Source organism: Ursus maritimus, unplaced genomic scaffold, assembly GCF_017311325.1.
Source record: "Ursus maritimus isolate PB19 unplaced genomic scaffold, ASM1731132v1 scaffold_22, whole genome shotgun sequence".
In the NCBI taxonomy this organism is placed as follows: Eukaryota; Metazoa; Chordata; class Mammalia; order Carnivora; family Ursidae; genus Ursus; species Ursus maritimus.
In genome coordinates this window covers 30,172,211-30,244,299 of record NW_024424675.1, presented here as the reverse complement: position 1 = coordinate 30,244,299, position 72,089 = coordinate 30,172,211, and the positions used below count along the sequence as shown (strand labels likewise).

Sequence of the window (72,089 nt, the reverse complement as noted above, 5' to 3'; positions counted from 1 at the left end):
TTTTTTCAGTAGAATGGGCAAAGCATTTATTATTAAATCTTTAGCCTATCTGAATGTCACTCCAAGACCCCTGCTCATACTGGAAAGGGAACTTTGAATAACATGAGTAACGTTCAGCCTCTGCACTCAATGGACAAGTTACTTAAGCTCTCTGTGGTAGCCAGTCTCCAGGATGGCCCCCAGTGATTCCTGTCTATTGGTATTCATGTCCTTGTAGAGTCCCATCCCACACTATATCGTGGGTGGTCTGCGTGACCAATGGAATATGGCAGAAGTGATAGTATGTGGTTTCTGAGACTAGTTCATAAAAAGGCATGTGGCTTCCCCCTTGGATCATTAGCCCTGGTGGAAGCCAACTGCCCTGTTACACCAATACTCAGGACCTCTACAGAAGCCTCATCCGTATCCCATGACAAGAAGCTAAGGCCTCATGCCAACAGCCAGGTGACGAGCCATTGTGACAGCAGATTATCTAGCCCCAGTCAAGCATTCAGATGACTCCAATCCAAGCTGACATCTTGACTCCAATCTCAAAGAGACCCTGAGTTAGAACCATGCAACTAAGCCCCTGCCAGATTCCTGATGCTCAGAAACTGCATGAGATAATAAATGTTATTTAAAGCCATTAAGTTTTAGGGTAATTTGTTACACAGCAACAGATAACTAATACACTCTCTGGGTCTCACTTCCCTCATCTGTAAGACAGGAATGATCATAATAATAATGTCCACTTCACAGAGAGAAAAACAGATGAAGCACCTGCCACCTGCCTGACCCATGAGCACCAATGTCTGCTCCCCTCTCTCCATGGGCAGCCCTTGAGACATAGATTGTCAGGCCTGACTAAACCGAGGAATGTTTTGGGTTGCAACGCCTTTAACCTTTTCTTTAAAATTCATGTCAAGTCAGTTTCTAATTCACTTCCAGACACGTTATTCTAAGAATGAAGCAAAGGGTGAATTTTGTTGCACTGTATTCCCTGTCCTTTTATTTGATGAAATTACAAAAGCAAATAGTCTGGTTGCTCTGGTCTTCAGAGAGCTGCCAAACACTTCTCTGAGTGATCAGGGAGCAGCTAATTGGGACCCCCAGTGGTAAGCTAGTGTAGACAGCTGAGGGACAGGCTGCCCTTCGTGTAGATGCCGGTACACGTTTCCAAGCAACATGGACACATATATCCAAAGCTAAACTGCTCCTCCTTTCTCATCTGTTGGAGGTTCCTGGTGAATGGACTGAGCCCAGTGGTGGTGGGGGAAGGGAGAGCAGCCAGGAGCCACAAAATCCTCAGGGATGTTCGTCTCCCAGAATCCAACCCCCAGAATTCTGAGGCAAGTCCCTGATCTAGGGACATAGGAACAACTGAGTGCTCCTTTCCCTTTGAGCAGCCCACACTCTGCCAGGGCAGGCCCACTTTGGGCCTCCGTAGAGCATCCCTGGAAGCCCAAGCCCTTCCTCTTCCCTTCTACAGGTGAATCCCAACCAGACTGTGGCTAGAGCTGCTCTCCACTCTGCCATCTAGTGGCCATAATCAGCAACTGCAGCTTCCCCACGGAACTGCCACCTTCAAAGGAATAGGGCTGTGTCCCTCCAGGAATCACGTTGGCAATTTTGTCTCCCATTCCAAAAGAGTGATCAGATTCTTTCTGTTTAATCTTCCATGCCAAAGAACTTGGGTGGACTTCCAGGAAAGAAATCAGAATGTTTTAAATAGGCACCGTTCTGTGTCTACTTGCAATTACTCTCTAATCCAGCTGCCAGCTTGAACCCAGTTTGGAGCCTTCCTTCGTCTTGCCTCCAGCCACACTCTCTACTCCCTGAGGACACTTCTCCTGGTAGGTGGAGTGGCCTCTGTCCCTGTATTTGTTCTGTTTTTAAGAACTACGTCCAGAGCCATTAATCCCAACAATATCTCCACCCAAACCCAGGAGGCTCTTGGCTAACATACTCCAGGTGGACATGAAAACTCAGCTGGCCCAGGCAGCCTCGTCCCACCTGCATATAGCAACAAACACACCTAGTGCCCCCTCTCCACTTTCAGTCTGCACAATGAAGCCAAGCCGCAGTGGAGAGAAGACGGACTGTCCAACAAACATGGCAGAAAGGAACGCAAATTACAGTGGACACTTGTCAGGTTGAGAAAGGACCAGAGCTGATGAGCTCCGAGACCATCTCCAAACAGGGTCTTTAGAGCAAACATGAAGCAAGAACAAGAACAACTAGAGAAGGAGTGCCCACTAATAACCTTTGAATACTGGTTCCCACCACAGAGCCACACAGGCTTTGGAATAGATAAGCCCAGAATTTGAATTCTGACTCTGCCACTTAACTCGGTGAACTCGGGCATGTCTCTTCATTTCTCTGAGCCCCAGTTTCCTTCTTTATTAAATGGGTTTGAAAACCTCTGCCACTCTGTTGTAGGGAGGAGCAAATGAAGCTGGGTGTATGAGTGTACCTAGCAAGGAGGCCATGCACCAGGAAATACTCCATGAATACAGCCAGTCTTCATCCCACCTGCATCTCAGGCAACAAAAGATATCACCCAGGGGAAGGAACTCAATTTCTTCCTCTCAGAACCAAGAAAAGAAAACGCCTAACCGATTATATGTATCATCCTTTCAGAGGATGGTGCAGTTCAATATGCCTTTAGTGAGCACCTACATGGTGTAAGGTCCTGGGAGAGACAGAGTTGGGAGGGGAATAGTTCCCAACCCCCAGGCCCTCATAGCTCATCAGTGGAGGTGAAGAAGTAGCCATAGTCCAAACAGGTGGAGGTAATAATAACAGGTAACATTTATATAGCACTTCCTTTATTCCAGGATGCATATTTTATTAATCCTGCAAATAGTCCTTTGAGGTAGGTACTGTCATTATCCTTCTAACCCTACATACGGGAAAGCTGGAAAATAGAGATATTAAGAAATGTGCCAGGGAGGGGCGCCTGGGTGGCACAGCGGTTGAGCGTCTGCCTTCGGCTCAGGGCGTGATCCCGGCGTTATCTTTAAAAAAAAAAAAAAAAAAAAAAGAAATGTGCCAGGGAGCACCTGGGTGGCTCAGTTGTTAAGCGTCTGCCTTCAGCTCAGGGCGTGATCCCGGAGTCCTGGGATCGAGCCCTACATCAGGCTCCTCCGCTGGGAGCCTGCTTCTTCCTCTCCCACTCCCCCTGCTTGTGTTCCCTCTCTCGCTGGCTGTCTCTCTCTCTTCAAATAAATAAATAAAATCTTAAAAAAAAAAAAAAGAAAAAAGAAATGTGCCAAATGTCACACAGATGAAAAATAGCAGAAGTGAGGTTAAAGGCCAGGTAGTCAGCACCTATAATCCATGCACTTAACCACTGAACTACACAGCCGCACCAGCCTTAGCAGGCTGTCCACGTTTCCCTAAACATGCAGTAACCTTCCACACTGCTGAGCACCCATTCATACCATTCCCTATGCCTCAAGGTCCCCTATCTCTGACTGCCTGTCAAACATTCTTATTCTATATTTAAGAAATAGAAAAGATGTCCTTCTGTGTGAAGCCTCTGAGCTCCATGACACAGCACACGTGTTTCTTGGAGCCCTTGGGACACAGTACTGTAATTATCAGGGTGGTTCCTGGCCCCTAAAAACACTGGGCACACCAGAGGACAGGAGCCATCTCTTACTCAACCCTGGGTCCCAGTTCAGTACATGTCTGCTGCATGAACCTGTGAGTTATTTCTGACCTGCACTAGCCTGACAACCACCCTGGAAGTCGATGGGACCTTGGCTTTCTGGTCTGTTCCACACACCCAATGGGGATCCGGAACTGACTGGGTCTTGAAGATTTTGAACCCAGCCTTGCCCACCGTGTCTAGTGTTTGAGCTGATGCGTTGCACATCATTGTGCATTGAGGTTTTGATCTCACTTAATTTTCAATAGCATGGCACTAAACATTTGAGTGGGCTTCATTTTGGAGTGATGGGTTGGGAGCTGGTCCTCATGCTAGGAGACCGTGGATCAGGACCGCATTATGATGTTCATGGGCCTTGGGCACTTTTGCCTTCCTGGTCCCTTCCTCCATAAAATATTATATAAAAACGTATGACTGTGTTGGTATAAAGATGAAATAATTCAGGCTGGATTATTTTATATTCATTATTCTTACACTTATTTTTTCTGATTTTTTAAAATAAATTAAAATTAAAACATTTTCGGGAGCCTCTAAAATTATTAACATAATATTTTTCTGCAGCTCTAGACACTATGCCTAGTCGATAAGTCTACCCAACCCAGATGCCAGATGTCAGAGGCCGTCTCTCTGAGACCATTCAATTTTTCGAGAGAAGGACACCCATTTTGTCACTTGGCCTTTCTGAATTGGGGGAGAAGAGCTGACTTTCCTATATACGAAACTTTTGCTTAATTCCCATTTTCAGCCACACACCTTCCTCTCCCCCTCCACTGTAGCTGGCATTTTCAAGGCTCACGGACTCAAGCAACAACCTCTTCAGGCACCATCCACCATCTCCTTCCCATCTACTCGAGCTTTCTTGAAATCTCTTACCCACTAAGGCCCTTTCTCCCATTCTTTGAGTCGCTGGACCTTTCTTCCTTTTTCATTTCTATAATGGAGTTCCAGAAGGGAAAAGAGATAAATACAGATCAAGAATCCACCATCTTTAGCCAGAAGCCCTCAGCGTTGTATCATTTAGAATGCTTTCAGCTGGGGCGCCAGGGTGGCACAGCAGTTAGGTGTCTGCCTTCGGCTCAGGATGTGATCCTGGCGTTATGGGATTGAGCCCCACATCAGGCTCCTCCGCTATGAGCCTGCTTCTTCCTCTCCCACTCCCCCTGCTTGTGTTCCCTCTCTCACTCGCTGTCTCTATCTCTGTCAAATAAATAAATAAAATCTTTAAAAAGGAAAAAAAAAAAAGAAAGAATGCTTTCAGCTGCATGTAATGGAAAACCAGCTCAAGTTGGCCTGTTCAGTAAGGAAATCCAGGGCCAGCTTAATCTAGTGCTGCAGCTACATTCCTCCATAATCCCCTAGACCATGCCCACATCTGTATGTTGGCTTTATTTTGAGACTGTTGCCTTCATGGGGGCAAATGGCTATAGCTGCATGCCCACACCATAACATCCACATGATGATTCCCAGTCATTGGAAAATGCCAAAGCCTCAGAGAAGCGGCCAACATGGCAGCCACCTCTACAAAGGAAAGCAAAACTCAGAAGGGGACAGGGGCTGACCTTGCATCTTTTTTTTTTTTTAATAAATTTTTTTTTTTAAGATTTTTTATTTATTTATTCGACAGAGAGACAGCCAACGAGAGAGGGAACAGAAGCAGGGGGAGTGGGAGAGAAAGAAGCAGGCTCATAGCGGAAGAGCCTGATGTGGGGCTTGATCCCGTAATGCCGGGATCACGCCCTGAGCCGAAGGCAGATGCTTAACCGCTGTGCCACCCAGGCGCCCCTGACCTTGCATCTTAAGTCAAAGTGAGGCGTGTGTTTTCTGGGCCCGTGAAGAATGTCATTTAAAGATCTGCCATTGGGGCACTTGGGCCCTTTGAGGAGAAGCAGGACCCTAAAGGACCTCTGTCCACTCAAGCAGACTGAAGTAAGATTTGGCGAGATGAGGGGCACACCTGGCTGGCTCTGTCAGGAAAGCATGCAACTCCTGATCTTGGGGTTGTGAGTTCAGGCCCTACACTGCGTGTAGAGATTACTTAAATGAATAAATAAATAGAAACTTAAAAAAAAAAGAAGATTTGGTGAGATGAGTCAACTGTTGGGCATCGAGCTGATGGGGAAGGGTGGCAGAGACCTAGAGAGTGAAGCAGGACCCCAGGCCTCCAACGATGGGGCTCACAAAGATGTCCGTATCCTAATCCCCAGAACTGTGAATGTTAGTTTACATGGCATGAGGTGGGTCCCACTGTAATTCTCATTTTATAGAAGATGAAACTGAAATGCATAGTGTAGGTGACTTGCCCAAGGTCATACTGCTAGAAACTTCATCATTTGCTGGTAGCCAGCCCCGGATGTGGCCCACCCTTTTCTGAAGAAGGAGGAAGGGGGGAGAGAAGAAAAAAAATTCCAATTTAAGATGGAAAGGCACATTCTCATCTAGGAAACCTGGATTCTGTGTTGGGTTGCAGTCTGGGATTCTGGCTGTCACTCAACATGGGTGATGGCCTTCCTTTTCTGAGACTCAGTTTCTCTCACTGACGCTCGGACAGACAAAACAGCCTAAGTGCATGTACATTGCAAATGCTGGAATTAGGACCCAAGTCCAAATCAACCAGGTTCCTTGGCTGGAGAAGGCTGAGTCCTGAGTCTTGTGGCCTGGAGAGGCAGAGGGTGAGGAGCCACTGAAGGAAGAGGGACATGGGTCTGGCACAGAGGCTAGACATCATGTCCTGGAGAAAAGTGGGGGGAGGGCAACCCAGCTTCAAGAAACTGGCTGAAGCTTGGGATGGGAACTGGGTATGGAGCCAAAATGAGAATGTAGGGGACCCGGGGCCCCTGAAACTGAGGACCAGAAGATCAGGCAAAGGATTGTAGCCTAGACGAATCTGGAGAAGGCAAGGATTGAGAGCAGTTCCTGTTTACATGGCCCCAGCACAGGCTGGCTGAGAGGCACTGCCCTCTGTACCCCACGCAGAACACATGTCAACGCTCAGGCCAGGCCTTGTGCTCAGAAAGCCAGAGGACCCTAGTCTTTCTGGAAGTGAGGAAACTCTGCTCTGGCTCCAAGACCCGGGAAGCACACATTCCTTCCGCCATTCATTCCTGGATCTGATATTTGTTAGGTTAGCCATGCAGAGGCCTTCTGATGGACACTGGGCCACCAGCATGGTCACAGAAGGCTCACAGGCCACACGCAAGACAGGCAAGGAGGAAAGGGCTGTGAGGCCTCCTGGGGGTGGGACGATGCCTAGCTGGAGGTTTCCTGAGCTGCTCACTCACTACTGTCCTAGGAACAACGCCGTGGAGGCCGATTTGTGATGTGGGCTGCCACAGCAGGCACTGTGCTCATCCTGCTGGGGTTTTCAGAACCATACAATATGCTTGATTGAAAGGCTCTTTTAGGAGCTTAATTTTTTTAACATTAAAGAATTAAATCAATAATGTCCCCATTTCAGCTTCTCTGTGATTATGTCCTTTGTATCCTGCTTGCTACATAGTTACAAGCTTTCTAAAAATTATAGTCTATGTCATCTGTACCAAAGGAAATCAAGGGAAAAGGGAAAGAGGAAGAGAAAGAAATTAACATAAGGTGAACACCTACTATGCACCAGGTGCTGTTCTACGGACATTACCTCCATTGTCTTAGGTTGTCCTCATCACAACCCCAAAAGGAAGACACGGTCATAATCCTCATCTTATTAATTAGGAACCTGAAGCTCAGAGAGGTAAAGAGACTTCTCCAGGTTCATACAAAGGAGCGGAGCAGAGCCTGGATTGGAAAGTCTCTGGCCTGTTGGCTTCCAAACTCGTCCTCCTCCATTGCTGTCTTTGTTATTTCCCTCCACTGAGAGCACCCACCCAATAACAGGACCCCTTGATGCCATGGACCTTCCTCTGGTGGGCGGCTCTGCTGTTTGCAGGCATGGTTCCCGGAGCTGATGGGAAGGCTCTTTCTTGTCCCCCTGGCTTGGTCCTTCAGGTGCTGTTGAGCCTCCTGATGGCCCCTGTGCTGGGAGGAAGAGCCCCAGATCCCCCATCTACAGAGAGAGCAATAGCCTGAGAAGCAGGATTTTAATGTGCAGGGTCCCCAGTTAGGCCGGCACAGGGTTTAAATCTTAGAAAAAGCGGAGTCTGGGGACTGACTGACGGGTTGTACGTTGGGAGCAGGAATCCTGACTGCCAGAGGCATCTCCGCTACTATCTAGCTGGGAGACTTTAGGTGGGCCACTTTCTGAGCCAATTTCCTCACCAATAAAATGAAACTATCTTCCACGGGGGTTGGAGTGAATAAAGTACAGGTTGTACAGAAGAGCTTCTGGAGTTTTTCCTGCCCGGTGCCCACAGAAGGGGCCAACATTGTAATGCTCTGTGCTGGGGCCACTGGAGGGCAGGGAGGAACACCAGTGAAACTCAACAGTCAGTGTCCTGGCTGAGGTTTTCCTGTGTCCTGTATGATGTGGCCACAGATAATCAAACCTAAGGCATAATATCAACTTAGATCAATTCAATCAGAATACTTAAGGATGGGACCCAGGCATGAGTATTGTTTCAAGCTCCCTACAAAACTGCAATGTGCATCCAAGGTTAGGTGGTCATTGCTTCACACCCTCCCCCAGGAGGCCTACATCAGAGCAGCAGTCTCCCTGTTGCACCTCACTGAGCCCAGCCAGGTACAATGATGCACTCGCCGGCACTGATTGGGAAACCTAATTGCCTTAAGGTTCTGTGCAGAGCCAGCCGGGACTTAATCATTCCATTCACATCAAAATATTTACTCCAAATAGTCATTACCACCTGGAAGGGGCTTGCAGATAACTAGGGAAGAGGGGGTGGGGGAGGCAGCAGAGTTCAGCACACCCTGTAAGGGAAGCAGGCTGTTTGCAAGGGCTGCTGTCCCCAGGATCCAACGCTCAACTCTCCCCCCACCCCCTGAGAGATTACTTGAGTTAAGTGTTTGCACTTTAATGCTCTAAGGCCTGAATCATTCGATTCCGCCTGGCACAGGTGCTGGGGCTGGGGAACATACGGTAAAAGATTTGCATAAAGTGAGTGATTTGCATGGAGTGGAAACTTTGCATGCAGTAAATAGCTAAGGGGAGGATAAAATTATGGCCCAGAAATGGCCTAAAATAATGTGTGAATTTGTAGCCCTAATGTAATCTGAATGCTTCTCTGAAAAGTGAGCGTCTGCCTTCAAAAAGAAAGCTACCTAGTTCCTGGCAATCATGGCTTGGGTCCTGAGAGGCAGGTGGGACTACAAGTGATGGGGCACAAGGATGAGTGGGCCCACGAATGTCCCACAGGCAGGCGCCTGACCCTTCTGCACCATCACACCCCCCAGCTCAGCACTGTGATGCACTTTGTTCAGGCCCAGATGTAGCTCCCAAGAGGTGCTACTCCACTGGGCTATGAGCTCCCCGAGGGCAGGAGACGTAGCCAATCCAGCTGTACACCCCAGTCTCCAGCACAGGGTCCCGCACCATTGGAAATGTTTTCAGCTCCAGAAACAGAAATCCCAACCAGCAATGGCTTAAACCACGAGAATATTTATGGTTTACTTAAGGAATTCAGAAGTGGTCTGGAGGAGGGACAACTCAATGTCACCAAGAACCAAGCCTCCTGGAATCCTTCTACTCGGCCAACCTTGAGTCGGCTGTCATGCTGTGAGGATGGCTTCGACAAGCCACTACATCCTCATCATCCTCATAGGAAAATGCACAAAGCAAGAACAAAGTGGACTCGTAGCCAACTGACAGCTCTATCTTACCAGAGAGATAGCTTCACAGAAGCCCCGGCAGACATCCCTTTATCTCATTCACCAGAGCTGAGTCACAGTGTCCACTTCCAGACCAATCACTATCAGAGGATAAGAGGACGGAAGCTGGGCACATTGCTGCCTGATCAAAATCAAGACTGTTAGCAGGGCAGAATCAGAGAAAGGGCGTTGGATAGAAAAGCAGGGATCTCTACTGGTGACATAAACGTCTGCTAATGAAGTGGTAGAACAGCTGCTTAAGGGACCTACATGGCGTCTTCTCTCTCTCCTGAGCCCAAATCCAAATATCAGGATCTTATCAATGCATAATGCAGGAGCACTACTCAGTAGGAAGCATGAGGACGTGAGCATGGAGAAGGAACACTTGCAGGGCTGAGTTCCGTTACCCGTCAGCAGCATGGAATTCAGGGAATAGAGAGGGAGCTGCAGGAATTCTATCAGGAGACAGAGTCAGCTCTAGCATGCTAGCATGAGGAGTGTTGCCATTAACCACGATAACAGTGATAATGTTGCTAATTACCAATTACAGAGTACTTACTATGTGGCAAGCACTTCTTCCAGACCATCAATTTTCTTTTTTAATTTTTCCAGTCATCTTCATTTTTTTTTTTCTAGGCATTAATAGATTTGCTTTCAGACTACAAAAGCTAATTCTGGTCATTATGACAAGCCAATTAATACAGAAGTGTATAAATAAATAGCCAACAATATCTCTCTCCCCACCAAAATAACCACTGTGAACAGTTTAGCAGATCACTACATTTTCACTTATGTGAAAAATACCCTTTCTGCTTTGAGGCTCATGTCTCTACAGTTGGGTTATATTTAGTGCTCCTGGCAGAACCTTGGGAGAATTCAATATTCTCATAGAAGACCCATCCAACCCTCCACGTTCTCCTTGACTTCAACAATATTTGCCCGTGTTCCTTTCTCACTCCATTCTTTATTCCCATGATACCTCTTCTTTGACCTGACACTCCTTGGCCCCAGGACGTCTGCCTTTCTTACAAAATTACCACTTCACCTTCTTCCCTCTTCACCATGGACCCCTTGAAGCACCCCTTCTTCCACTCTTACTAATGCTTTAACTTCTACCCCCTTAGTTCTTCTACCTAAGAGAACCCCAAATTTCAGTCAGTTCAGTCATCTTTCCCCACTCAACCACCCAGACAGTCAAATGCAACTGAAAGAAACTATACATCCCTCAGCTTGGTGCCCTCAAGAACTAGATTCCCAACTTCCTGGGGACCCTTTACATTGCCCTTGCTGCCATGGAAGACATGCACATTTCTAACATACTCCCAAAGCTGGACCCCGAAATGATAAAAACAAACAATTTTCAGAGAACCAAAACACCAAAATAATTCATAATTTCCACAGCTATTGATTAAGAGCCTGTAAGTACCTCATTTAGTATGATTGCAGCAAAAACAAGAGGGAAGTGAATTACGCACAAAGTGAGCCAGAACTCCTGTAGCTACTCCACCTTCTTTGTCTCCCTCTTTAAAAAGCTTAGTGGGATCAAGTAAGTGAGAAAGACTTTAGAAGTATAATCTTGAGTCTGCTCTAATTTAAGTAAATCATTTAATACATTGATATTTTTAATGTTGTTAATGAAACTCAAATGATGTTGGGTCATTTTTTCTAGTCTCAGACCGGTATCACATCAGAAAAAATATATATATATGGTTCTGATTCCCAAGGCATTCAAAGACAAATGAATCCTTTCCTAAGTTTCCTTAGAGAAATGGAGACAGGAGTTTTATGCACATTGCACAGCAAAGCTTCCTAAAATTCTTTCTTTNNTGAGTGGGGTATTTACATATACGATTGAACTAAGGCTCACCATACCTTTGCTTCTTCCTGGACACAAGGGAAGACTACTTCCCAGTTTCCCTGGCAGTTAGGTTAGGGCCATATGACTGATTTTAGTAAATGGAACATGAACAAATATGACTTGTGTCACTTCCAAGCCCATATGTAAGTAGGAGCCGGTGTGCCTCCTACATATCTTTTAGTTATTTTTCCTGCTGAGGGAACCTGACAATCGTGTGGTGACAGGAGTATCTCAGAAAGCCTGGATCCCTGAATCATCAGATGGAGGAGAGCATCCACAGGCTCCATCAGACTTTGCAAGAGCAAAAAATAAACTTTGTCTCATTAAAATACTCAGATTTGAGGACTGATTTGTTACAGCAGCATAATCTATCCTATCATGATTAATATGTTCCCGAGAAAAGAAAATAGAACCCCCCCCCCTTTTTTTAAACCACTTCTAATATCAAGAAGTCTTAGGGGCGCCTGGCTGGCTCAGTCGGTAGAGCATGCGACTCTTGATCTCAGGATTGTGAGTTCAAGTCCCACATTGAGTGTAGAGCTTACTTTAAAAAAAAAAAAGAAAAGAAAAAAGAAGTCTATAGTCTCTAGAAGACTCAGGTTCTTGATACCTTTTGTAGTCTCCACAGTGCTCAACAGAATTAGTTTTAATCCAATCTCCACTAGTAATTTATTGACCAAGTTACTTAGCCTCTCTGTATGTCTGATTCCCTGTATATTAAGTGGAAATAATAAGAGCACCTGCTTCCCAGGGTTGCTGTGAGGACTAAAGAGATAAGACCTAGCAATTTTACTTATAGGAATTTATTCTACAGATAAACTCACACTTGTATGCAAAGAAATACATAGAAAGACTTTCATTGCCCTGTTTTCTGTAAGAACAAAGGACTGGGAATGACATAAACATCCCTCAAAAGGAAAGTGGTTTAAGAAATTATGACACATCCATAAAACGGAATGCCATGTAGTTTTAAAAATAAATAAATAAAATAAATCTATTTGGGCTAAAATGGAAAAATCACCAAGATATATTGTTACATGAAAAAAAGCAAGGAGCAGCATAAAATGTATGAGATGCAACCATTTTTTGTTATCCGAAGGGCATGCCCACATATGGTGGCTCACGGATTTAAAAAATTCTAGACGAACATATAAGAAACAATGTTTGCTTCTAAGGAGGGAAACAAAGACAGGTGGGAGGGGAACTTATATTTTACTGCATTTTTCTTGTACTGTTTCAATTTTACATTCATTATTTTTTATAAAATAAGTAATAATGTAAATAAACTGCTCAACCACTCAGTGCTGATGAGTGTTCAGTATCATCGTCGTGGACAGTGTTATTATAATGGATTAGTATTGATTTCTTTTGGCTAACGTTTCCTGTCTCTGACTCCCTTGAAAGGCCTGTCTCCTACCTCCTTGCCTTTGCCCCAGTTCTGTAAGGAGCATGAGAAGCAGGAAACTGTAGAGACCAAATTCCTATTTTCAGTCTTGCGCAGAAGGAACAATTCCACCTGGCCACGTCTGCACGCCAACATAGCCCTGGCTGCCTCTCAGAAAAGGTGTGAGGTTCGGCTAGAGGTGCTGGGAATGTGGCAACATGATGACTCCAGCAGATGGAGGTGGCTCTCGGGGAAGGAGGTGGTAAGATGATGACTCCAGCCACCCCAGGAGGTGGCTTTCAGGGAAACGCCTGTCCTTGAACGGTAGCCAGGACTCCAGAGTTTGTAGTCAACTGCATCACTGTCATCACTGCAGCTGTGTGCTCTGCCGAGTGCCACCGGCACAAGGAGGGGACACTGGATGAGAATGTTTCCCCCCACACAAAGGGTGGGCACCCTGCCAGCTGAGCAGGGCCCACCAAGGTGACGGTCAGTGTGGGAGGCTAAAGAAGGGTCCCCCAAATACGTCCACATCCTAACCCCAGGAACCTATGGACGTTACCTTATAGGGCAAAAGGGACTCTTCAGATGGGATTAAGGGAAAGCTCTTGAGATGGGGAGATTATTTGGGGTTATCCAGGTGGGCCCAAGGTAATCACAACAGACCATTGTAAGAGGCTCACAGGAGGCTCCGAGTCAGAGGAGAAAGCCAGGCAAAGGTGGAAGCAGAGAGAGAGTTGAAGATGCTACACTTCTGGTTTTGAAGATGGAGGAGAGAGCCGTGAGCCCAGGCATGGAACTTCAGAAGCTGAAAGGGGCGCCCTCCCAGAGCCTCCAGAGGGAGTATAACCCTGCCAACACCTCCACTTCAGCCTCGTGAAATCCCTTTTGGACTTCTGACCTCCATGACTATAAGACAGTAGATTTGTGTTATTTAAAGCCACCAAACTCACAGTGATTGCTTGCAACAGCCACAGGGAAAGAATACAGTCAGGACCCCTCTCTCACGGTCTCCTCTGCTTTGCTCTATTTACCTTCCCCTTCCAGCTGCCTTCCCAGACAAACCTGACCCTCCCAGTTCCAAGAGGGCGGCTGCGGCGCAACCTCACATCCTCTCAGCCTCGCATCCTACCTCCTATGTTAGCGTCCCTCAGCTAACTGGCACCACCGGCCCATTCTGGCTCTACAAGGACGCGAGAGGCAGGACTCGGCTGACAGAACAGCTGGGACCCTTTGACTTTGTGGTGGGGAAAGCAACATCAGTCATGCACACCATGGCATAAAGCAGGGGTAAGGAGCTGACTTCCTGTCACTAAGGTGTGACCCTGGCCAAGTTACTTAACTCCCTGTGCCTCTGTTGCCCCACTTTAAAACAGAGATACTGATAGCACTCAGCTCTGGGGCTGCTGGAGGGTTTAAATGGGTTAATAAACATAATGCTTTTGGAACAGGGCCTGGGACATAGGAAGAGCTATAAAACGACCTTATTATGATCCTCCCAGAGAATATCAGGCTTTCGAAGAAGGACTAGATGCTGAATGGCCAAAAACTGCTGACGATTCACCATAGGGCAGGAGGATTCTGGGTCAGACCGTGTATGTTAGTCTATTTCTAAAGCTCAAATGCAGGCTTTCTTAGGCCCCAGGCTGGGTACTAGGGGCACAATAAGGAGTTAGAGCCACTCCCAGGAAGCGGCATGTGCCTTCAGAAAGGTTGCCATAGCTTGAGCCAGAACTCCATCACCTTAACTTCTCCTCTGCCCACTCCTCCGCTCCATCAGGAACAGCATCCCTGGACTGCCCAGGACGTCCCACCGTGAAGGATGAGCCCCAGGACGATGGGGTGGTCTTCCCTGCTGCATCCTTGTCCAGATGATGGTGGCTCACCAGCCTTGGAGTTGGCCAGACCTGGATTTGAGAGCCAGCTCAGCCAGGATGTCGATGAAACATCAAAAGCTGTCCTGTAAAGTTGGTCCCCTTCATATTTGTGCTTGAACATTTTCCCCAAGGTTACAAAAGCACGAGTCGGTCCCACCTTCTTGAGCTGCCACCTCTCAAGCAGTTGTTTGCCACGAAGCATCCCTAAGCAGTGTTCCCCGCACAGCATTCTCGTGCAGGGGTCCACACTGTGTCTCCATGCAGTGTCCCCCACAGTGACATGCCGTGACTCACACAGCATCATCACACATTGTCCCATGCAGTGTCCCCACTCGGTGTTCCCACGGGATGGTCCCTATTCTAACTTACTTACAAATGAATAACCACTTTCTCTCTTGACCATGCCTGGCAGTGACAAAGACTCTCTCCTTGACCAAACTCTAGCCAGGCTCTGAGCCCTGTTCTCAGCGAGGCCCTAAGCTGGGCCTATAAAGACTTGAACAAACCCTAACATCCGCAGGGCTGTGTGCCTAAGATGACCCTAGCCCCTCTTAAAGTGCCTGCCTGAGAAAATGCAACGCTTCCAAAAGAAATGACCGTTTCTTCCAGAGGACACCTAAGGACAGGGCTCCAGTGTGCAGCCTTAGTGGGGGGAGGAGCAAATGGGTTTCACACGGACCAACAACCCACACACACACTTTTTGTAAATGTTCACTGCCCTGACTCTACTGAGCCCCCACTCACCCCCTTCCCAATCCCTCATTCTCCCTTGAAAATACCCAGTCGCCTTTGCACAAACCAAAGCTGAGTTCAGGTCACACTGGCCTCTTCCTTTTCGCAATACTACGTGACTGATTAAAGTCAGTCCTTACCACTTTTAACCAGTGCCCAGCTTTGTTATCTTTGACACCCAGCACCAAGCTAAGGGTTTCCCATTACAGTATCTCATGTGATTCTCTCGGGAACCCTACGAGATAGGGTTACAGATGGGGAAACTGAGGGTTGGAGGAGTCTTTTGCTGAAGACCACAGAGCTGGTGCACAGCGGACCTTGCAGTCCTGCCTACACCATACTTGCGACCGTGAGCCTGTTGTAGAGAAGGAAGGAATTGCTTGCATCAGAGAACAGCATTCTCATCCCAAAAGTGACATGGCTTCACGCTCAACTCAGAGATGGGAGCTGTTCGCTGGTGTGGGCGCCCCGGCCCATCATCCATCAGCAGGCAACGGGAGCTGAGGTTTGCAGGGTGCGGGCTCAGGGCGTCAGCAGCCACATCCCATTTCTCTGAGATCATCACAGCAGCTCTACTCCTCTACCTCTCAAGTCATCAAATTCTGACCCTGGCATCCAGCCACCAGAGTGATTTTACAGCACCTTGGGGCTTTTGGGTGAAACCGGGTTGAGGCAGGACAGACGAAGGGCTCCCCCACCCTGTTGCTATTACCTGGAAGGAATGTGCTTTGCTTTTCTGTGAGATTAGAAATACAATCCAAAGCTCCTGTGAAATCTTCTGGGCAGAGTGGGCCTGGGCAGTGTTGGCACGTCTGGTCTCTGCTCTACAGAGAATCACAGCCCTTTGGGGGATTTGACAGTTTAAAAAGTGGTGAGAAAGGTGCTCTGTACATGGAATCTGAAGGCTAGATTGTATCTCGAATACATCAAGTGATCCTCTCAGTCTCAGTTTCCATAACTCAAAAATGGGAGCGATGTCTACAGCAGCCCCTACCTTAACTGTTGGGGGTGTCCATGCTCCAGAGAAACAGCGGGCAGTCCAAGGTCAAGAGTGTCCATCCTTAACCCAGTAGCCCTTCACAAGCCAAACAGAACCCAATTGTTGAAGGACAGCCAGCTTTCTCCCCCCAAAACAGCAATGTGTTGTATTGAAACCTCAATATTTTCAATAGTTTAATTTCCATGTATTTTAGCTTTGGAGAATAATTTCAAGTTTGGGGATTCATTTTTTTAAATGCAAATTGGCTTTGACTTGGAAAGAACTGAGATGGAGTTCTGGGGTGGGGCCTCCAATCTTAATGGCATATTTGCATATCAATGGCCTCTTACTTCATTTGCTGCCTTGGCCACCCTCCGAGCTTAGATGGCTCAAGACATAATGGGAGATGGGAGAAATGCTGGTCGTTCTTCCTTTTCAAAGTTTAAATATAGGAACTGCTTTGAAATAAAAATTTCCCCATGGACTTTTGAAGTCAGACTGAGCAGATAAAATAGATAATATTTTATCAAACTTACCAAGACTGTAAGAGAGTATGGAATGAATTCTCTCGCATTTGCACGAGCACGCATATCCTTTGGAATTCTCTGGAGGCCAATGGCAGGCAGGCGGGTCGCACACCTCCAAGGGTTTATGGAGGGTGGCACTGTGCCCCACATGCTGGGGTAACCGAGGAGAAGTCAGATGTGGGCACTGCCCTTCAGCACTCGTCAGTGGGGAAGACAGATCCTAAGGAAACACGGAAGGGCTGCAGAAATACAACCAGGAATGCGGGCTAAGAGGGGGGAAAAACAGAGTGCTCTGAGATTGTGTAACAGGGGAACCTCCCAGAGGGAAAGGGACTAATGAGCAAAGATGTGAAGGGAAAACACACGTGAGACACATGTGCGTGCATCCCAGGGAGCAGAAGAGAAGCTGTTTGGGTTTGAAGACACTGAAAAGGGGGACAGAGTGGCCGCAGAGCAGAGAGCACAGGGAAGAACAGGGCACATAGAGGTCAGAGGGCTTGGCAAAGATTTTGGTCTTTGTTGAAAGAGCAATGAGTATCCATTTGTTTCAAAAAAGAAACGAGCCCCAAATGGGTTCATTTGCACCCACCCCCTCCCCCATCTCCCAAAAGCAAACCCAAGACTTAATTACAGTTTCAACCCATCCCAGAAATGAGAGCTTTTAGCCTCAACGGGAAATTTCCTGATCAGTACCAGTGAGGTCATCTCCAGGATAAACAGCCCCATTATTCCCTACCCGCCCCCCCAAAGAAGATGACCTGACCAGAAACAATCATTCCTTTTCTTTTGATAATAACCTCCTTGCCCCACCTTCCTATCTATAAAAAGCTTCCTTTTGTACAACTCCTTGAAACATCTCTCTATTTGCTAGAGGAGATGCTTCCCGTTTGTGAATCACTTAATAAAGCCAATTACATCTTCAAATTCACTCAGTTGAATTTTTATTCTTCAATACATTGAAGACTTCTAAGAAGGGGAATGATGCCATCAGAAAATTTACATTTTGGGGCGCCTGGGTGGCTCAGTTCGTTAAGCATCTGACCAGCTCAGATCATGATCTCAGGGTCCTGGGATCAAGCCCTGGGGAGGGCTCCCTGCTCAGTGGGGAGTCTGCTTCTCCCTCTCCCTCTGCCCCTCCCCCTGCCTCCCCACCGTGCTTTATCTCTCTACCCCCCCAAATAATAAAATCTTTTCTAAAAAAAAGAAAATTTACATTTTAATAAGATACTTTGGCTGCTTTGTGGAGAGCAAATTCAGAAAGGAGCCTGAGTGGAAACCTAGGGAGCAGTTAGGGGGCTGTAGGAGGATAGGGTCATGGACTCGGGTGGTGGCACAGAAGATGGAGACAGTGGATGGATCAGACGGGGATTTAGGTGGTCAGGACAGCAGGAGTTGACACTGGGCTGGCTACAGGAGGAGGGGAAGGAGAAGCAAGCGTCATGCACGATGCCCGGGTTCCTAGCTCACATAACTGAGCAGGGGTGCTGCTGTTCCTGGAGATGGCAAGACCAGAGAAGGACCACACGTGGTGAGGGGCTGGTGTACAGACTCTAGAGCTGGGTGTTGAACGTGTTGGGTGTGAGGGACCTTAGAAACAGCTTTGAGAGGAAAACAAGGACTGGATTTGGGGAAGCCGTCTGCTGGAGAGGGACATGTGAGAGCCCGCCACAGTGTGGGGTGGGCTGGGATGAGATGATGTCAGCAGACTGAGAAGACAGGAGGTGCTGTGTGAAATCCCCTTCACCCTGGGCCCACGAAGCTCTTCCACGTGCCATGTGAGGCATATGTGTACCTCACTACTAATGTACTTTATCCCTTTTCCAACCCAAACCTTTCATTGCACATCATCTACATAGCTTTGAGACAGGGAAACTGAAGGGACCCCACAAAGAGCTACTTTTTGCTCCTTTTCCTGCCTCTGTTCTTCCTAGGACCTGAATCCCCACCTCACACATGCCTTATGGTACCGGTGATGTAGGTCCTCCTCGTAAAGGTCAAGAAGTTAAGGATTTCTTTGTGGAGTCTTCCAGCACAATAGATAACAACTAAGGAGTGACTGGTTGAGGTTGCCATGAACATTTTACTACTGACTCCAGACACCTTTGATGAGGGAACAGAAGGCAAGCTGAGGACAAAGCAGAAACTGACACCCCGCAACCCTCCCCCTCACCATGGGATGTATGTGACATTCCCCAGGCGCTCCTGGCTGCCCTAAAGGAAAAAAGATAGTTAACCTATAGACACCACAATTCTGTAAGACTTGAGTCTCCCTCAGTTTACAAATGTCTTAGCAATCTACAAGAACAAAGCATTTCTATCAGTAACCTAGCTTCCAGAAGGAAATGTAGATACAATTAAATGTCCTTATAATCTGCAGCCTCCAGGAAGTTCCCAACTATCTTCATGTTAATGCCTTACTAGAGGGGTAAACAACCTTAACTTGACAATGGCAAAGCCTCCAATATCCTGTGGGTCTTCTTTAACATATGAAAGTACTTTCTCAACCTCCCTTTTTCCTTACCTCCCCCAACCCCATAGTATATAATCAGCCACCCCTCACAACCCCTGGGCAGCAGTTCTTTCTGCCCCCGGGTCCTGTCCCGGTGCTTTAATAAACCACCATTTTGCACCAAAGACGTCTCAAGAATTCTTTCTTGGTCGTGGGCTCGGGACTCCACCCCACTAAACCTCACCTATATTCCAAAACCTCATTACCTTGACACCGAGACTCCTGGTTCTAGGGCATAAGTGACTTATGGAGGACATCCAAGCACTTGTCTTTGTTTTGACCAGTTCCTAGATGCTGAGAGGACATGTATATCAGACCACCATCCTCAATAAAAACCCCAGGCCCCAAGCAAAGATGAGACTCACTCTTCTATCCTTTCCAAGTCTCTGAGATTCTTTGTCTCTGCTCGCTCTCTCTTCAGTAAACTCTACTCTCACTACCTCTTGGCTCATGTTTGATTTCTATCTTGTGCAAAGCCAAGAACCCTCTTGGCTAATCCTGTGGGACCCCCCACTCCATCCCCGCAGGGTCCTCGGACACAGCCAGCCACATCAGTTTGTATTCTTGCCAATGATGTCTAATATGAATATAATCATGAGGAAACAATGAGACAAATCAAGGTCATGGGATAATATACGAGACAAGTAGCCTGGCCCCTTCAAAAATACCAATGTCATGAAAGACAAAAAAATAAAATAAATCTAGGGGGCAGTTCTAGAATCTAGATTAAAGGAGGGAAAAATGACAATCAAATGTAATATGTATCCTTGATAGGATCGTAAGTCTAGAGAAAAAGAATTTTATGATATTTGGGGAACAATAAGGAAACAAATATGATATATTAGAATTTATCATATCAAAGCTAAATTTCTTAGTTGTGATCATGACATTGGAGTTATGTGGGACAATATCCTGGTTCTCAGGAAGTATATGCCACAAAGTATTTGGGGATGTTATGTCTGTAACTTTTAACTGGTTTGGGGGGGGAGGGAGGCGGTGTGGAAAGCATACATAAGAGAGAGAAATAAAGCAAGTAATGGAATGTTAACAAACTGGTGACTCTAAGTGAAGGTTTTATGAGTATCCATTGCACTACTCTCATAAATTTTCATTTTTAAGTTTCTTAAAATACATAGGGAAATTGCAATGACTTCTGAGGCCCACTACCCAGACTTTACAAGGGTACAGCACTTCATAATGATGAGGGAGCCCAAGGCCAGCTGCAGACAAAGCATAAACGGACACCCTGCAACCTCTTAGGTGGGACATATGTGACATTCTTCCAGGAAGCCCCCAACCATCTTAATGCTAATGCCTTGCTAGAGGGAAAAACAACCTTCACTTGACAATGGCAAGGCCTCCAATATCCTGTGGGTCTTCTTTAACATATGAAAGTTCTTTTTTGAAACCTCCCTTTCTCCTTACCTCCCCCAACCCCATAGTATATTATCAGCCACCCCTCATAACCCCTGGGCAGCAGCTCTTTCTGCCCCCGGGTCCTGTCCCGGTGCTTTAATAAACTACCATCTTGCACCAAAGACGGCTCAAGAATTCTTTCTTGATCATGGGCTCTGGACTCCACCCCACTAAACCTCACCTATATTCCAAAACTACATCAATAAGACTGCCTTCACTTCAGACACCAACCACAAGTTTGGGGGTCCTCAGGCCACCCTCACATCTGGACAGGCTGGCTACAAACTCGGGAGTTTCCACTAACCCCTCAGATCTCATAACTCACTAGAACATCTCACAGAACTCAGGGAACCGCCATACTTACAAGTAGTTTTATATAGCAGAAGGATAAATCAGAACCAGCCAAAGGAAGAAACATACAGGAGAGGGGGGCTCTGGGAGTGTCCCATTGTTCTCTCCCCCAGCAGTCAGGATCTGTTACCCTCTCCTACACTGATGTGCGACCATACGCAGAATATTGGAACTTCACCCAAACTTCAATGTCCCGGTTCATCGGGGTTTCATTACATAGCCATGATGGATGGACTCACGGGCCACACCCCCTTCTCCTCCCTGGAAGTCAAGCTGCTATCACAGGGCTGAAAGCCCCCACCCTCTAATCACAGCATTGGTCTTTCTGGCTTTGCCCATCCCCAGTTGGAGTTACCTTACAAGTAGAAATCCTCAGGGCCCTCCACGGATAACAAAGGCTCTTTCATTACTCAGGAAATTCTAAGGATTTAGAGGTCGTTCTCCAGGAACCAGGGGCAAAGGCCAGCCACATTCTCTTTAACACAGAAATAAGACAAAATATATTTGAAAAACAAATCTTTTTTTAAAAATTCTGTCAAGAACCATAGTAAATAGGCCTCGAGCATTTGAATCAAAAACTATCAGACTCCAGGGACATTGTCTCAGCTCCCCTCAGATTCCTAAAGCAGCACGGGCTGTTTGCATCTTGAGTTTAAAGAAGCCACTTAGATGTCTCAACAGTTCCCATTTCAAAGGAAAGGAGAAGTCAGTTCACTTCAGCTGCACACAGTAAATACACAGTTGCAGGGGAGTGAGGAAATAATTCACATTCGTTGCCCAGTGTTTCCCAGTTCAACTGAATACGCCAAATTCTTAGGATAATCACAGCCTATATTACTTCAATCAAATCGGATCCTTGTAACTATCCAACTCAAACAGGGAGGAAGTAAGAATTACATGAGCAGTGTGAAAAATCACTGTATAATTGTAAATTAGAACTGCAATCAGTCCTCTGGCCCCTGGGCCTTCTTCATCTCCAAGCTGTGAACCAAAATGACTTACTGTGAATATATCTGCAGGAGAAGAGCTCCGAGGCACAGGACAGAGAGAACTGCCTTGTTCACATGCCTAGTGGTGAGAACAGAGGGAATGTTCATAAAAAATGAAAAAAGGAGGCTTGTTATCCAGCAAATAGAGACTCGAGAAGCATCTGTATTTGCTCTGTAACTAATTTGTTTTAAAAATATGAAAGTGAGGGGGGTGCCTGGGTGACTCAATCAGTTAAGCACCAGCTTGGTTTTAGCTCAGGTCATGTCAGGGTGGTGAGAATGATCCCCAAGTTGGGCTCCTCACTCAGCAAGGAGTCTGCTCAACATTCTCTCTCTCCCTCTCCCTCTCTACACCTTCCCCACCCCCCCCCGTGTGCTCTCTCTCCCAAAAATAAATGAACACATCTTTAAAAAAATATATGCAAGTGAGGGACGCCTGGATGGCTCAGTCAGAAGCACCCAACTCTTGGTTTCAGCTCAGGTCATGATCTTGGGGTTGTGAGATCAAGGACTCCACGTTCAGCAAGGAGTCTGCTTGAGATTCTCTCTCCCTCTCCCTCTGCCCCTCCCCTGCTTGCACACACATGATCTCCAAATAAATAAACACACAAATACATTTAAAAAATAAAATCTTTAAAAAATATGACAGTGATACATGCACATAGGTTAAAAAAAAACAGTAAAAGCGTATAGCAGGAATTACATTCAAAATGTTTGACAACTGGGGCGGCTGGCTGGCTCACTCTCGATCTCAGGTTCACGAGTTCGAGCCCCACGTTGGGTGTAGAGTTTACTTAAAAAACAAAAATAAAAAAGAAACAAAAACGTTTAACAACTGTGTCAAGAAGGGCACACCAATCAGAACAGTTGCTAGACACTGTACTGGAGAGGACCCACTGAAGAGCAGTCTGGATATACAACAAAAAAGAGATTTTCACCCCAGAATCCCAACTTCACTCCCCAGAGGGAAGCGCTGTTAATTTCTCAAGGCTTGTTCCAGAAATGTTTTATGCATCTTATCAGCCTACCTGTGCATTCATGTATTCCTTTCTGTACAGATCCCTGTTTCTGAAGACACCATCCTGTTCTGTAGCATTTTTCCTTTAACAATGCATCGTACACATCCTTCTACAACAGCACAAGTAGAGCTATTTCATGTCTTTGAAGCTTGAGCGATGCTGTTGAAGGGGAGCAAATTTTGTCACCCCAAGATCTGCCACTTTGGCGTACTGATTATTGTAAGCTGGGTATTTTTAAGAAACTGCAGACACAAGAGAAGCTCTGAAAACCAAATAGAAGTGACCATTTTGTAAGAGACATTTACATGTATAAGGGAAAACTCCTTTTGTAAGGGTGTCTCCCTCGTTGTACCAAAAAGGGGGAGGGTTGTGAGTCTAAATCTCTAGAAACTATTATCAATGGAGAAGACATGGACTTAAATCTGGGTCACAACCCTACTGCCCTTGTTCACTCTGCTTTTCCTGGTGACCTCCCATATCGGATCCCCCCCACCCTTCATCTTCTTTTGTCTTTAACTGAAGATGGTATTTAAGATGATGGCCTTGGGCATTTCAGCAGATTACTCAGTTTTCCAGAGTCTCTCCCAGGTAGAGAGGAGGCATTACACTTTTTCGTTCATTTTTCCCGTTAGTCTGTCCTGTGTCAATTTAATTATTAAACTAGCCAAAGAACTTAGAAGAACTGAGAGGAATTTTTGTTCTCCCCAACACTACTCAACGTGTGGTCTGTGTACCAGTGCCAGTCCAGGGACTACGTGTTCCGGCTTGAGAAAAGACAAGGGAGAGCTTGTACTAGAATGTAAAGCAACTATGTCTCTAAACACACTATTCACATCAGCTGCTTTACATATATACATATTGTTGTTGTTAGTAAGACTTTCTTGATTAAGTCATTGGTTTACATTCTAGCTCAAGCTCCTCATCTCCCAGCAGACCAACAACAAACAGAATGTCTACTTTGAGCAACGCCATCATTGAGCATGTATACCATAAGTTACTTAACCATTCCTTTTTTGTTGTTGTTAAGATTTATTTATTTATTTTTAGAGAGAGAGAACACAAACGGGGAGAGGAGGAGAGGGAAAGAATTTCAAGCAGAGTCCCCACTGAGCAGGGAGCCCAAAGAGCTGTATCTCATGACCCTAGATCATGAACCAAAATCAAGGGACAGGTGCTCAACCAACTGAGCCACCCAGGTGCCCCAACCAATCCCTTCTTGATAGGCACTTAGGTTATTACAAGCGACTATTCTGATGCACATACATCTTTATGCACTTGGAAGAGTATTTCTGTACAGACTCCTGGGCGGGAACTCAAGGTAAAAAAGCTGATTGTGATGGTGACAGTGGTTGGAAGGGACCTCGGAGATAACTAGTCCAACTCTTGCATTTCTTTGATGAGAAAACTGAAACCAGGAAGGTAAAAGCTAGGTCCAAAGTCAAACAAGTCATTGATAGAAGTAGGAATGGCTCCCACTCCTCTGAAAGGAGCAATGACCTGGACAGAAAGCCTCAGAGTTCCAGCTAAGGGCATGAATGGTTATATACTCAACCTGCAGGGTGACTGTCTCTAATACCAGTATAAGTTGGAACAATTAAGGGTATCTCAGAGTCCCCTTGGGGCCTGATCCATAAGAAATCTGGTCTTATTTTCCATTTTCATAGATGTTACTAGGCCTCGTATGAAGACATGTGAAGGAGACTTGGCAGCACACTATTTGGGCCTGAGTTTAGCCATCCCGTGGAGAAAGGAAGGAAAAGGTTGCATGAGACCAGGATGTCCTATGAAGGGAGATGATTCACTGGGACTTAGAAGAACTCAGTGATTGGGCTCTGATCAGAGAAAGAAAAAGAACCTTGAAATGCTTGAGCCTTGAAAAGGATTAGAAGGGCAAAGAGTAGAGCGTATAAGACAAGGACTGAGGCAGAGGCTAGAGGTACCAACCACAAAACTAGGAGGGAAAATAGAACAAGAGAGTCCCAGAAGCCAAGAAAGCAAAGTTCCAGGAAGGAACAAGGACACAGCAGCAGCAAATGCTCAAATGAGATTAAGACTTTAAAATATCCACTGGTGGGGTGCCCAGGTGGCTTGATGGGCTGAGCAGCCGACTCTTGGTTTCAGCTCAGGTCGTGATCTCGGCATCATGGGATGGAGCCCCGCTTCAGACTCCATGCTCAGCACAGAGTCTGCTTGAGATTCTCTTCTTCTCCCTTTGCCCCTTTCCCGACCCACACATGCACTTGCTCTTTTTCTCTCTAAAATAGATAAATATTTTAAAAAAATAAAAATATCCATTGGATTTGGCAACATGGAAGCCACTGGAGACCTTGCTGAGAGTCACTTTAGCAGAGCAGTGATGTCAGCATCTGGATTGTAGTGGGCTGAGGAGGGAGGGAGGGGGAGAAAATGGATCCACTGAGTGTAGACGACTCTTCGGCAGACTTGCAGAGAAGGAGACAGAGGGAGGGAGGTGGCAGCTGGGGGAGCACAGGAGCAGGCTCTAGAACACCTTTACTCGAGTTCTTTGTACACAGGCAAGCCAGTCACTCTCAAGGCCACAAGTAGCTGGAGCAAGGGGAAGTCCCAGCTCCTGGACCAGCCTCCACAGAATCTTGGTTCCCTGGGCATTTGTGTAACTTACCCACGGTAACAGAACCCTCTGCCAACTTATATAACACTGTATGTTAACAGGCTGGAATTAAAATAAAAACTTACAATTAAAAAAAAAGAATTCTATGTCCATACTGTTTGCAAGATGTATGCATGGGCTATGATAATAACAATAACCACCATTTACTGAGAACTGAGTTATGCAAAGCTAAGAGCTTCACATACATTATGTCATTTAATCCTCACAACAAGCCAGTGAGGTCCGCCTTACTACTTTCTTCAAATCCAAAATGACAAAACCAATGACACAGAGCTTACGTAGCCTGCTACAGTCATCCAACCAATAAATGGCAGCATCAGGATTCAAACCCAGGCTCATCCTACTCCAAAGCTGTGCTCCTGGCAGTGAAGCCAGGGTCCCTGAAGCCTGACTCTCTGAACCACAGGCTTCAGGATCACCTGCGGAGCATCTGAAAAGGGCAAACACCGAGATTCCACAAAAGATCTACTCACTCCAAATCTCTGAAAGTAAAGCCCAGAATCTATATTTCTGTCAAGCTCCCCACACAACTCTTGGCTCACAGAAGTCTTTTTGTAGGAAGCGTTTACCTCCTTATTGTTCGAGCTGCCTGGTGTTGGTTCTCATGCACACTGGAATTCACACTGTTCCCTGAGGATAATGATGGGTTGGGCTGTCTGTCGGAGATAAAACAGCTTCTCAGACCTTAACCTGGACCTATCGAATGAGGATTCCAGGGGAGAGGACTGGCTATCTGTATATTCAGCAAGTTCCCAGGCAGTTCTTATCTTCAGGGAAGACTGACAAACACTGTTCTGTTATTCCAAGCTGAAAGTATCTTAAATACTACCCCGGGCTCTGATTTAGGTTCTAACTCTTAATCACATTCTAAGCTTCATTTTCCTCATCTGTAAAATGGGCATAAATATGCCTGCTTGGCAGAGCCATTGCGAAGATTAGATACTGTACGGATTAGGATTAGATTTACCTGTTTATAACACAAAGTAACAATGGCTAAAAAAAGAAAGCGGGGGCGGGGGGGGGTGTCCTCTCAGGTTAAAGTCTGGAGCTAGGCAATCCAGGGCGGATTTGTTTCTATTCATTAGGGATGTGGACTCTTGCTATTTGTCTGTTTGCCCTTCCATTATTAACAAATTGCCTCTTAGCATAAAATGACTGCTGAGGCTGCAGCCATTTTGTCTTTAGTCCTGGCAGAAAGAAGGGAAGAAGAGAGGCACCTCCCAGCTGATTCAGATCCCCTTGAGGAGCATTACTGGTAGGTCCTCATAACACTTCTGCTTATATTACATGACTAGTCATATATACAATCATAGAGCCACAACTTGTTGCAAGGAAGGCAAGGAACTAAAAACTTTCAGTTCACCGTCACATATTTGCCACCCAAATAAATCACGCTCCTGTTACTTAAAAAGAAAGGAGACTAAATATTGGTGTGGCAGCCACAGAAACGTGCTTCCACAGACTTCCTACTGCTGGGAGCTGAGAACACCAGCTGCTGTGCTTTGAAATTCATTGGCCACACCTCCCATAGGCTGCACCCCATCAATGAGTGGGTTTGGTTGGGTGCAAAGTCAGACCCAGTCCCGAGAGACAAGGGACGGATTCCTTCGTTGACTGGCTTTGGCTCAAGGACTCCCTGACAGCTTTGCCTAACCTTCGTTAGACTGAATTTTCCTTAAAATGCAAGGCTTACCGGGACACTTGCACCCAACTGTCTCCCCGTACCCCCTTCATTTGGGGTCTGATGGCCCTCCTGGCCTTTAAGACTTCTCCCTATTTCCTTTGAAAGGCATTTTTTCCCCTAGTAAAATCCTTACACAATCCCATCCCAGTGTCTGCTCTCAAAGGACCCGAACTAACAAAATCGGCAAGGCAATTCAGTCTCTAGCACAGATTCAATAATGCATGTAACACCTGCATAACACAGGGACGGGCATGTGGTAGGCACTCAATAAATAACAGCTGGGTGGTGATAACAGTGGGGGGAGGGGAAAGGGGCAGAGAAGTCCCGCAACGGAGAAAGGAGTGTTTAACACATTGTAGGGGGACAAGGGTCTGAGGCAAATCACTCTGATTCTCCTTCCCCCCCAGAATGTTTTTGTTACGGTAAGATCTGGTTAAAACCAGCACCAAAGTCCGATGAAAAGGGAAAATAGACCCCAGAGAGTTATCACAGGGAAACTGAACTGCTATTACTTAGCATTAGCCATTTCAGATCATTTTTTTAAAAGGCGAGGGGAAGAAGAAGAAAAAAATAGGGCAGGCCCTGAAACTACACAAAATAAACTCAGTATCCTGAGCAGTTCTGGTTCTCCTACTGGAAAAACGGTAACCAGAAATTACTTCTCCTGATGACCTAAGAGCACTACTCCCATGAGGACGTTTTCAGAACGTAACCTAAAGCCCATGTAAGGCTCTACAAAAATAATAAAGAATTCCGAGGAGAAAATACAGTGAGGGGAGACATGATGGGGGGAAGGTGAATGTAATCTGTAGAGGATGCAGAAGTTCCATGGAAGCTTAACCAACATTATGTGCTTGGCACACAGTAGGAGCTTAATGAATGATGGTCTTCCAGAAAAGTGAACGGCTCATTTAGACTTATACCTCATCATTCATGTATTCTTTCAAGAAAGATTTGTACAAAGCCTACCATGCGCTAGGCCCTGTGCTAGGCCATGCAGGTGCCACAGTGAGTAAGACAGTTGAGGTCCTTGCCTTTACTATCCTGCAAAGAAACCTCCTTTGCAGACATCTCACGTGGGACCTTCTACTTCTGTCTTTCCACAGACACAGCCTGAACTGGTGCCCACGTCTATCAGATTTAAAGCCCATACACTGCTTCTGAAATATTTCCTTGGTCTCTAAAACCAAGCTGACCCACCCAAGCAAAATTATCTCTGATGCAACCTTGGGTTTCCATTGGCCTCTGTGTTAGTTATCTATTGTTGTGTAACAAACTATCACCAAAACTTAGCAGCTAAAAAAAACACTGATTATCTCACAGAGCTAAGGACGGATTTAGCCAGATGGTCGCTCAGGGTCTCTTGTAGGATTTCAGTTAAGGTGTCGGTTGGGCTGGAGGATCTGCTTCCAAGGTGGCTCTCACACGTGACTAGCAAGTCAATGGTGGCTGTTGCAAGAAGGCCTCAGTTCTTTGCTACATGGGTCTCTCCAGAGGGCTCCTCTTGACATGGCAGATAGCTTTCCCCAGAGCAAATGATCTGATAGAAAGACAGAGACAAAGACAGATACAGAGAGACCAAGAAAGCAGCTAATGTCTTCTATAACCCAACCTCAGAAACAACATGCATTGCTCCTCTTATATTCTGTTGGTCACACAGACCACCCCCAGGTATGTGGATGGGGACTCCACAGGGTGTGAAAACCAGGAGGGGGGGGCGGATATGAGGGGGGGCATCCTGGGGACCGGTGACCACAGCCTCAAGGACAGCCTCCTGGTCCCAAGCTCCACCCAAACCTCAGTGGGGGACAGGAGTTGGGTGCAAATTTCACTTTTTGAAAATACAAAGGCATACATACAGCAGTAAATTCACCCGGTCCTGGACACCTGGTCTTTGCTCCCCAGAGAACTGTGTTTCCTCACGTCACATCACATGACAGGCCTGTGTGGAAGGACCCACGGAAATAGCTCCAGGGAAGTCACTGGTGTTTGTTTTCACTGTTCAGTGTCCTCCCACTGAGGACCTATCTTGGAGTTACCTCTCCCATTTGTTCTCTATTTTCTCCAAGTCCTTCAACTTTTCATTTTATCCTTTTGCATATTTAGTACTTGTATAATTCCTCTCAAAGCTTTTGTGGATTGAGGTAGAGTACAAATACATTAAAAAAAAAAAAAAATCAGGAGTTTTTGTCCGAAGACTGATGACTTGCACACATGTGCCATCTAGTGGTGAGAGTGCTAACTGCCAGAATAGAAACCTCCCGGAATTTTCCTGATTTGTTTTTTCAGGGAAGCAGGAATGGAAGAGGTGAAAGAGGAGGGAGACCAGGACCTTTCTTTGTCAGGGAGTTGAGACTGCTGGGGATTTAAGAGGCTCCAGGTAGGACAAAGGAGCAGGTGATTCGATGGCTGGAATCCAACGTGATTTATTGGAATCCAAAGAAGCCAAAAACTAGTGAAAACCTTGCAAATGAGAAAGGCACCGGTGGTGGAAGGGTTAAGTGAAAGGTGTTAGAAAAATTAAACCATGAAAATAGACGGGATTCAGGCAAATGATCACTTAAAAGGTACTTCACATGGGTTGATTGCAAGTGTGACCAGCCATTTTTTAAGCATTCAAATTAACAGTAGGAAGAAGCCTAGAGTCTAACGTTTTTGTTTTACTCATGAGAAAACTGGGGCCCAGAGGCACTGAGCACCTTGTCCAATACAGCCCGTTAGTTCCAGGGTAACCCCAAGACTAGTCCTCTTTCCCCAGAACCACATTGCCTCTAATCATATATAGCAGATGCTTGTATGGGCTTTCATTTTGCAGTTTCAAAACAAAAATCAGATTGTCACATAAAAATGCTGGATCCAGCATGTATCCAAGGAATTATTACTCACTGGTTTTCATCTGCACCTTGGCATACCCCCCAAGAAGTCAGGATGGAGGAGACAGTGATGAAACACTGGTTTGGTAGTGTTTCTCTGGATGGCAGAAGCCCTTTGTCCACATGATAGGGAGGGATTCTAGAAGCCAATCCCAGTAGCAGAGGGAGACCAGACTGAGGCAGAGAAGGTAAGTTCATTCATCCAGTGATAACCTGGCATCTGCTCCAGGCCAAGCTCTTGCAGGATGCTGGAGTGGCAAGATCAACAATGTACTGCCCATATTTGTCTATACCCTGATGTGTGTTCTTAGACACGACTTGAGCCACAGCTAAGGTAGAGAGCTTGATCTGGAGGGCCCTTGAAGATCTAGCCCAGGGGTCTGTAGTCTCAGACTGAGCTAGCTCTCTTGGACACAGCCTGGAGTCAGAGACTACAAGGGAGGAAGGGGCTGGAGCTACTATCTAAGCAGGAACTCTATCACACTGGACAGCATAGATAGAACATCTTAATCATCTCAGAGAATTCTATAGGGCAGAATTCTATACAATAGCAAATCCAAGAGTGTCATTTCTTAGATTTTCTGCCTCTGAGTCTTACCAGTTCTTCTAGGCCCTGTAAATACTGATATAAGCAGGGACTGATATGAGTCACTGGTTTCTGGAAGGGGCAGAGCCCCAGTACAACGGCTGTTCCAGATCTGATATCCTCGGGCACAAATGACCCACCTGAGATAGAAGACACTTGGAGTTCAGTTCCTTAAACTTCTCAGCCTCCTGTGCTGGTGAAAGGTGCCAGAATAGGAGCAAAAGGAGCAGAGGGAGTATTAAGGGCCTCAAGTTTTGAGGTCAGAAAGATCTAGGTTCCTATTCCAGGTTCCTCATTACCAGTTGGGTGATCTCTGGGCAAGCCTTTGGGCACCAGCTTTCTTGACTACAAAAAGAATCTAAGACCCACAATTGTTATGAGGATTAAATGAGGCAGTGGATGAGACAGTGCCTGGCCATGGTAAGTGCAGATTTCTTACTCATCTCTTTTCCCCTTTTGGATGCTACTTTCTACTCTCTGTAGATAGGAGCCCCACATCACCTTCTCATCAGGTATCAGGTGGAGGCTAGTGATGGCCACCTGCTCCACCCAGTCTCTCGGTGGAAATTTGTTATGAAAACACCAACTGCCTGGCCTCATGTTCTGCATCATACAGAGAAAGAAAACAAGTTCCTGAGAGCAGCAGCTTACTGTCTTGTGGGAGAGATTAGTAGGCAAACTAATAATTATACAGCTAAGGTGGAACATGCAGAGGAGGAAGAGCACAGAGGAAGCGATATTGTCACCAAGACAGGAAGGGCGAATCGAAGTCAGCCTGCTCAGGAAGCACATGGAATGATGCATACCAAGCACAGGCAAAACGGGAGACTGGAAAGCAAGCTAAATCCAGTGATGAGGGTCTTTGAGCACTGGGCCCAAGGAGTTTGACTCGCAGGGAAGACAAAGCCTCTAAAAGGGAGTAAAATCATATTCGAGTTTTGAAAATTTTTCTATATTGCCAGTGTGTGATGTCTTCAAAGAGGCAAGACTGGAGGAAGGGAGGCCAGCCTCAATTTGCTCTAATAGCTCCCTACCTTACTGTGCTCCAGTCACAAAAGCTTCTCTCCGTCCTTTTTTTCCCTAAGATTTTATTTTTATTATTTATTTGAGAGCGAGAGAGCGTGCTCAAGAGTGTGAGGAGGGGACGGAAAGAGGGGCAGAAAGAGGGAGAAGCAGGCTCCCTGCTGAGCAGGGACGGTGGGGGGGGGGCTCCCTTAACCGACTGCGCCACCCAGGTGCCCCTCTCAGTTCTTTGAATAACAAAATACTAAGTTCTTTCCCAGGGCCTTTGCACTTGCTGTTCCCTCTGCCTTGGCTGTCACAGAGCTTCCTTTTTCTCAGCCTCCAGGTATTTCCTCCTTTCCTGAATCTCCCAATCTAACCTATGGCTCCCTCCATCATTCTCTCTTGTAGCATCCTGTTTCTTTTTCCTACTTACCACAATTTGAGATTTTACTGTTACTTGTGCTCTGTAATCATCTGTCTTCCCCATTAGACGGTAAACTCCGTGAGGGTGGGGCCGCGCCTGCCCCATTCAACACCGCGTCCCCAGCACCCGGCACCATGCCTGGCACGTAGCACACTCTCAATAAATACGATCATGACTTAACCAAAGGCAGGCGCAGCAAACCTGAGAAAAGGGGATTACCAGCACACGAAGTGGACAGGACAGGTGTGAGACATGAGTCAGAATTCGTTCTAACTGCGCTGAGTTGACTACACGACGAGCTGTAGAGCCTAGTCAACAACCCTTTACCCACCACACCCTCAGTCTTCCCTTCAGTAAAATAAGACCGTCACGCCCGCAGCTGGGCAGAACGAATGTCCTCCAAGGCAGAAACAACAAGGCTTGGGCTAGAGCCAACGGTCGTGGTGGCCCAGAAGAGGCCAGCCCGGGGTTGAGAACACCCGCGTGAACAGCTGACGCTGCCGGGGGGGCGGAAGTCAGTGCCCGATGGAAGTCCAGACATAAAATGGATCCCCCAAATGCGCAGCGCCATGGTTCAGTGTACCCTCATAAAGCGTCCGGTAAACAGCAGAGGATGGGGGTAATTTAGGGCCGCTATCATTTCTTTCTTTTAAAATAGTTTCCCCATTTCTCAGCAGATCCCTCTAAAAAATACTTCATGGAAATCTAAGCTTGGAGAATTCTCAGGGCTCTAGGGTAGAAGGTTATCCCAGCATGGGATAACCAGGAGGTAGATGGGCAGATGTTCGCGTGCTGCGCCACCTGGTGGAGGAGGAAGAGCCAGTGTGAAAGGCTCGCCGGGACCCTCCTCCCCACTGGTTCCCACCTCATTAGCGACCCGAGGGTGAGGTGAGGCCACAGGCCCCAGAAACCTACATGTTACTACATTTCCCAGAGGTCTGTGCGCAAAAGGAGGGGGCCGAACCGCGGCTCTCCTCCCTGTCTCCAGTGTGCGGGCCGGCCGTTTTAATCCAGAAGGTTTCTCCCCACAGGGGAACTTCTTCCCTGTCTCTTAAAGCCCCGTAGAGGCTGGACAAACCAGGCACCGCCCGCATCTATCCAGCTAGGAGGAGCTAAGCACCGCGGGGCCTTCTGGGAAATGTAGTGTCCGAAAAGACCAGGCGAACAGTGGAAGAGACTGAGCTTTTGTAGCCAATTAGAGCCGGGCTGGGGCTTGGCACGTGACCATTTCAGTCAGCTGTTCTGCGGCTCCTTTTCTCACCTGCAGCAAGTAGGGATTTCGAACTATGGGTAGGAGCTCTTGCCAAAGCCTGGCCTCGACTTCTGGGCTGGCTCGCTTCCTCAGTCCCTGAGCCGTCCCTGTTGGCCCGACGCTGCGCCGCCTGCATGTTCGCATATACTTAAACTTGTCCTGGCTCTCCCTGACCTCGTGTCAACTTGCAGGCCCTGTAGGACGTCACCGGGCTCTTCTACCCCGGCTTCTGCAGCAGCCAAACTGAACCACTCCAATTGCTTCAGAACTTTAGTGAATAAGCCATTAATTGGTTATTGGAACGCCTCATTTTGGGGAACCTTTTCCACTACCTGTTCTCAGTCTACCACCTTGTCCTCACCCATGACCCTGTCGCCTCAGAAACATGATGTAGGGGGACTACATCCCCTAACCTCTCAGGTTGGTGACACTATAATCAAGGTCTCTGACTTCAGTTAAACCCTAAACTCAGTGGGTTGGTGAGGGGAGGAGGCTTTTAAAAAGCAGAAGCAGGGAATCTGCTGCCAAGACCTCTGGTAGGAGTAAAAGGCTTTGGAAGGGCTATCCTTGTTGCCTTCCACCTCGTGTTCCTCCTTCTGAAAGAGGGAGAAAGGGGTGCCTGGCTGGCTCAGTCCGTGCAGCTTGCGACTCTTGAGCTTGCGGTCCTGAGTTCAAGTCCCACCTTGGGTGCAGAGATAAACATGAACTTTAGGGAAAAAATTAAGAGAGCATGAGAACGCAATGCAAAGCAAAGCTAAATATTAGATATAAGAATGCTAGAATGGCACTTTGGTATGAAAGTGGAAGATACTATACTTGAACCCAAGTGCTAAGTAACATATAAAGAATGAAATGAGAAATAACAAGAAAACATAGCAAAGAAGCTAAATTGGTATGTTAATAGGGTTAAACGAACCCAGACAGCAAATAATAAAGTCCTTTAAAAAGCATTAGATTGGAAAAGGATAGGGTGTTTCCGAGGCGAAAGCCAGGTATATGCAATGTTTTGTTAGCCTTCCAGAAAGGTTAAAAGATTACACCCAAAAAATTCCCTTGGGAAGTGGCAGATGTAAGAGAACCCTGGAAGTGAGTAATCTGGCTTCAAAAAAAGTAATTTTTAAAAAGGGGTCTTTTCTTAAGGGGAAAAGGAGATCTAAAACAGGTATGTTTGGACATTTCAGAGGCCTCTGCTGTGCTGCATCTTACAGACAGAATTCCGTGGAGACTGGGTTCCTGCTGTCACACAGGCCATTCTGCAGATTTTGGAACCCAGGGTTGACGCCGCACACAGCCCGAAACCTCTCAGGATGTGTGCTGCCAAGCACTGGTGAGGAGATTTGATTTGGTGTTGTTCTCTTACGATGATAATGTTTTATTAATGTATGTCTTTCATTCCTCTGTAGTATAAGGTCCATTTATCATGCAAAAACTCCATGAACTGCCTTGAACCCTATCTGTAGTGTTTTCACACACCATGTGATATTTGATATAAGAAAAGCAGCACACTGGTGAGTTAACAATTAACTAGAAAAGATAGGACTTTGAAAGCAATCCAGTTTGTTACACTTCTACATGTCAGCCTCACCACCTAATTCTAAATTTAAAGACTTACTGTTTACTAACAGGAAGTTACAGCTATATTTATATGTGTCTCTGGGGGAAAATGCATGCAGAGAATAGCCACATCTTTATATGCAAGGCACATATCCAGAACCAAACAAAACAATTCTGGACTCCCACACTGAACATTAATATTTTACGAGTAGAGCACAAGATCCCCAATGGACAAGAAAAGCTACACATTATAGAAAAAGAAATCATGTAGATAACAATTTTCATTAAGGCAGAGCAATGGATCTTAAATTATTTCTGCAGAACCCGTTGTTTGTTTTCAATTCATTGCCCTCCAATACTTCTGTAAAATGAGTTTATTTCTAGGATAAAATGAAATTACAGTGCAATATAAAATATAATCCCATTTTTAATTATTAGATTTAACATATATAAAATCTCTCTAAAATTGCTATAAAAGTGTGGCACCTGAGTGGCTCAGTCAGTTGAGTATCTGACTCTTTTTTTTAAAAAAAAGACTTTATTTATTTATTCGACAGAGATAGAGACAGCCAGTGAGAGAGGGAACACAAGCAGGGGGAGTGGGAGAGGAAGAAGCAGGCTCATAGCAGAAGAGCCTGATATGGGGCTCGATCCCATAACGCCAGGATCACGCCCTGAGCTGAAGGCAGGCGCTTAACCGCTGTGCCACCCAGGAGTCCCGAGTATCTGACTCTTGATCTCAGCTCAGGTCTTGATCTCAGGGTTATGAGTTCAAGTCCCACATTGGGCTCCACACTGGACGTGGAGCCTACTTTAAAAAATAAGATAAAATAAAAAATAAAAGTAACACAAACTAAAATTGCTATAGTAGCTCCCAAACACTTAGGCTCGATTCTATATTTAGTTCATGGCAGACTAGATCACCAGCCCACACTTGTCTAAGGACCACATTTGAATAGCACTGAGATAAAGCATCTACAAATGAAGATCTTACAGAAACATATCACATATTACTCCCTGACTCAGTCATTTGTTATTTTGATAATGTCGACTTTGATTGACGCCACAGTTGTGTGTAGTTTAAAAGGTCAAGGTTTTAAAAAAACAAGAGTCTTCTGCACCTTCCTATACCTCCCTCTCCCAATTCCTTTTCCCTCTCTGTCCATGTTTCTGAACAGTAAGCACACAGTGCTACTTAAGTGACATATTTCATTCTAAGATATAAATGATGGTGAATGGCCATCACCTACCTTAAGAAATAAAGCATTACGTTTATAGTTGAAGCTCTGTGTTACTCTCCCTGATTTCATTCCCCCTGCCAAAGCAAAACCATATGTGTTTTTTATCAGTGTTTATTATTCCCATACATTTCTTTTCATACTTTTACTAGATATGTCTATATTCCCAAATAATATTGTCTTTTCACGTTTTTAAGTTTTATAAAAATTGGCACAATAGTTCCTAAAACTTCTTTTCGTAAGATTATGTTTTTGAAAATCGTTCACAATAACACGCATAGCTGTGTTTCATTAATTTCCTCTGATGTACAGTAGCTCATTATTGGAATATACCTAAATTTATTTACCCATTCTCTTGTTGATTGCAATTTATATTGTTTCCCATTTTTATTATTACAGTATTGCAAAGAACGTTCTTATAAATGTCTCCTCAGACACAAGTGTGGGAACCTAGGGTATATACCCATGTCAACCTATGTTATTCATATACCAGTGAATGAAATCCTGGGTCGAAGGGCATATACATCTTTATGCATGTTCACCTTTAAATATTGTCTCCTTGGTCTCTGAAGTGCTTGTACCAATTCACACTTACTTCAGCAGGATAGGAGAGTTCCCATTTCTCCATAAGACCACCAACATTTGAAACTGTCAGACTTTAATCTCCCAATCTGATGGATTTGAAATGGTACCTCATTATGGTTTCGTTTGCATTTCTCTGATTAATGATGAGGTTGAGCATCTTTTCATGCATATATTAGCCATTCTGGTGTCTTATTCTGTGATTTACCTGTTTATTTTTTACTCATTTTTCTATTGAGTTTTTTAAATTATTGACTTATTAGTTATTTATATATTCTGGATTTGAATCCTTTGTCAGTTATGTATTTTTGCAAAATTTTCCCCCAGTCTGCAGTTTGTCTTTTCACCTTTTTAATGATGTCTTTTGATACTTGGGCATTTTTAATTTTAAAGATGTTGACTTTATGGGCTTTTTTTCTGTATAAGTTGTGCTTTTTAAAAAAATTCAATTTAATTAACATATACTGTATTAGTAGTTTCAGAGGTAGAATTTAGTGATTTCTCAGTTGCATACGACACCCAGTGCTCATTACTTCAAATGCCCTCCTTAATGCCCATCACCCAATTACCCCATCCCCCCACCTGCCTCCCCTCCAGCAATCCTCAGTTTGTTTCCTGAGTAAAGAGTCTCTTATGGTTTGTCTCCCTCTCTGTTTTCATCTTATTTTATTTTTCCTTCCCTAGGTTGTGCTTTTGGTATTTTATTAAATCTGTACTGTAGCCAAAGATCATATGATATACTCTCATATTTTCTTCTAAAAGTTTTCTTTTCTTGCTAGGTTCTCAAATTCCATTTGGATTTTTTTTTTATTTCATTCAAAAAAGAGTTCCAATTTATTATTTTTTTTTAAGATTCCATTAATTTACTTGAGAGAGAGAGACAGAGAATGAGTGGGGAGAGGGACAGAGGAAGAGGGAGAAGCAGGCTCCCCGCTGAACAGGGAGCCCGACATGGGGCCCAATCCCAGGACCCTGGGATCAAAACCTGAGCCATAGGCAGACATCCAAACAACTGAGCCACCCAGGTGCCCCAAGAGTTCCAGTTTTATTTTATTCTTTCCTCTATGAATAACCAATTACTCATCGCCATTTTTTTAACTGTTTTTTCTCCACAGATCGGCAAAGCCTCTCTGTTGTTTATATCTGCTGTCCATCTATGGCTGTGTTTCTGGGCTCTGTTCTGTTCCAGTGGTCTCAATCTCTGCCCCAGTTCCAATGCCACAGTCTAACGACCACACGTTATGAGGCTTGTCTGCTACAGCAAGTCTGCCATCCTCTGCTGCTTTTTCATGTGTTTTACCTATTCTCGTCCCCTTCCATTCCCATTTTAGAATCAGCTTATCCCGGTCCCAAAGAAACATGTCAGGATTTCTATTGGAATTCAATAAAATCCACATGTTCCTGTGGAGAATTGACCTCTTTATCGTATCAACTTTTTCTGCCCATGTTCATAACATGTTTCCTCTTTATTTAATTCATCTTTAAGATTTTTCTATCATTTTTTATAATTTTCTTCATAAGGTTTTAAACATCTTTTGTAGATTTATTGCAAGGTATTTTATAATTTTTTATTAGAATCATTTTAAATTTTCTTTCTTTTTTTTTTTTTTTTTTTTTTTAAGATTTTATTTGTTTATTTGACAGAGAGAGCCAGAGAGCACAAGCAGGGGGAGCAGTAGAAAGAGAGGGAGAAGCAGGCTCCCGGCTCGATCCCAGGACCCTGAGATCATGACCTGAGCTGAAGGCAGATGCTTAACCATCGGAGCCACCCAGGTGCCCCTAAATTTTATTTTCTTTAGAATTCATTTTTTTTTAGATTTGTTGAGATATAATTTCTTTTTTAATGTTGTAAATGACATCTTTTTATTTTTTTAATTTTTTAAAAATTTTTAAAGATTTTATTTATTTATTTGACAGAGAGAGAGACAGCTAGCAAGGGAACACAAGCAGGGGAAGTGGGAGAGGAAGAAGCAGGCTCCCGGAGCAGGGATCCTGCTGCGGGGCTCGATCCCAGAACCCTGGGATCAAGCCCTGAGCTGAAGGCAGACACTTAACGACTGAGCCACCCAGGCGTCCCCATCTTTTTAAAAGTATACTTTCCAACTCTTTGTGTCTAAACCATAGTAAAACAATAGAACCCTCTTGCTAAACTCTCATAGTAATTCTAATAATCTGTAAATTATCTTGGCTTTGTCTATGTAAACAATCATATAACCTGTGAATGATTATATGGAAGTGATATGCAATAGACTGAATAGTGAGCCCCCAAAGCTGTCCACATCCCAACCCCCAAAACCTGTGAATATACTACCTTACGTGACAAAATGGACTTTGTAAATGTGACTAAATTAAGAGTCTTGAGATGGGAGAGTTGCTTGGATTACCCAGGTGGGCCCAATGTTATCACAAGGGTCCTTTTGAGAGGGAGGCAGAAGGAAAGTGAAGGCCAGGTGATGACCGTAGTGGAAAGAGACCATGTGATGGCAGAAACAAATTTTGCAGTGACGCACTCTGATGATGGAGGAAGGGGCCCCTGGCCAAAAACTGTGGGCTGGGGGCGCCTGGGTGGCACAGCGGTTAAGAGTTTGCCTTCGGCTCAGGGCGTGATCACGGTGTTCTGGGATTGAGCCCCACATCAGTCTCCTCCACTATGAGCCTGCTTCTTCCTCTCCCACTCCCCCTGCTTGTGTTCCCTCTCTCGCTGGCTGTCTCTATCTCTGTCGAATAAATAAATAAAATCTTTAAAAAAAAAAAAAGTTTTGCATCTCTGCTTATGAGTGAAACTGGCTGTAAATTCCTACCTTCTTCTGTCCTTGTCTAGTTTTGGTTCAGGGTTAGGTAGGCTCACAAATTGAGTTGGGAGTGTTTCCTATCCTGTTATTTTGGTTGATTCTTTCTATTTTAGAAATTAAGCATTTATTTACAACTGCAGAAGATAGAGATTCAGTTTTCTTAAATTCCACACACTCCTACCCACCAACACACTTCTACTGCCCTTATGCTCCCTATATAATCATACCATAATTTTTGGTTCAGTCAATAGCATTATCAGAATTATGTAAATATTATGTACTAATGAGCTGTATAGATTATATTTACTTATCCTTTCCCATTCAACTTTTGGTTTTCCCTAGAGTAAATAAATGGCCTCTTTTTGTTGTTTGTTTGTTTGTTTTGGCTTAGTTTTCTATGTGTCAATCAATAATTCTTCACGAAACTATTGCATAGTACTGCAAATCTCTCAATTCACTTAAATAGTAGGTAACTGAACAATTGTTTTTTGTGGAGAAATTTCTCCTGGAGTTCTCTTGTTCTCTTGCTCCAAACTGTCCTGTTCTCTGTGCCTGCTTTCAGCTGTTTTGGGGACTAACCCCCTTTACATTCTTTTTGTCTTGTTTCTGTATTAGAATCCCTGTATCCTGGGGGCACCTGGGTAGCTCAGGTGGTTAAGCATCCAACTTTTTTTTTTTTTTAAGATTTTATTTATTTATTTGACAGAGATAGAGACAGCCAGCGAGAGAGGGAACGCAAGCAGGGGGAGTGGGAGAGGAAGAAGCAGGCTCATAGCGGAGGAGCCTGATGTGGGGCTCGATCCCATAATGCCAGGATCACGCCCTGAGCCGAAGGCAGACACTTAACCACTGTGCCACCCAGGCGCCCCAAGCATCCAACTTTTGATCTTGGCTTAATCTTAGGGTCATGAGTTCAAGCCCCACATTGGGCTTCAGCCGACTTTTAAAAAAGTAGGTAAAATAAAATAGAATCCTTGTGTCCTGGTTTCCAGGGTTTCCTCTTTCTTGATTTATTGGCTCATTTTGAGCCAATTTAGAGATGGGGTACATGGAAGTTAAAACTTTTGAGGCCTAACTTGTCTGAGTTTATCTCAATTCTGCTCTCTCATTTGCTGCATTGATTGGTGTGGAATTCTAAATAGAAATCGTCCTCCTTCAGAATCTAGAAGGTATGTAGTATTCTACTTTGAGTCTTGTCAATGAGAAGACCAAGACGGTTCTGGTTCTAGTTTTTTTGTATGTGTTTTTCCCTGTCTTACTGCTTTTATGATAGTCTCTCCGCTTCCGATGCTCTGAAATTTCATAAAAATATGCTTTGGTATAGATTATTTCCCTTGCTGCATTGGACTGTTAGGGCCCCCCCCTTTTTTTTTTTTTTAAGATTTGCTTATTTATTTTAGAGAGAGTGAGAGCACAAACTGGGGAGGGGCAGAGTGAGAGGGAGAGAAGCAGACTTCCCCACTGAACAGGGAGCCCAACAGGAGGCTGGATCTCCCATCTCCAAGACCATGACTTGAGCTGAAACCAACAGCTGGACACTTAGCCTCCCGGGTGCCCCTGGACTGTTAGGGCAGTTTAATTGGGAAACTCACATCTTCAATTCAGGGAAATTTTCTTACATCATGTGTGTTTGTGTGTGTGTGTGTGTCTGTGTGTCTGTGTGTGTGTGTATGAGGAGAGAGCATATATAAAAAAATATGAGTGATATAAGTCATGAAACATAGTAGTAAAACAAATGCCCTTGAGTCCACCATCCAACTCAGGAAATAGAATATTCCCAATTCTTTGAACCTCCCTCTATGTTCTTTTCTGATGTCAGTCCCTACCTTCCTCGGCTGCCCCATGCCCTCACCCCTCACCAGCCACAGAACCAATCTCATGTTTTTTTTCTAATTCACTTTCTTTATTGTTTACTGTATGTGTTGCTAAACTATACCTTGTTTACTTTCCTGGCTTTTGAACACCATAGACATGGCGTCACACGCAGAAATGGCATTCATCTGTGGCTTGCATCTCATTCAGTGTTGTTCCGAAGAGTCATCTATGCACATGGCTATTGTTCATTAACTTGACATTGTAGTCTAGCATTCTGTTGTGTGAAGATACCACGCTTTTATTTATCTCTTCTCCCGGTGATAGGCATTAGGTTATTTCCTTTTGTTGGTTTGGTTGCGTTTGTTTTTATTTTCTATCGTGTCTACTGATGTGATCATTTCCTTCCCTCATTTTCTCTGTGAAATGTGCATTAGTTGTGGGATCCTCTGGGCTGAGCTTTAAATATTTTCACCTCTTCTTTCCTGTTTTCTGTTTCTTTGTAATTTTCTTTTACAGTCTCATAGAATTCCTCAAATTGTATCCTAATTCGTCTATTGAACTTTTTAAAATTTCTGCTATCATATTTTGGATTTTTAAGAGTTCTTATTCTCTGGATGTTTCTTTTTATAGCTTACTCTTCTGTTTTCTTAGATACTAGACTTACGAGGTTTAGGATTTTCTTGCAATTGTCCTTTGCTTTCTGCATTCTCAGCTTCCCCCTACTGTGGTTGGTTTGGTGGTTGGTGATGTATGTCTGTCTTTCATATACGAAAGCTCCCCTCTGATATCAAGTGATGCTTAGCTGTCTGTTCAGGTGTAAGAGTAAAGGCACCAAAATGCTGATTTCGAGTCTTGAGTATCTGGGTGGGGCTTGTCTGCCAGTGGCCTTCACAGTAGGGTGATCAGGTGGGGACCCAGCTGTTTCACTGGGACAATACCACATGTCAATAGGGCTTTTCTCTCTCTTGGCCTAGTCCTTTTCCCCAGAGAGGAAACTTTCAGTCTTCCTTCCAGAAGTTGTAAGCTTGTCTGCCATCATTCTGGCTGTCGGGTGGCAAGTTGAATTGAGTGAGTGGGGGGTTTACCATTCACAGACTTTGACTTACGACCCATTTTCAGTACAGTTCCCCGTTCCCAGCTGTGTCAGCTGAACCCAGAGCCCCTTGGTGTGAACACCTCATCTTCTTCCACTGTGTCAGGGAAGGTAGTCTCCTGGTTGTGCAGGGTGGGAGTGGACCTCAGAAGGACAGCCGAGATGTACCTCCTATTTTCATCCCCACCTCTTGTCCCCATCATCAGGGGTACTCCAACTGGAATCCTCAGCAAGGAATCTACTTGCTTCTTCTTATTTCACACCACCTCCCCTTTCAGTTTTAAATTTCAGCCTTCTCCACTCTTTGAAATCAGTTACCACTGACTTTCCAGCTTCCAGAATTTTCTTGACATCTGTCATCTGTCCCTGTATCCTCTAGTTCTTTGTCCTTGTGGATATATGCTTTTTCGGTTGTAAGTTCTCTGCTAGCATTTTGAAGCTTTGGGGAGGATGCCCGTTTTCAACGTCACTCCCCCTGCCCTTGAGTGTGGATATAGTACCTGAGGGAGGAGCACGGAAAACCGCAGGGAGTCTGCAGGGCCTCGGTTGGGTCTGCGGCAGACTCTGGTTTTCAGAGGCCTCCCTGTGGCTGGCCAACTGCCGGCCATGGTATTCAGTCATGTGGTGAGTAGAGAGGAATTCTCCGCGTGTGTGTTCAGACCAGTGGCACTTCTGCAAAGAGCCGCAGAGAAAGGGGCTGCTGAACTGAAGAAAGGGAATCAGACTCAGTTGGAGCAAAAGTCCACCGGAAAAGTCTGGACGGCCAAGATCTGGATGAATCTCCCCCACCTCATGTCCACTGGTAGGAGAGTTCATTCTAGGGGAGGCAGCATTGGGTGCTCCTGAGGAACAGCCCAGGAGAGCAGAGTCCACTAGCAGCCCCTCCTCAGACTCAGGGAGTACTGGTATGACTCCAGCACCCGAGGCCGGATCCCTGAAGCAAGAAAACAGCACATTTCTCATCCCCAGGGAGCCCCCCAAGCCCAGAACCTGGTTAACAGCACCGGCTACCTTGCTTCCCACGTGAAGCAGATAGCCACGAACAGGAGGGCTGTGTCTCAGACAGGATGCTCACCCACCCTTTGCATCTAGCAACCAAAGTCAGACGGGGCGGGATCTGAAAGAGGAGACTGCAGCTCTCCTGTGTGGCCAGGGGTGGGGGCATCGTCTCTGAGACAGCTGAGTAATTCCTGGTGCAAATTCTAAGGAGCAGATCCCGGGAGGTGGTGAGACTGCTTACTCTTCTGGTTGTGAGTGCCCTGCAGTTATGCTGAGAAGTGAAGAGAAGCCTAAAAGAGGTGGGGAAATGGAAGAAGGGGCTGGAAGAATAAAGCTCAGGGAAACAGTTAGGTTTCCCAGTTTTTTCTAAAGGATATGACGAAGGATACAGATGAACAGCCAGATGAACAGGTGCACAGGGCCAAGTCAGGAAATGTCCCCAGCTCAGGAACTCCTGTCCCCATGGTTCAACAGCCTCCTGGCACATAGATGTGTTCACCAACCCAGAAGCTCAATTTGCAGTCCCCCCTTTCCTTAAATTGGTGGGCAGAGCTGAAAGTTCCAGTCCTGTAATCAGTGGTCTTTCTGGTGAGGAGTTGATGAAGTAGGGGCCCCATCCTAAGTCACCTTATTACCATAAACTCAGATGTGATTAAAAGGCCTTGTTATAGGGGCACCTGGGTGGCTCAGTCAGTTAATCATCTGCCTTTGGCTCCAGTCATGATCCTGGAGTCCTGGGATCCAGCCCTGTGTGTGGCTCTCTGCTCAGCACGGAGCCTGCTTCTCCCTCTCCCTCTGCCCTTCCCCCCACTCCGCTTGTGCTCACTCTCTCTCATGCTCACTGTCTCTCTGTCTCTCTCTCAAATAAATAAATAAAATCTTTAAAAAAAAGGCCTTGTTATAAATAACAAAAGTACTCCTATCACTTAGGAAATTACAAGAGTTTTAGGAGCTCTGTGCAAGGAACTATGGATGGAGACCAGATATATTTTTTATTGTAGCACACAGGCCGACCCATCATCTGCAGTGAGAGCTGCTTCTGCTTTCCACGGGGTGCCGTGACTCACTTCAGTGAGGAAATTATTCTCCATGCAACTCCCTTTCCTTCACGCAGGTGGGTAAGGGAGGGACAGGAAAGACTGGGCAGCAGCCACTGTTGGTGCTTTGCCCACCGCACCTTGGCCCCCTGGGCTGTGTTTTATGCAGGCTGGCTCTCTGGTGCTTTCTCTCCCCACGCCTGCACCTGCAGTTCCTGGTAGAGAGCCAGAGAATGTATGTGCCCTAGGGCCAGCTGTCAGCCAGTGACTGACAACAGTAGGGGAATAGCCCTCCTGCTCTCTGGTTCCCCAGTGGGGGCAATTTTAAGGTGTCCCCAGAGTTCCCGTGAGGGGCTAAGCCAGAGCTACCCTCCGTAGATGTCGCTTGCTGTCACATCTTTGCTTGGCTTCCTTTCTAGGTCCAGGCCCAGTTTTTTCTGGGAATGCTTAAATAAATAATTTTCATATGAATCCTCTTCTCCAAGTCTGCTTCTGGAAACCCAAGCTAGGACAGTCTCATATTTCAGAGTCCTCACTGGTTCTTCGCTACTAAAAATGGAAAGACCGGGTAGCCCTTGTTTACAAAGCATAGTGACGACGACGCAGGTGCAGAAAGGTAAACCCTAGATGAGGAAAGGGTGCAGAATTGTTTCTTCACATTGAAGGGAGAGACTTGGGCTTCTGAGGGGTGCCTGGCATGGTAAGGAGGACAGAAAGCTGGGAGCTTGAGGCGGAGCAGGGGCTGAGCAGCGTGGCAGTAGGAAAGCTCTCCATTGCACCAGGCCTTCCATTGAGGCTCCTCACACACACCCCCGTGGGTGTGATGTCTGGAGCAGGGAGAATCCAGGGAAAAGTCTGCTTGGGAAGCGATGCTGCAGTGCAGACCAGAAGAGCAGGATGGGAAGGCAAGGTGCTCCCGAAGCTGAACTGACTCAGGGGAAGCAGAGCTCTGAGCCAGAGAAGACTAAGGAAAACGTAATCCAACAAATGGGCACCGCCTCCCCCTCACCTCCCCGACACGTGTGCGCGTATACATGCACACACACCAGGCCCTCAAGCGGTGGAAAAGCGTAAGATACTCCCTCCTCTGAGATCTGAATAATGCATGAAATTACAAACTCGAAGTAACTGAAGGATAAGTTCTAAAATCATCCCAAGAGTATACAAAGGCATCTTCAACATTGGGACAACATTTCTCAGTTAAAATTTGTAAGTTGACTCCTACAGCAAACAGGAATTCACAGAAGGTGGGGGATACAATCAGCAAGAGCTAAGGCCATGGGGGTGTCTTAGAACATGGCCTCCTCCTCCCTCCTATGGCCTGAGCCTGGTCCCTGCTGCTTCTAGGCCATGGCAGCGCCAGGGCAGCCCTGGGACTTCCTCTCCTGCTCTGCTCACCCAGGGACTCAGCAGCCTGTGCAGGTAGGCCTCCCCCCCCCACCCCCCCGCTGGCCCTGCTACCAGCCTCCTTCCTGCATGGCCAGGGTCTTAATGGTGGGCGCGCCAAGGTCAGTGAGGTCTAATGCAGTCAGGGAGCCGGGGACCTGCCTCTGAATCCCTTCCTATCTCTGACTCTTTTCTCCTTCCAAGTCTTTATTCCACAAACATTTATGCACCACATGCTACTCCGCAGGAGATGATATCTTTGTTCTGTTCCCATCCTCTTTCTATTTATTTGTCTCTCTCCCTGACACCATTCCTGCCTCTCTCCTCCTTCCCCTCTTTCTATCTCGACCTCTCTCTCCCTCTCCCTGTCCCTTCTCCCAGTCCTGGTCTCTTTGAATTAAATTGGCCTGCATCTCCAGACACAGATGATGGAACACAGCGGACAGCACCCACAATAACCGACACGTCACACAACAAGTCCTTGTGCTCACAAGTCCTTTTCTCCCTATTACAAATAACCATATAATGAACATGATTTTAGACTTTAATCTATATCTCTGATTAATTCCTTCAGGAGAGCTCCCTACGTATAGTATTTTTAGGTCAAAGGGCACTGAAGTTTTTAAGGCTTATGATATATTTGGAAAAAAATTTTTCAACAATACTGCCCATATAACTGGACTTTTTTTTTTGAGATTTTTAAAATTAATTAATTAATCTATTTATTTATTTATTTATTGAGAGAGAGAGAGAGAGAAAGATGGGGGAGAGGCAGAGGGACAGGGAGACTCTCAAGCAGACTCCACGTTGAGCATGAAACCCAACGCAGGGCTCTATCTTCCAACCCTGAGATTATGACCTGAGCCGAAATCACAAGTGGGATTGCTTCACTGACAGAGCCACCCAGGTGCCCCATAACTGGACTTCTTTAAGTTCAATCTCAGATTTAAGATGGGGTCACACATATTTTTCCAGGGTCCCCAAAGACACTCACATTCTGGAATATCTCTATAGATTGATTGGTTTGTAGAGGGCATGCCTAATCCCCTTTCTGCACACTTAAATACTTGTATGTTGATTGGTCCAACACACCTACGTCAAACCTGTGCCAAGTGCTGGTAATGACCCTGGACTCGATTCTGGTGATTTAGAGCCCTGCCAAAATCATGGGTGATTCCTTCCTTCAGACTAGGCTCAATTTTGGCATTTGGTATTTTACAAATCAAAAATAAGATGAGAATTTTCTCACAATGTGAGACAAAATGCGATCATAGGTCATTCTGCCACCCGTTTATTCCCGGCCCAGACGATGGTAAACAACATTCATCCACACTGCCTTCAGGCTCCGCTGGTCAACACTTCCTTTTTTTTCAAACACCTAGACAGCATTGGATGCCCTAAAGTTTTTAATCACGGCTCACTATAAACCGAATGTTCGTGTCACCCCCAAGATTCATATGTTGAAACTCAATCCCGAATGTGATGGTATTAGGAAGTGGGGCTTTGGGTGATTAGATCATGAGGGTGGAGCCCTCATGAATGGGATTAATGCCCTTATAAAAAAGACAGCAGAGAGCTCCCTCACCCTTCCACCATGTGAGGACACAGTGAAAACAAGGTTGTCTAGAACCAGGGCCTTTTCTGAACTCCAAATCTGCCATCACTTTACCCTTGGACTTCTCAGCCTCCAGAACTGTGAGAAATAAATTTATGTTGTTTTGGGGGCGCCTGGATGGCTCAGTTGGTTAAGCATCCAACTCTTGATTTCGGCTCAGGTTATGATGTCAGGGTTGTAAGATCAAGCCCCATGTTAGGCTCCGCGCCCAGCATGGAGTCTGCTTGACATTCTCTCTCTCCCTCTCCCTCCGTCCCTCCCCCCATTTGGGTGCTCTCTACATAAATAGTACGTAAATACATAAAATCTTTTTGTAAAAAGAAGAAATTTAGGTTTTTTATAGTTTATAAGCCACCTAACTAGTCTATCGCAATTTGTTATGGCGGCCCAAACAGACTTAAACCCTGCTTCAAAGGAGAGAGGTGTTTTGACCTTTTCTTTCCTCCCCTAGGGCCGAATTCATGGTACCTGCCCATATTCTTTTCCCTCATTTGAGGTAGGTTCAGTGGGCTGGTCTCTCTGTCACCCAGTGGGTACATGAAAAGATCTTGGTGTAACTTGCTCACTAATCACAATTTTTAGCTATTAGTTGAGTGTCAAGGGGTGTTTTTAGGTCCCCAAAGATGGATTTGACCAAAGGTCTCACAAAATATGTAGGTGCACTTAGAAGCTCACAGGGCATGTTAATCAAATAATCATATGTAGGATTTGAGGGGAACCCAGAGGAGAAGTCCATAATTCAACAAACAAGAGCAAGACACCTTATTAACTGTGTATCAGTCAGCTACTGCATAGCAAACACTGCAGGGATCTCAGCATCAAACAGTAATACATACGTGTACATTTCTCACTCAGGTGACTAAATATTTGCGGGGTGTTGACCTTGATCTTGTCAGGGCTTAGGTGGGCTTGGCTCCAGGCCAGGAATTTGGTTCAAGTCTATTCCATGCATTTTTTAAAAATAATTTATTTATTTATTTTAGAGAGAGCGTGAGCAGGGGGAGGAGCAGAGGGAGAAAGAGGGAGAGAAGCAGGCTCCCTGCTGAGCATAGAGTCCAACATAGGGCTCCATCCCACAACTCCAAGATCAAGACCCAAGCTGAGATCAAGAGTCAGACACTTAACTGACTGAGACACCCAGGCACCCCTATTCCATGCATTTTGGACCTCCTTGGACCATTGGCTACCTCATTGTCATAGCAAAAGATAGGCATGCAAGAGACAAAGCCCAACATGCAAGCACATTTTAAGCCTTGTTCACATTATGTGTACTAATATCCTATTGGCCAAAGTAGGTCATAGTACGGAAGCCCAAATTCAAGGTGCAATAAAGTACATTCCTTGCGTGGAGCTGTAGTGAAAAACTAATTATTTGCCAAAAAATCATCTAAACTACCACACGCTGAATCTTGGACAACCAAGGGGTGTTGTCCTAGGGAGAAGTGGGAGGAATGAGTGTTCCATAGAGAGGAACCACATCAGGAAGGGCAGAGAGACATAAGAATGTGTGGCACATTTAGGGAATTGCAGGTGGTTTGAAGGACAGAAGCCCAGGACACTAGTGAGAGATGTGAGTGTGTGCAGGAAGCTGAGTCTAGAGAGAAAAACAAGAGCCAGTATCTCAGGATTGCAGGAAACCCAAAAGATCTGGATAGATTTGAGCAAGGTAAGAGATCTGTCCTCCCTGTTGGATTTTCAGGGGACTCTTGCCTTGTCTCTTGAAGTCTCTACTTCCTGGCAGGAAAAACCCCTTCCATCACCCCTCTGTGCTCTCTAGGGAACCAAAATTACCTTCACTTGACTATCCAAATGAGGAACTGCATTAATTCTCCTTTTTCTCATCACCTCCCATGCCCCGCATAGCATCTAGTAAATGTTTATTGGATATACCCTCAAAAGTGTAAGTGACTGGGAATTCTTTTCTCAAGATTATTTTTTTCCGAGAATGTCATAGAATGGTGACTGTGAAAGATGCACTGGCTGTCGGCAGAAATAACCACCTTCACACTTGGATGATAGCCTTCCAGATTCTATGCAATGTAATTACATAACTAGAATCATGCATTGTTATATTTAACCAGCTTTTTTATATCAACTCACAACATAACAACTCAAAACATAAACCTATCCCATCCTTCTTAATGGCTGCATTGTGTTTTGTTGTATGGCTCTGCCATTTATTTGATCTCTTGACTTTCACCGCTAGAAATAGTACTCTGAAGATATCCTTTCAAATACATCTTTGCCCCCGGTCTAGTTAGTTGTCTAAGCTTAAATTGCTAGATGTAGGATAGTTTGTTCAAATGCATACCCACTTAACCTTTTCATACATGTCGTTAAATCACGTGTCAGATGGTTATCTCAATATGCAGTCCTACTTCACACCCTTCTCATTACTGGATATTCTATATGTTGACAATATGAACAATTGTACCTCATTGTTATTATAATGGAACAATGACTTTTTTATTTCTTTGTGAGAAAGATGTTTTTAAATTAGAACTCTCCCAGCAGAGCTATCAGCATATGTGAGGGGAGGACACAGATATTTTAGGAGAGAGGAATATTAAGTTAGAAACAGAAATTAATAAGTTAGAAAGTAAAAAATAAGTAGACTTGATAAATAAAACTAGAAGCTGGTTCTTTGAACAAGAGGAGGGAAAAAGGAGAAGGAAAGAAAAAATTACTATCAAGTACAAGCAGAAAATAAGAGATAAAACCCAGTGCCAGATATAAGGAATAGGGTCTTTATTTCTACATATAAAGAACTAAAATGTATTAAAAATTCTATATTAAAGTTTATGTTAATACCTGAAAATTTATCAGAAATAAATGGTTTTCCTTGAAATTATAGGTTCCTAAAATTGATTCTAAAGTACCTATATACCAGAATTTATCCAAACCCATTGATAAAATGGAAAAATGTCTCCAAGCAACAGAACCCCAGATGGTTTTATGAATGACTTCTAGGAAATCTTATTTTAAATACCATTTCTATGTTATTTAAACTAGACATTTAAACTAGCATAGGAAAAGATGTAATTTATAATACAAAAATGCAATGCATTTTATAGTACCAAAGACTAACTAGGCACTTACAGATATGAAAGTCTTAAATAAAATATTCGTAAGTTAAATCCAGCAGTGTATTAAAAGAATTGTGCATCTTGATCAAGTAGTGTTGATTCCAGGAAGAATGATTAAGAAATCTGTGTTGAATCAAGCATTCTGTAATACATCAGATGGTGAAAGGAAAGAAGCATATGATCATCTCAATATATGCCAAAAATGCATTAATTAAAGTACATCTATTTCCGATAACGATGACAATGACAATGGTGATGACAATGATGATGATAAATACCTTAGTAAGCAAAGAACAGAAGGGCCAAGGATACTTTCTTTTTTAATCAGAAGCCATAAGCAGCAAACTTAATGGTAAAACATTAAGCATTGGGAGTGTTTCAATTAAATGAGATGCTCACCGTAATTGCTATTAATCAGAATGTTTCTGAAGTCTCAGAGCAATGCTATTAGTGAAGAAAAGGAAATAAAAGGAATATATTTTTTTAAAAAAAACAGGAAATTATCTTTATTCCCAGATTATATTCTTTTCTTCCTAGAAATTCCATGAAAGCCGAATGAAAATATTATGGAAACTAATAAGAGATGTCGAAGTGGGTTTTTTTTGTTTTGTTTTGTGTTTTTGAGAGAGAGAGAGAAAGAGAGAGAATGCGCACACACACACACACACACACACACACACACACACACACACACGAGCAAGTGGAGGGGGAGGGGCAGAGGGAGAAAGAGAATCTTAAGGAGGTTCCATGCTCAGCTTGGAGCCCGATGCAGGTCTCAGTCTCACAACCCTGAGATCATGACCTGAGCCGAAAGCAAGAGTCAGACATTTAACCAACTGAGCCACCCAGGCACCCCTAAAGTGGTTTAATATAAGAAATAAATAGACAAATCTACAACTTCTTATATACTAACCATAACCAGTTAGTAAATATAATGGGGAAAAAAAGGAGATTCCAGTCATAATTGCAACAATAATTGTAGAATACCTGTGTATGACTATGATAAAAAAAATATGACATATGAATAAAATATCCCTAAAGCAAAAACAAAAACCTAAAAAAGTTGGAGAGAGACCACATTTCAAGGTATAAAAATGTTAGTTTTGGGGCATCTGGGTGGCTCAGTCGTTAAGCGTCTGCCTTCGGCTCAGGGCGTGATCCCGGCTTTCTGGGATTGAGCCCCACATCGGGCTCCTCCACTGGGAGCCTGCTTCTTCCTCTCCTACTTCCCCTGCTTGTGTTCCCTCTCTCACTGGCTGTTTCTCTCTGCCAAATAAATAAATAAAATCTTTTAAAAAAATGTTAGTTTTCCCTAAATTATTTTATGAAGTTAATGCAGTCTCAATTCGAATCCCTGTGGGATTATTTTTGGAACTGAAAAGATTGATTCTAAAGTTGTCTGGTAGAAGGTATGCTTGAAGCCAAGAAATTTTGGGTGGGCTCTTGGCCACACAGGATAAAGACTACATTTCCCATTCTCCCTTGCAGCTCAATGTGTTCATGTGACTAAGTTTTGGCCTGTGAAAATGTTTTGTTGCTGTATCCAGAAACCTTTCTTTATGAACGGCTTACATGCATCATCTCCCTTCTCTAACCCCTTTCTCTATCCTGCTGCTTGGAGCGTGATGATGTCTGAGGATGAAGATGTATGGGCTAGACCTTGAGAATGAAGGTCAATCTAGTACCAACATAGCAGAAAGCTGGAAGGAGCCTGGTTTCTAGAGGTTTTCATGAAAGAGAAAAACCACATCAGTGCCACATACCCTATATCTGGACCTTAACATGAACGAGAATGGACTATCTTATTTAAGCCACTGTTATTTGGGGTTTTCTTCATTCTAATATGTATATTTTTTAAAGATCTATTTATTTATTTTGAGAGAGAGAGAGAGCACAAGCAGGAGGGGCAGAGGGAGAGGAAAAGAGAGTCCCAAGCAGACTCCATGGCCAGCACAGAGTCTACAGCCCTGAGATCACCACCCGAGCAGAAACCAAGGGACGCCCAGCCAACTGCACCACCCAGCTGCCCCTCTAATACATATTTTTGATGGCTTCAAGAAAGTACCAAAATTTATTCCCCATCCTGTCATGATTGGGCATTTGCTTTGTTTCTGATTTTTTTCTCACTGATCTCAAAGAAGTACTATAATAAACATAGATTCTTGTCTCCTAGGAGTAGGCCAACTGGACGAAGGGGTATGCATTTTAAATTCTAATAGATGTCACTAGATTACTTTCCAGAAAGACTGAAACGCTTATGTGTCCATCAGCAATGTATGAGAGCACCATTTCTCGACATCCCTACAAGCAATAGTTCTTTTTTATTTTTTTAGCAGTCTGGTGGATGTACAATGTTGTTACCTCAATTTGCTTTTCTTGGACTATAATCAATATCTGGTAATGTAAGTCTCCTCCCCCTTCTTTTTATAATTTTCAGACAACAAGATCACTTTATCCAGTTTAAACAAAACCCTATGGGATTAAAAATGGAATTATAATAAATTGATACATAAATCTTGAGAAAATTAAAAAAAATTTTTAAAGATTTTATTTATTTATTTGACAGAGAGAGACAGCCAGCAAGAGAGGGAACACAAGCAGGGGGAGTGGGAGAGGAAGAAGCAGGCTCCTAGCGGAGGAGCCCGATGTGGGACTCGATCCCAGAACGCTGGGATCACGCGCTGAGCCGAAGGCAGACGCTTAACAACTGCGCCACCCGGGAGCCCCAAGAAAATAAAAATTTTTATATTAAGCATCCAAAGAACATGGTAAAGCTTTTTATTGGGTTAGTTCTTTTATATTTTTCAATAAACTTTATAGTTTTTTATTTAGCTTTCCCTATGCCTTTCTTGTTAAATTTATTCTTAAATATTCTGTAGTTTTTAGAGCTATTATAAATAAAACATTTTCTCATTTACATTTTTTAGTATTTATTGGTAAGATAGAAAAATGCTATGATTTTTTGTATATTTATCTTATAACAAGACACCTTATCAAATTATCTTATTCATATAATTATATTTTTTACTGGAACCTCTTCTATTTTCACATTAAATAATAGCATTAGAAAAAAAGATAATTTTTGTTCTTCTTTCCAGTGCTTATGTAAGTTATTTTGTTTTCTTTTTTGGCATTTTCTAGGACCTCCAAGACCAGGATAAATAATAACAGGCCAAGTTTCTTGGGTTTTTATTCCTCTCCTTCAATTGCTAGTGCTCCTGTACTTCTTCTCTTGGTTGGACCACTTCATATCCTACTGGAGGGCAAGAGTAATACTTGATTTGCCTCACGCTCCATCTCTAGCACCCAAATTGGGGCCGAGAGCATACTATAAAAATGAAAAACATATATATAATTTCAAAAAGGAGAAAGTGGCCGAATGTTGAGTTCTGCTAAGATCAAATAAAATAGGAATTCAAAAGCACATTTTAAATTTAACAACAAGTGCATTGATGAACTTACTGATAGTATTTTAGTGGAAAGAGAAGAAACCACAGGACAGAAATTTTGGATGGCCTCTGGGAACATTTTGTGCAAACATTTGGGGGCCAGAGCTCTCCTAGTGTTTATGGGACACTGAAAACATATCAGGATAGTGGAGTTCATGGTGCATATGGAGAGCTGAGAGCTGAGCAAAAGCCATACTAAGGACTCTGTGCTTCAACTTGGGGGCCATGGGTGCTATGGAAGAATTTAAACTAAAGAGTCATGCCGTTAGAGTTGCTTTTTTAGAAAGATCACTCTTTCTAAAGAAATCGAGTACTATTTCCTGAATTCACCCATTCCTCTCATCCTTATTTGCATTGCCCTTCCTTGGATCACCTTTCCCACTCCCTCCTCACATGTGGATTGCTGCAGCAACCTTCTGGTCTCTTTCCACCCACTCTTGTCATTCCTCTATTTGTCACACCAGCCTCCAAGGTATTTCCTTTGTTTTGTCTTTTGTTTTTATTTTGTTTTTCAGACTACTCTTTTCTAGATTTCAAATCTCATCATGTCATTCTTCTGCTTAAACTACATTATTGGGATCAGTAAAGCACTGCCCTGGCTTCTATGTTTTCTAGCCTTCCCAGGTGAGCTCCTAAGGGCATCACGTCCATCCTTTGGTTGGTAGAATTTTTGTCTGGGAAATCACTTATTCTTGGGGCTCCTAGGGAGAAGGCCAGTTTCTGCTCTAGGAAAACAGAATTTGATGAAGATCCAGTGAGCATCCTTTGAGGTTTTGGGTGCAGATTTACTCAGAATTGTTTATTCTCCCACCCTGGAACCAGTTCAAATGGTGCTAAAAGCTGGTAATGGTGCTTATCCGATTCCTCTGCTGAACGTTCCCTATGGGAGGTCCTGATGTCCTCATGTCTGCTGGATTGACAGGATGAGTTTTCTGGAAATCACCTGGTCTATAGATCTGTGTCTGGAAGAGGAATCAGGAAGATTTGGATGGAGCTTGAGGAAGAGTTCTTCTTAGAAGACTTCCCAGTCAAAGCAATTCAAGACGAGGATTCAGTAATAATTACAGTGACAGCAATGTGGCAGGATTGTTTTCCTTCCATATCTTCCTCCCTTCCTCCCCAAAGCCTAGCACCTCCTGAGACCAAGATAGTAGAGGTAGTGAGACTTGATCAGATTCTGAATATGTTTGGAAATAGGGTTGATGGGATTTGCTGACAAATTGAATGTAGGGTGAAAGAAAAAAAGATGGATCAGGATGACTCCAAGGTGTTTGGTTTGAGCAATTGGAAGCAAGGAGTTGCTATTTATTGACATGGAGGAAGCTATAGGATGAGCAAATTTTGAAGAGGTCTAGAACTTAATTTTGGACATGTTATATTTGAGATGCTATTAGACATAAAAGGACATCAAGCAGGTAGTTGGGCATATAAGCCAAGGGTTCTTCTCCAGGGAGAAGCCTGAATTGGAGATATAAATTTGGGAGTGCTTAAAGCCATCAGACTGAATGAAGTCACCAGGAAGTAAATGGAGATAAAGAGGGGGAACAAGGACAGAGCCTGGGGAAATCCAACATTTAGATGGGGAGACGGGGGAGAACCAATAAAGGACTAAGAAAGAACATTAAAGGGTCATTAAAATAGAAGGAAAACTTAAAAAATGCAGTGTCATGGAAGCTAAGCACAGAAAATATTTCTAGGAGCACAGAATCATCAACTGCCAAATGCTGCAGATAAGTTGTATTAGTCCCAGTAGAACTGGCTGCTGTAATAGAGACATTGGAGACATCCCATATCTCACTGGCATGGGCAATATAAGTTTATGTCTCACTCACATACAGTATATTAGCAACAGAGGAGAAGGATAAAAGGAGGGGAGAAGCAGCTCTTTGCTCCATGAAAATATTCAGGGTCCATGTTGACAGAGGCTGAATTATCTTCAACTTGTGTTTTCAAGGGTACTCAGGGTGTCAATGTCCAGCCAGTAAATGGGGGTGGGAGATGAGAATAGTACACACAAAGTGTAATGGTAAGCGTCTGGCAAGAAATAGAGGGCACATTCAAGTTGGGTAATTTTAGAAAGCTTTAATAAAGGGATTATTTATAAAGGTAGGAGCAGGGGCAGAAAAACTGTAAAAGGATTTCCATAACCCTGAGATGGTTGATAGTCATAGCTGTTACTACCCTAGACTTGAAGAGATGAGAGAAAGTAATGATTAGTGACCCAAGGGAACAAATTCCCTGACTTCCTTCCTCTCCGCCTCCAGTCTCTTACAGGTACCTCCCAATGACCCAACCCAACAAGAAACGAGAAGGCTCGTTGATAAAATCCCTAAGGCTAGGCTCCTGAGACTCAGAGCAGGGTGGAGAAGGGTGAAGAGGTGATTTGGAGTAGCAGATATCCAGCATGGGATGTTTCTGTGAACCAGGCTTGGAAGGCACATATATCCCTTCCACACACGTTCCATTGGCCAGAATCCCATCCTATGGCCACCTCTAACTACAAATTAAGAAATCAAGTGCCCAAGAGGAGGAAAGAAGAGATCTAGTGAACAACATACCCCTCTCTACCTCATGGCCAAGCAAGATGGCAACTGAGAATTGACCATTGGATTCAGCAATATGGAGGCAATTGGTGATCATGATAATCCAGTCTTGGTAGAGTCGTAAGTGTGAAAGCCTAATGGGAGTAGATGCAAGAGAAAATGGGAGAAGACTCGGAGACAGCAATTGCTAACAACTTCTTTCAGTCAGTTTTGCTGAAAAGGGAATCAAAGCAAAAAGGTAATAGCTGGAGGGTTATGAGATCAAAGGGGTTTGCTTTGCTTTTCACAGTAAAGAAATAAAAGCATGTTTTATGCTGATGGGAATGTTCCAGGAGAGAGAGAAAGTTGATGATGCAGGAAAGAGGGCAAATTGCTGGAGTGATGTCCTTGAGGAAGCAAGAGAGGATGAGATCTAGCCATAAGCTGAAGCTTAGCCTTGGAAAAAGGACCCAAGCTGTTCATCTATAGGAACAGTGAAGAAAGCAGAATGTATGGACAGAGTCCTGGTAGGGAGGAAATGTGGTGGGGAGCTTATTGAAGTTTCTTTCCAATCATTTGTATTTTCTCAGTGTAACAAGGAGGAAAGTTAGCTGAGAGTGAGTCTGGAGGAGGAATTTGGGGGGTTTAAATAGAAATGAGACAGTACGACATAGTTACCTAAGATGATGTGACAAATGATACCCAGAAGTTCCTCTTCCCAATGGAGATGGTCCAGTTTTCTCTGAAAGAAGTAAAAACCTCTGGCCCTGCCTTTCTCCACTCTGTCTGTAGACCTCTCCTTGTCCTAATCCAGCATCAGAACTGGATAATGAGTACATGGAAAGAGAGCACTGACAAGCCCTGCTCCAAGCACTTCACGTGTATTTAGGCATAATAACGCTATGCAGTAGGTACTACTTTTTTTTAAGATATATTTATTTATTCTAGAGAGAGAGAGAGAGAGCATGAGGCAGAGGGAGAAGGAGAGAAACCCCAGCAGACTCTGTGCTCAGTGCAGAGCCCCACATGGGGCTCAGTCTCACGATCCTGAGATCACTTCCCAAGCCGAAACCAAGAGTCAGACACTCAACTGTCTGTGCCATCCAGTTGCCCCAACGGTAAGTACTACTGTTATCAACTCCCTTTCATTATAAGAAAACCCATGCACAAGGTAAGTAATACATAGATGCCTGAGCTGAATTCAACTCACGCAGTCTGGCTCCAGGCTCTTGAATCCTACATCTCTATCTGTACATATTAGATGTGTCAGAGATAATCACTAGAGGGGGCTGGGCTTGAGAGAAGGAAATAGAATGTTGAAAGGGCAAGGGGCTGCAGCCAGGTGGGTGCTGATGAGATGCTGTGCTTAGGAGAGGATTGGTAGGGACTTGCTGCTGGGAGACAGGTGGCCACATGGTGACCCCAGAGAGCCTGGGACCCATAGGCAGAGCCAATATCAGAAGTACAAGGACAAGTTGAATAGGCGCACATCAGTCAGCATAGAATGCTTGATTTCATCTTGATGTAATGTTCCCTTGGTTTCTGTGTGTTTCATTGGCTGGCAGACTCTGCTGTGTTTCCATGATGGGGGGGCATGGCACTGTGGTGGTAGCAATAACGATGATGTGGTAAAACAGCTCCCGATCAATGCATGCTTCATCAGTGAACAGTGAACTTCATGAAGAATTTTATCAGCAAAAAACTCATCAATGAGCAAAGAACCAAACATTTTACTTATATCATGTAATGCTTATAGTACCCTTGTGGGGTGCACTGCCATCCCCATTTTCAGATAAGGAAAGTGAGGCTCAGAGAGGTTGTATCTCTGTCCAAGGTCACATGGGTAACAAGGTGGGAGCCCCAGCCTGTTAGAGTCAGAAGCCTGCGCTGCTACCCTGTACCAGCTGCCTCTCTATTTGGGGATGAAGCACCAGGAGCCTGAAGGAACCGTACAGGGCCCCAAGGGCCTCTGGGGCAGGGCCCCCGGGTGAGAGGGACTCCCTTTAATGAAGGCAATTGAGAAACAATCCTCCTCTTTATTTGCCTGTAACAGGGGCTCAGAAAAGCTAATTATCTTCCTGTGAACCAGTTAACTATTCAATTTTCTCCATTTGGGTAATTAATTATCAGAGTCAAGTGCAGGATCCAGCTAATTTTAGAAAGACGCAGCTGTAGGGTCATCTGGGGAACAAACTCAGCTGAGAAAGGAAGAAGCACAGCCTCTCTCCGCCCTGGCTCAGAGGGAGATAGGGAAAGGGGCCTTGGGCTGGCTGGAGTTGAGGGCAGGGGAAGTGTGCCTAAGGCAGGCTGGCTGGGATTCCTTCAGCACCAAAGAGCAGCAGAATCCGGGGCCTGGGCCCAGGAGGGCAAAGCGACTAGCACAGCTGTCAGCATCACCTCAGGGAAGAAACGGGGGCACTTTGTCAACCACCAGCTGCTCTGAGTCCTCGCTCCATTTGAGGGACCCAGGGGATCTGTCACCCCCTCAGTCCTCACATTCTCACTTGGAACCAGCTTATATAGATGTTAAGCCACAGAGAGAGAAAGAAATCTTAGTTCCCGTCTCTGGCTATCACCCCGTGTTCACGTTGCTAACATTGGGCAGGAGCCAGGCAGAGCTCATTCCTGGTGTTGGTACAATGACTTGCCTGTACTACAGATGAGAAGACAGAGGCTCAGAGAGGCAATGCAGCTTGTTCAGGATCGCGTGGTTAGGATATGGCAGAAGCTGGGATTTGAGCTCAACTCCCAAACCCACGCCCTCACCTTCTCTTAAAGCGACATGCCATCTGTGCAATTTTCTGAGCAGCACCGTGGTGAAGTGTTTGGGACAGCATGGGTTGGAGGATCACGTGGTTCACTAAATTAGATCAGCTGGTCAAGGATGTTCAAACCTGCTGAAGGGAGGGGACATTCCAGTTGCAAAACAGCAAGTCTAGAATTCTTGCCATTATGTGCCACCATGTGCTCTGGGGGGCATCAAGAGAGAATGGAGAAGACCTGGCCAGAGAGTCTGCCTCTGGGGTCAGTTGATGGGGGGTCAGGGTTGGAATGAGGATGATGATGGTGATGATGATGATTCTACTGAGCACTTACTATAAGCCAAGAACTGTAATAATCACTTTTACCGGGTTGGTAGACTCATTTAATCCTTATGACGATCCTTGAAGTGGTCATTCTTATCATTCCCATCGTACAGATAGAGAAACTAAAACAATAAGTTCAGTTCCTTGGTCTTGGGTGAAGAAGCTGAATTAAAATCTGAGTAGTTTGTCCCCACCATTCCCCTCCCAGTCTACCAGGCCCCGGCAGAGGGTCAGAGAGAGGAGGTAGGGAGGCCACCCCAAACCACGTACAGCTCCCCATGGCCCCATGGTGGCAGAGCCACGTTCCTGGGACTGGTTCGTGGTACTTCCTGACTCCTACCAATGTCTACCCCTTGTGAAGAGCTCTGCTTTCTTGCAGAGGGGAATTCTCCTTGGACTAACTCTTAGGGACCAGGTACTCTGGCTTGATTCAAGTCCCTGCCAAGCAAGCCCTGTGGAGTTGGGTCCTGAGCCAGGAACATCCCTTCTCACGGTTCTGGAGACCCATCCTCTAGGATGCAAGAGTTTTCTCCATGGGGACAGTCAGAGAACTGCTCCCCACATCAGCCATTTCTCCTGTCCAGCCCTGCTCTTCCTGCACTTGCCGTTACTTCCCAGATCCCATTTCTATGGGAAAGCCAGTCCCATCTGCCTTGGCTTCTCCATCTGTGCTTCTGTCATCCCTGCAAAAAGGCCAGGGCCCAAACTGGACCTGCCCAGTTAGGTCTTCCTCATTTTGCCAGCTCTGATAGGAGTTTCCAAGTTCAAAGCCAGGCTCCCTGGCCCAAGCTGCCGGCCCAGAGCCCCAGCAGGTGCAGCATAGTTGCTAAGCAACATCTCCGATCTCTGTGTGTTCCTGTCACATGATTATCGTTGCTAAGGAAACAAGTCCTCTGGCATCCCAGGACGCAGCAAGGCCTAAGCAGTGGTGTGTTACCTGAGGCCTAACAAAAATCTTCCTGTTCCATGTTCCTGACAAGTTGTGCGTCCCTAACCGGGTTGATCCTTGCCTTTACCCAGGTACTGGCTCTTAGAAGTGAGTGTCCAAACTGGAGTCTTGGTCACTCACTGGGCATTCATGGAATCCAGTTCTTGGGGGTGGCCAGTATTAAGAGAGGCTTTTAAAGAAATACATTAATAACCAGGGTTCAGAAGATAATCTTGTATCACCATTCTCCCACTTCTGACCATAGATTCTACCTACCTAAAGGCAGAATTTGGATTTGAATTAGAGGACAGGAAAGGTGAAGAGGGGCAGTGGACAAGAGGGTTGCGGGGTCCCAGTACCGTAGCAACAAGAGAACCAGAGAGGGTTTTCCCCAGTATCACCTCCCCACACCTGCAGCTCAAACACCGCAAGACAATGGATGCCATATCAGGGGATGTCACAGTCTCCCTGGAGGGCTTGCTTCCCTGGATTCTCCAATCCAGACTTCTTGGAGCTCCCTCCCCAAGACTGGCCCAGAAATTAGATGGAAATGAGGTAATCTCTCTGAAGGACAAAAAAACAGAGAGATGGATGATAAGAGACAAAATATGAGCGAATTTGAGCACCAGTAAGAAGGTGCAACAAGGAATGTCTGCGTGGCTCAGTCAGTTAAGTGTTTGCCTTCAGCTCAGGTCATGATCCTGGGGTCCTGGGATTGAGTCCCGCACCGGCACCTTGCTCAGTGGGGAGCCTGCTTCTCCCTCTCCCTCTGCCTGCAGCCTCCCCTGCTTCTTGTGCTCTCTCTCTCTGTCTCTCTGACAAATAAATAAATAAAATCTTCTTTTTAGAAAAAGTGCAACAATTGAATAATAGGAATTCCAAAAATAAAGAACAGAGAGTACAGATGGAAGGAAATTATCAAAGAAATAATAGGGATATATTGAAAATAATTGAAATATCTTGGAAAAGGTAGACATGAGTTTCCAGTTTCAAAGAGTCCAAAGAAGAGTCAAAAACGAACACTGAAAATATTTCTACCCTAAGTCACATCTTTGGGAAGTATCAGATTACTGGTGACACAGAGAAGATCCTAAAAGCTTCCAGACAGTAAAACCAATTTGCATAGAAAATATCAAAAATCATAATGACATCAGACTTCTAAAGTAAAAGATAGAAGACCATGCAGCAACGTCCTCTAAATATCCAAGGAAAATTATTTTATCTTTCCTATTACAGCTATTTTCATTTCCAAGGCCTCTTTTTGATCTAATTGATTCCCCCTTTTAGAACACACCCTGTCCTTTTTCCATGGGGGCAGCATCCAATCTTGTCTTCTCTATTTATTGTCTCAAATTCCTTCAAATTGCACCCATTAGATAGATAGTTTGTGCCTCTCCCTTTCACACTGGGGGGCTTCCTCAAAGTTTTGGGGACATTTAGCTGTTGTTTGGATGGTTTGACTAGTTTTAGGTGTAGAAGTTTAGGTTGTCTGATCATATTTAAGAATAAAGTACTAAGGGGCACCTGGGTGGCTCAGTTGGTTAAGCATCTGACTCTTGATCTCAACTCAGGTGTGGATCTCAGGGTCATGAGTTCAAGTCCTGCGTTGGGCTCCACACTGGGCATGAAGCCAACTTAAAAAAAAAAAAAAAGGAGTAGGGAGTAGAATACTAAAAAGTACCAGTCAGAAACTCTTTGTACTTGGCTTGGGCATGTGGTTTGTGAACATCACTGTAAGGAGATCCCCCAGGGTCTCTTCGATAGATCCTTCTTCTTAAGCTGGTAGGATTCCCCAGGGAGATGGGTTGCCCACTCTTGCTTGGAGGGTCTGATCCTGGCAACCAGCACTCTAGCTGCTGTGAGGGAAGAATAGGGTGGGAGTTCCAACATTCAGCATGCAAATTTACATCTAATTCCCCTGCTTTCAGCAGGGAAGACCCCTACCGTCAGTTGTACCTGGCATCCCCAAACCCAGAAGCCCTCTTTTACGTTATCGAGAAATTAAACCTTCTGCTGGAGTTGTAGAGAACCAGAGGTCTTCATTGTGGGCTTTAAATCAACCTTCCTGTTTTAGCCCCATCCAGTGGTGCATCCAATCCCTGAGCTTTGGGGGTTTCTGCTGTGAAAACAGGTTGCTATTTCTTGGCTTTTCCCACGACCAATTTAGGACTCAGCTTTCTGTCTCCTAAGCTAGCCAGCATACTTTCATCTGATTTCCAGCTTCTAAAATTTTATTGCTGCTTGGGAATATTGTCTCCTCCCCCACCCTCTTTGTCTTTGTAGATCTAAACCTTTTCAAAATTCCTGCACTTATTATTTTAGCTGGGTTTTGGGAAAGAAGGTTAGTAATCCACTGCCCTTGTTCAAACTGCCATCTTGAACCAGAAGTCTTGATGTTGATTAATAATTGGTATGAAAGCATGTGCATCCAGACCAGGGGGGTTTGAATGAGGGCTTTAGCATCCTGACTCTTGTATGTACTAGCTGCCTAACCGTGGGTAAGTTATAGAAACGCTCTGTCTCAGTTTCCTCATCTGTAAGATAGGGATAATAATGGTACATACTCGGGGCCCCTGGGTGGTGTAGTTGGTTAACTGTCCAACTCTTAGTTCTGGTCAGGTCATGACCCCAGTGTCCTGGGATTGAGCCCCGCATTGGGCTCTGCACTCAATATGAAGTCTGCTTGGGATACTCTCTCTCCTCTCTCTCTCTGCCGCTCCCACCCGTGCACTTGCTCTCTCAAATAAATAAATCTTTAAAAAAAATAATGGTACATACTTCACTTGACTGTTGTGAGCTCTAGAATAGTGCCTAGGACATAGTAAACCATTCTATCAGAAATTGTTGTTGTTGTTTTTATTATTATTACTACATTGTATTTTCTATATGCCAGCACCTGTGGCAAGGGCAGCGGGTCTGGGGAAACTAAGATGACCATTCCATTTGAGGTTCTACTCTTTCCAGCCCCCAAACTGGTATGACCAGTTTTCCCACTCTGGTCTATAGCATGTAAATACAGTATGTGTCCTAAGTAAATTACAAGCAGGTGGAAGTTCTAGTTGTGCAAATATAGCTGGTAACAATGTAAATAGAGTATTCAAATGAACTGGAGGCCAGCAATGGCTGGGCAGTTGCTTTCAAGTATGGTTCCATCACTTCCGTTTAAGTATAGTGGCCTCGGGCATCATTTCCCCCCACACGACTCACTCCCACGTTTATTCCTGAGCATCCAAATCATGCCTGTTACTTGTTTTGCAGGGCAAATGACACCATCTGGACAATGGAAAGAGCAGCACATGCTTGGGGCAGTGTCCCCCTCCCACCCCAATGGCTTAAGCAAAGTCTCCTCCCCCTTTTCAATGAGCTTCCTTTGAGTTTCCTTTCTTCTGGTCGGCTAGGCTTTCATCTCCTCTCTCTGCTCTCGTTGTCCCACAGAGCAGGCAGCAAACCTGCAGGTTCTGTGATCTTGCTGTTCAGCTTTAAAACAAAAAAAAAGAACAAGAGCAAAACAAAAAAAACAAAAAAAACCTAACCAAACAAACCCAACTCTGTTGCAGTTCCTGAACTTTCCCTCCTGGAAGGCATGAGCCCTCAGCTTTTTGTGAAAGTAGCGGCTACAAGGTCTGGAAATCTGGAGGAAAAGATTGAAGAGGGAAAGACAGACCTGGGGAAGAAGAGAGAAGAAGGGCAAGAGGGAGGGAGGGAAAGAAGGAGGGAGGTAGTAGGCCAGCCAGCCGCCAGACTGAACGGGGCGGGGGGTCGGGGGGGAGGTCTGCCTTGGAGAAACTAGGCGTCTTCACCATGAATTCATGGACCAGCCGCTGCACATTCACCACCGAGCTGAAGATGGCTCGACGTTTTTTTAAGTGGTAGCGATTGGGCCAGTCCTGGAAGATGCAGTTATTCAGGCTATTTTTGCTCAGTGCCTTACCACCCCCTCTGCTTTGAATGTTCTTCATCCAATAACCTGTATTTTGATGACTCTTGCCCCTAGCTTCAAACACAAAACTCCCACTTCCAGACAAGACTTTCACAGTAGATCATTCAGGGGCCCAGGGGTGTCTCACATTGTTTACAGGCCTGGGAGGTGACCCAGAGACATCTGCAGATAGATTCTTCTTTGGCTCTAGCTGCCCTCCGATGGGTACAGTCACAGGGCTTCCTCCCAACACTGCCACTGATGCTGAGATGCACTGGGGTAGCAGGAGCTTCGTGCGTGGGAACCGACAGAAGCCCAGCAGCTGTACCATGCAGGAGGAAAGGGCTTTACAAGGTCTCTAGCGCAGCAGTCCTTCTAGGTTTCTCATTGATATTTGCACTCTTCAGAGTTCAGAATATCTCTCTCTCCTCACCTTATCTGAAGATTCAGATATGTATTCATTGGACACCAATCTCCTCTCTAAACTCAGAATTGCCTAGGATGAGGGCCTGTTTCACTAAGTCATCTTCGCTGGTTCCCTCGTTGTTTAGGGTGAGTTTTCTCCCGGGAAGACCCTCATAGCCTCATGCCAATAGATGTCTGGTTGGCAAGCCCAGCAGGTCTGTAGAGACATAACCAGATGTATCTTCATTCCATGTGAGGACATAGCTTAGACCAAGTTGGCATCCTTGCTACCCTCTTAATCCCAGTAAATCCTTCACAGTCCCTTTCATGAACCTGAGCCTTCACTCATTGATTCCACTTGAAGAGTGAAGTTACAATTCTTCTATTAACCAGGGCCCTTGGGTGCTTCTTCAGAGCTTGGCTTCCAGGTACAATGCTGCTACATGCTAAATGACCCTGTGCTAATGAGCTCTGAGTACAAACAAAGCTGTTCCAGCACACCCTAGGAGCAGAGGAAGTAGGCCTATCCCTGCCCTATGCTTTGGCCTTCTGCCTGGGAACCTGCCCCACCCCAACCCCATCTCATCCACCCCAGAACTGATTGACTTTAGAATTTCCCTGACAGGCCCCAAGTTACGTGGAAGCAGGCAGCTGTCTTTGGCTCAAAAGAAGAAGCAAGTCCAAATGCATCGTCTGTCCCCCAGTGTCTCCAGCTGTAGCCACTTTATCCTCGGGTTGGCCTCCATTTTGGTTCTTGGTTTCTTGGCTAGAGAGGAAGATTCTCTTGCTTCTTTTTGGAGCCACTTTTTCATGCCCTACTCCTTATTTTTACTATTGGTCCAGGGTGCAAATAACATAGCTCTCCACCTGCTCTCACTTTTGGGGGGAAAACTTCTCTGCCTGCATTGCATTGGCCTTGGGATCTTGCTCCTCACCCCCCCCCCCCGGTCAATGATCAGCACTTAACTCATGCTGAGCCAGTTGGACCCTTTCCCTCCCCTCCTGGATTTTGAGTCTTGCGCAGAAAGATCCGAGGACAAAAGCGATTACTGTGTAGCGCAGCTACTCCAACCAAAGCTTCCTAAAGAGACTGCTAATTCCTATTCCCTAGATCTCAGAGCTGTGGATCTTTCCAAAAGCTGACTGTTCAGCTTTTTTTTTTTTTAAACAATTCTCTGATTTTTCCTGTAGTCTCCCAATAAATCTCATTTATACTTAAGCTAGCCCAAGTCTGTATCTGTTGCTTGCTACCAGAGAATCCTACCGGATTCCACAGAGATGGCCCTTTCTCTATCCCCCACTGTCGTCTGGATGTCCTTTCCTCCTGTTCTCCAGGCTTCTGCCATGCCTCCCATGCTCAACCTAGCTGTAACCCAGCTGACAGAGGAGCCTGTGGGGTCAGCCCGCTGTGACACAGAGCATAACAGGGGAAGGGCAGGATGCATTTGAGAGCAAACAAGACCTTGGACAGCACATGCTTATATTACTTATATTACATTTGTTACAGCATTATTTAACTTTTCAGACTAAATTAATTTAGCATTTAAGTAGCACTTAATAAGTATGTAAGGTTAAAATGTATGCACTATTGTGATTCCTTTTTGAGTTATCACCCAAAACAAAATAGGAAAGCCTTCTCTTCTAGAAACATCTTGACCATGTTCTAACATAATCCATGAACTTGTTCCCTTTCTTTACTGTTCATGTTAATGGCCCTTTCTTTAACTCATTAGTTTGTAGGATAGTGGGATACAGTAGCCCCCCAATAGTAGTGTGTCTGGCAGAAGCAGTGGCCCAGCATCCCCACACCTTCAGACCCTAGACATAGCCAGGATGTGAGGGTGGAAAAGCACATGTCTTTGGGGTTCCCAAACAGACTGCATTCAGCCACTTGTGCTGACAAAATCCAAAGGCAGAGAAATGAGTGGTAGTGAAACAAGAAAGGAATTTGTTTCAGTGAGGCCTACACCAGGAAGACAGTAGACTAGCATCTCAAAGACTGCAAAGTGCCAAAAATACTTCCAGGTTTATATAAGGAAAATGTGGGACAAAGGTTGGTGAAAACGTGCAGGTGGGTAGTGAAGGTCAAGCCCATCATTGTCTTGGGGTCAGTCCCACAGGGTCTTGGTGGCTCTGGGCAGTACTTTATGCTTGAGAGGGTAGTTTTAGTTCCCATCAGGGGATGCTTTGCCTGTGGGGTCTTTTGCCCAAGTTAATTGATAAGCTGGAAAGAAGACACTTCATCAATTAGAAAGTTCGAGGTCAAGATGGAGGTGGTTGAGGGACGCCTGGCTGGCTCAGTCAGTGGAGCATGCGGCTCTTGATCTCTGGGTAGTGAGTTTGAGCTCCACGTTGGGTGTAGAAATTACTTAAAAATAAAAAAAATTTTTTTAAGTCTATAAAAAAAAGAGGTGGTTGAAGTCCTCTTTCATGGAAAAACCAGAGAACAGGGCAGTTTCCACTGGAGACTGAGTAATACAAATCACTCAGTAACCACCCCCCCCCCACCTCCTCCGTGCTTATTTCCCAGCTGCTGTAAGACAGGCTGGCCTCACATCTGAACCCCAAGAAATGGGAGTGGCACAATGACAAGACAGTAGCACAGTGACAAAACAGGATTCTTTTCCTTATATAAGGAGACATTAGAATGTGTATCGACATCTTATTAGGTGATTTGTTTTAGTTTTACAATTTTAACTATAAAAGCAATATAAGCATGTGATGTGAGCATTCAGTTTTATCAGTCTGTGTTGTCTTAAATTGAGGCTCTGGCATTCTGGACCAGCTTGCGTAATTCTAAGAAAGAGGTCTGGGGCAGCGTTCAGGCTCAGTCTCCCTAAAAGCAGAGCTGGCCGTCCTCCCTGCAGTCATAAGGAAGTGGCGAGCTTAGGAATTGGAGAGGGAAGGGAAGACATCAGGACAGCCACAGAGTGAGCCCTCGATGTTTATCAAACATAAATGTTTAATGGCAGAGTCAAGGGCAGAGACAGGGCCAGGGTCTGGGCCATGGGACTTCCCAGGGCCCCCTCAGGTGTCCCAGCTGGCACAGACCCTAGCGCTGCTGTCCGGAGGGATTGCTCAATCTCCACTTGTAGTCTCTCTGGGGGTAGATGTGCTTCCCTGGAGATCTCTTGTAATGAACTTCCCAGTGGAATTCTCCACCTGGACCTTCCAGAGATGCCTAAAACAGTGGGTCAACACATGAATTTGTTCATCTCTGTGCCAGACCTTCCACCTTTCCTATCCCGGGTGATGGTTCCCCCCACCCCCAGCCATTCATTTGTCTGTGTAAGGAACTAGGACATCATCCTTGATACCTTGCTCCCCCTACCAGCATCTAATTTATTCTATCTTCCAAACACCGTGTGAATCTGGTCACTTCCCTCCACCCTCACAGCCTGTCTCTATGGTTCAGACCACCACAGGTTATTTAATATTTAATATTATTTAATGGTCACCTCCTGACTGATGGCCTGGCACAGGATGGTCATGCCTTCACTCACTTCCCAAGTGTTCACCCAGCACCTCCTGTGTTTGGAGCCAGTGATACAATGGTAAGCACAACAAAATCCTTATCCATGTAACTACCATCCTTACGGAAGTCAGTTGTGCCTCCTAAAGCACAAGTGTCATCATGTCTGTCTTCAACTTAAAATATATCAATGGCATCCCACTGCTCTCTGTATAAAATCCAAACTCTCTATTATGCCTTCCCCTCCGGCAAATCTCACCCCACCATCTCCTTTGCCTGTCTTCCCAGACATGTGGAGTCAATTTCAGTTACTTAAATGCACCAAGCCTTTGCATACCCCAGGACCTCCTTCTCTCCCCCACCCCACCTCTTTGCCTGGCTAACAGATGCTCACCCTTCAGGTCCCAGCTTGGCGCTCTCTTGGCCAGGGTTGCCAACTGTGATGAGTTAAGTCATGTTGGGGATGATGGCATTTGGAGGATGTCCAGGATTCCCCAAGACCTGAAACCCATCCTGCCACAACTGCTACTGCTCAGTCCTTCTTCCAGAGACTTTGAAAGAAGTATGTGCCCAGAGAACAAAGCCAGACAAATGCACACTTTCTTTCTCTGAGGTTCTGGCCTCATTGTGCTCGACTGAACAATGTGGAGGATTTCTTTGACCTGGGCTGGAGGAAGACCTAACCGACCTCAGAAGCCAGGATGTGCTGTTTCTGGCTGCTCTGCATCTGAGTGCCCATTCTCTTTGGAGGAATCCAGAGCCCGGCACATTGGAGGCATTTGTTCAGGGGCAGCAGCAATGGCCTAATTGGATGGTCCCTGTAGCAGAATCTTAGCTGGCTCTTCTGAGGCCAGTTTTCCAGCCTTCTTCTCAGTTCTCTGAGCTACTTGATATTCTTCCAGTAAGTCCCTTTTTCTTTAGGATCCCTGGGTATGGTCTCTATTGTTAAAGACCAGAAATCTCGAATATTTTAATGTCTTTTTTTAATCCTATCCCCTCCATGAGGTCCATCCTCACTCCCCACTCCACTGGTGCAAAATGGCAAAGCCCAAGGACAAATATACTGAGAAGGGTAGAGATTCTAAGTTCCACAGCTCATCTTGACTTAGCCACCCACTCCAGGTTTTCCTTGATGGGCTGGGAACACAGATCCTAAGTGAGAACAAACCTAAGCCAATTCCCTTCTCAAGCACACGGGAGGAGGAGAAGGAGAATACCAGAAAATGCTGATCATAAAGGAGGGAGATTCATCCTTCGCTCTGTGGCTCAGTTAGTATCCTGGCCCTTGGCCCATCCATACTGGCATGCCTCCTGCTTGGAGGCAGAGCCAGGGAGAGAGGAGTCTGCACCTCTCCCTGGAGTCCAGCAGCTGTGCATGAACACAAAATGCTCGTTGTCTTTCCAGGTATCCCATGGTTCCCTGAGAAATGGGCACCATCGCTTCCCGCCTTTGTCACTTCACCAGGCTTGTGATTTAATGCTTTTCTCTCTCCACTTCTATCTCATGGCTTCTCCCTCTGGTGAGTATATTGATTTCTCTTACCCTCCCAAGGATTTACTCTCACTGTGTCCCACCTTCACGCCAGGCACCCCTGACTGCCTGCCCCATGGCCTTTTCTACCTAGTGTCTCTGCTGCCTCACTGCTTCTGCTCCCTGCCTCTTCTCTGTGTTTCTCTCAACCTGCAGGACGCTCTGCTGTCTGGGTTTATCGCTTAGATCCAGGCGTCCCAAAGATGGTGTGATTAAATCTGTTGGTTACTCCTCATCGAGAGGGCCCTGCCCAAGACCTCGAGTCTCTGGTCACCTGGCTCAGGGAGGCTAAAAGGTGGCAAACAGACAGAGCTAATGGGTTCTACTCCAACCCAACATTTCAGACTCAACTTGTACAAACCTAAACATGTCAACTTCACTCCCCTTTCATTGCTTCTTCTGTGTGTCTGAACTTAGTGAATGTTCTACTGTTTTGTTATAGCAATCTGGTCTTCAAAATGAAGTCCTCCCTAAACCCCAATCTCCCAGCTTCATCTCTCTCCACTCCTTCTGTACCACAACCGTCTGAACTTCTCAATACGTAATTCTTGAGATGAAATCAGCTCTTCCTGCTCTCTAGCCAATGCTCTTTCCTTTCAACCACGACTCCATACATACAAGGGGGCTTTGTTTGGACTCTCTGTCTCTACTTGTAACTTCTTTTCTCTACAAGAGCCCAATCTGGAATGCTTTCGCATTCTCATCTACTGGACCATGAACCCTTCTGGGCAGAAATGATGGTCCAGTGATCTTTGGGGCTTGCCCAGAGTGGATGTCCATGAGTATTAAAGACCAATTCAGCAATGACTCTCAAACATCCTTCCCCTAGAAATCAGGACACACAGTGCCCTATCCCCTTGTTCAGCAGCTCATCTTGAGGAAGTGTGCAAAAATGAGGGTCCTGGCAACAGCCTGGAGGGATCCCACAGTCCTTTCCCTGTGCCAAGAATGCTGTGGAGTGAATGGATCTGCGGGCTTGGCCCTGAGAGCACTTCTCTCCAAAAAATGGCAAGAGCAGAGAGGACACAGCTGTGATCTAGGTGGTCCTTTGCCTGGCCAGCCAGCAGCTGTAGGCTGCCTGGCTGCTTTAAGTGCCTCTCTGTGGGATGAGCTCATTTCTTCTCGCTCTGTTGCTTTTGCTCGTGATGCTGCAGGACTCCTAGTCCAGGAGTGACTCAGCTGATTTGCCTTCTGACATACTTGAAGTGGTATAGGGGAGGAGCAGAATGGTAAGGGGTCAAGCTGGAAGCAAATTTTGAAACTTATAGTCATGAGGAGGCCTGGCCTCATGTCCACAAGACCATGGAGAGGGCCAGAAGGGTTAGAGCCTGGTCCTGAACTTAACCTGGGAGTACAGCCAGGGCTGGGGTAACTCAGCCAGCTCAGGAAGGACTTAAGAGGGTGCAGATTCTCACTAAAGGCAAGCTCTGAGACTCTCCCACCAAGGAGGCAGAATTCGTGGTGCAAGTGCAGCTGGCAGGTAATACAACATAAGAGGTATATCAGTCCCTCACAGTAAGATGGAGACAGGAAGTAATCGTCATAGAATGTTGGGGAAGGAAGGAAGCAAGCAAATTATTCAAAGAAGCGAATCAGAGTGAGATCTAAGGTAGGAGCCAGCCCCGTGAATCTGGGCACAGGCTTGGTGGGGAGGAGAGACCTCAGGATCAGAAACCTTATCGTTCATTCCCCACCCTGTGCTGCACCCTGGAGATGCAGAGATGAATGAGCAGGGTTCCTGCCCTGGAGGGAATCAGGTTTGAATTTGGTGGGGAACCCAGATGCGTAACAAACTACAGTAACCCTCCGTCAAGGCTGTGGCAGAGGTCAGCACAGGGCCTGTGGAGCACAGAGAAGGAGGACTAACTCTGCCTCTTTGGAAAGAGGGTCTGGAGATCCTTCATAGTGGAGGGCGAGTCACTCCAAAATGGAGGGGAAGGCCTGAGGGTCCTTCATAGGAGAGGGAAAAAACTGGAAGGTCCTTCACACTGGAGGGGAGGGTCTGGAGGTCCCTCACAGTAGAGGTGAGTTCATACTTGAAGGATGTACTAATATTTAC

General features: G+C 45.3%; 2 long non-coding RNA genes across 2 annotated transcripts; one reads left to right on the top strand and one right to left on the bottom strand.

Moving 5' to 3' along the window:
- Nucleotides 1-16,778: 16,778 nt before the first annotated feature.
- On the bottom strand, nucleotides 16,779-32,771 carry LOC103669751. Its single transcript, XR_570398.2, has 5 exons — nucleotides 32,279-32,771; nucleotides 28,703-28,921; nucleotides 22,042-22,107; nucleotides 21,395-21,514; nucleotides 16,779-16,983 (listed from the first exon to the last, which is right to left on the bottom strand). It is a non-coding gene; the product is annotated as an uncharacterized LOC103669751 (long non-coding RNA).
- Nucleotides 32,772-33,122: 351 nt separating this feature from the next.
- On the top strand, nucleotides 33,123-38,310 carry LOC103669752. Its single transcript, XR_570399.2, has 3 exons — nucleotides 33,123-33,941; nucleotides 34,703-34,848; nucleotides 38,011-38,310. It is a non-coding gene; the product is annotated as an uncharacterized LOC103669752 (long non-coding RNA).
- The last annotated feature ends 33,779 nt before the right edge of the window (nucleotides 38,311-72,089 follow it).